General features: G+C 47.5%; 1 pseudogene; it reads left to right on the plus strand.

Annotated features, from left to right (window-relative positions):
• The first annotated feature begins 9,496 nt into the window (after window positions 1–9,496).
• LOC138301951 (gastricsin-like) lies at window positions 9,497–42,006 on the plus strand (annotated as a pseudogene).
• Window positions 42,007–72,089: the final 30,083 nt, after the last annotated feature.

Here is a 72,089-nt window from a genome sequence, read left to right on the forward strand (position 1 = left end):
CAAGACCAACCCCAACTAAGTTACCAAAAGTGAGCCCAGCTACTCCCTTGGATTGGCTATTAGTAGGTTTGCTCCCACCACCACTGCTATTAGTAGGGACACTAGGTGTAGCAGTAGGGGTTGTAGTGGTAGGAGGCTTGGTGCTTTTCTTTGGACAACTGGGATCTGTTGTCCAATGGCCTTTTATTTTAGCACCATGGTTTCTTTTCTTTGTTTTGATTAGAAGAGGATTTGGGCCCACCCCCCAACCAGAGTGTTTTTGTGGGCCTGATGAAGACTCATTTTTAGATTTGTCCCCACCCTTGTCAGAAGACTTACCATCCTTCTTCTTGTTGCCATCTTTGTCACCCCCTGTATGAACTTTTCTGTTCACCCTTGTTCTGACCCATTTGTCTGCCTTCTTTCCCAATTCTTGGGGAGAGGTCAGATCAGAGTCCACCAAGTACTGGTGCAACAAATCAGACACACAATTATTAAGAATATGCTCTCTCAGGATCACGTTATACAGGCTGTCATAATCAGTAACTTTACTGCCATGTAACCACCCCTCCAAGGCCTTCACTGAATGGTCAATTAAATCAACCCAGTCTTGTGAAGACTCCTTTTTGGTCTCTCCGAACTTTATCCTGTATTATTCAGTGGTTAAGCCATAACCATCCAGGAGTGCATTCTTAAGAACTTTGTAATCATTGGCTTCACTTTCTTTCACAGTAAGGAGCCTATCCCTACCTTTTCCACTAAATGATAGCCATAGGATAGCAGCCCACTGCCTTTGAGGGACATCCTGTACAGCATAGGCCCTCTCAAGTGCAGCAAACCACTTGTTAATGTCATCCCCCTCCTTATAAGGGGGAACTATCTTGTGCAGATTCCTGGAATCATGCTCTTTTGCAGGATGACTATGGGGAATACTGCTGCTGCCACCATGGGTTTCTAAACTCAGTTTCTGTCTCTCCTTCTCTATTTCTAAAGTCTGTCTATCCAAATCCAGCTGTTGCTTCTTGAGCTTCAGTCTGGTTTGTTCCACTCTCAATTTATTGAGCTCCCTTTCTAACAATCTGTCATCAGGGTGGGTGGGAGGGACATGTCTTGAAACAGAAGTATGATGAGAATGGACAGAAGGAGACCTGTCCCTTACAGAAGGCACCCTAACAGCTTGGTTAACAGAAACATCACTTCTACTGTGGTGAGAATGAATGCTCTTGCTATGATGTGAGACAACACTATCTGTATGGTGTGACTCTACATCAGTACCAACTATGCTAGACTGTCTAGTAATGGGCAGGCTCTGAAGTTTCTTTCCTGAATCTTTTCCTAGGGGGGTCCCTGGATCAGATTGGGAACCATTAGCTGCTTTTTCAACAGATGGGGCCCTTCTGGCCTTATCTTGTTCTCTAAGCATGTTAAGCAATAATTCCAAGGAAGGATTCTTCCCTACACTCAAACCTCTTTCTATACAGAGACTCCTTGCTCCTTTCCAGCTAAGGTGGTCATATGCAAGTTTGGACAGATCAACATTTTGGCCTGTGCCAGACATTTTAGAAAGAGTTTAAGTGACAGAAAAAGTGAGAAAAAGTTTTTAGAGCTTTTAAAAAGACAGAAAAAAAAAACTTTTTAAACTTTTAAGAACTTTTAGAAAGTTTAGAAGTACTTTTCAGCACTTTAGAAAAGAGTGAAAAGAGGAAATGCAAAACTTTTTGGTTATGTGTACATACACTGAACTTGTTTTGTATATTTTTCTCTTATGAAAAGTACAATGACAAGAGTGGTAAGTAGTCTCAAAGCACTTATCCCACCGCTGCACAACCAATGTAGGAGGCTGGACTGGCTTGTAGTGAGTACCAAGGGGTACTTACACCTTGCACCAGGCCCAGTTATCCCTTATTAGTGTATAGGGTGTCTAGCAGCATAGGCTGATAGATAATGGTAGCTTAGCAGAGCAGCTTAGGCTGAACTAGGAGACGAGTGAAGCTCCTACAGTACCACTAGTGTCATATGCACAATATCATAAGAAAACACAATACACAGATATACTAAAAATAAAGGTACTTTATTTTTATGACAATATGCCAAAAGTATCTCAGTGAGTACCCTCAGTATGAGGATAGCAAATATACACAAGATATATGTACACAATACCAAAATATGCAGTAATAGTATTAGAAAACAGTGCAAACAATGTATAGTTACAATAGGATTCAATGGAGACACATAGGGATAGGGGCAACACAAACCATATACTCCAAAAGTGGAATGCGAACCACGAATGGACCCCAAACCTATGTGACCTTGTAGAGGGTCGCTGGGACTAATAGAAAATAGTAAGGGTTAGAAAAATAGCCCACCCCAAGACCCTGAAAAGTGAGTGCAAAGTGCACTAAAGTTCCCCAAAGGACATAGAAGTCGTGATAGGGGAATTCTGCAGGAAAGACACAAACCAGCAATGCAACAACGATGGATTTCCAGTTGAGGGTACCTGTGGAACAAGGGGACCAAGTCCAAAAGTCACAAGCAAGTCGGAGATGGGCAGATGCCCAGGAAATGCCAGCTGTGGGTGCAAAGATGCTGCTACTGGACAATAGAAGCGTAGGTTTCTGCAAGAACGACAAGGGCTAGAGACTTCCCCTTTGGAGGACAGATCCCTCACGCCGTGGAGAGTCGTGCAGAAGTGTTTTACCGCCGAAAGACCGCCAACAAGCCTTGCTAGCTGCAAATCGTGCGGAAAGGGTTTTTGGATGCTGCTGTGGCCCAGGAGGGACCAGGATGTCGCCAATTGCGTCAGGGGACAGAGGGGGCATCGAGCAAGACAAGGAGCCCTCTAAGCAGCAGGCAGCACCCGCAGAAGTGCCAGAAACAGGCACTACGAGGATGCGTGAAACGGTGCTCACCCGAAGTCGCACAAAGGAGTCCCACGTCGCCGGAGAACAACTTAGGATGTCGTGCAATGCAGGTTAGAGTGCCATGGACCCAGGCTGGACTGTGCACAAAGGATTTCCGCCGGAAGTGCACGGAGGCCGGAGTAGCTGCAAAAGTTGCGGTTTCCAGCAATGCAGTCTGGTGTGGGGAGGCAAGGACTTACCTCCACCAAACTTGGACTGAAGAGTCACTGGACTGTGGGAGTCACTTGGACAGAGTTGCTGGATTCAAGGGACCTCGCTCGTCGTGCTGAGAGGAGACCCAAGGTACCGGTGATGCAGTTCTTTGGTGCCTGCGGTTGCAGGGGGACGATTCCGTCGACCCACAGGAGATTTCTTCGGAGCTTCTAGTGCAGAGAGGAGGCAGACTACCCCCACAGCATGCACCACCAGGAAAGCAGTCGAGAAGGCGGCTGGATCAGCGTTACAGAGTTGCAGTAGTCGTCTTTGCTACTATGTTGCAGTTTTGCAGGCTTCCAGCGCGGTCAGCAGTCGATTCCTTGGCAGAAGGTGAAGAGAGAGATGCAGAGGAACTCGGATGAGCTCTTGCATTCGTTATCTAAGGAATCCCAAGAGACAGAGACCCTAAATAGCCAGAAAAGAGGGTTTGGCTACCTAGGAGAGAGGATAGGCTAGCAACACCTGAAGGAGCCTATCAGAAGGAGTCTCTGACGTCACCTGATGGCACTGGCCACTCAGAGCAGTCCAGTGTGCCAGCAGCACCTCTGTTTCCAAGATGGCAGAGGTCTGGAGCACACTGGAGGAGCTCTGGACACCTCCCAGGGGAGGTACAGGTCAGGGGAGTGGTCACTCCCCTTTCCTTTGTCCAGTTTCGCGCCAGAGCAGGGCTAAGGGGTCCCTGAACCGGTGTAGACTGGCTTATGCAGAAATGGGCACCAAATGTGCCCATGAAAGCATTTCCAGAGGCTGGGGGAGGCTACTCCTCCCCTGCCTTCACACCATTTTCCAAAGGGAGAGGGTGTAACACCCTCTCTCAGAGGAAGTCCTCTGTTCTGCCATCCTGGGCCAGGCCTGGCTGGACCCCAGGAGGGCAGAAGCCTGTCTGAGGGGTTGGCAGCAGCAGCAGCTGCAGTGAAACCCCGGGAAAGGCAGTTTGGCAGTACCAGGTTCTGTGCTACAGACCACTGGGATCATGGGATTGTGCCAACTATGCCAGGATGGTATAGAGGGGGCAATTCCATGATCATAGACATGTTACATGGCCATATTCGGAGTTACCATTGTGAAGCTACATATAGGTAGTGACCTATATGTAGTGCACGTGTGTAATGGTGTCCCCGCACTCACAAAGTCCGGGGAATTGGCCCTGAACAATGTGGGGGCACCTTGGCTAGTGCCAGGGTGCCCTCACACTAAGTAACTTAGCACCCAACCTTTACCAGGTAAAGGTTAGACATATAGGTGACTTATAAGTTACTTAAGTGCAGTGTAAAATGGCTGTGAAATAACGTGGATGTTATTTCACTCAGGCTGCAGTGGCAGGCCTGTGTAAGAATTGTCAGAGCTCCCTATGGGTGGCAAAAGAAATGCTGCAGCCCATAGGGATCTCCTGGAACCCCAATACCCTGGGTACCTCAGTACCATATACTAGAGAATTATAAGGGTGTTCCAGTAAGCCAATGTAAATTGGTAAAATTGGTCACTAGCCTGTTAGTGACAATTTGAAAGAAATGAGAGAGCATAACCACTGAGGTTCTGATTAGCAGAGCCTCAGTGAGACAGTTAGTCATAACACAGGTAACACATTCAGGCACACTTATGAGCACTGGGGCCTTGGCTGGCAGGGTCCCAGTGACACATACAACTAAAACAACATATATACAGTGAAAAATGGGGGTAACATGCCAGGCAAGATGGTACTTTCCTACACCTTCCACACCCTCCCAGCACGTTCGCGGCTATCTGGGAGGCCGCAGTGTCAAGCGGTGCGCCCCGCTCTTGTGCCACGCCCTGCTGAGCAGCCAGAAGCTCCGTAGAGACACTGCATCAGCGTCCAGCTCGCCACCCACAGGTGATGCACCGTCAGTCGCTCCGGCTGCGGTGCACATTCCAGTCTTGCACCACTCCTAACAGCCTAACAATCATGGACATCACATCCCCCTGTGCCGGCCTGGCCGTACACGGTGGCTCATTCAGAGAACCCCGTGGGGAGCATGCCGGCTGCAGAGGACCCTCCTGCGTTGCTTGAGGTGAGAAGGCCGCCCTCCCCACACACAGATCACGAGGCACCTCTCCCTACACCATACAGGCGACCCAGGGTATCCCTTACCATGGCCAGCATCCCTGCCGTGGAGCCTTTCATCATCACAGGAGCCCCGCCACCCAATCCGCAAGATGGAAAGTGTGGGTGGAACGCCTCGAAACCTACTTCGAGGCTTTGGAAGTTAAAGATGAACACAAGAGATCTCTTCTCCTCCACCTGGGGGGTGGATATTCACAGTGTGTCTAAATCGGTGATAGAAGCAACACCTCACACGTACGACACACTGCAGGGAGCAATCACTGCGCACCTCGAACCATAAGCAAACCCGGACTATGAGCACTTCTTGCTGCGCCAGGCATGCCAAAAGTCAGACGAATCAGTGAACGTCTTTTACACGCGGCTGCGGGAGCTAGCCAGCACATGCACGCTGCCCGACGAGGAAGATGAAATCGGGGCGCAGTTTATCCAGGGGTGCTCCTCATCAAAACTCAGGGAGCGCATCCTGCAAGAACCAAACATGCAGATGAGGGACAGCCTCATCCTTAGACGATCCCAGGAGCTATAGAAGGTGCGAGCTATGAATATGGAACAAGCACCGACGGTCCAGGTTAAAACAGAGCCGGTCAATGCAGCAACTACAAGCGCACCGAGGGCGAAAGGGGAAGGCTGCAAAGGAAGGCAGAAGAACAGCCCCTGCAGATGGTGTGGAGGATCACTACCACATCCCGGGAGCTGCCCAGCTCAAGGGAAAACCTGCAGTGCGTGTTTGAAACTCACCACTTCGCGAAGGTCTGCCGGTCCTCATCAAAAGCAGCGGCACCCACACACAAGAAAACTGTCAGAGCAATAGATGCCGCCCCACCCCCATCCTCAGATAGTGACATGGACGATAACCACCAAGTGGTCCATGTCGTGCAAGCAATCGGCAGTCGGCGGCTACCCACGTGCCAGGTGATTCTGCAAGGCCTACCCATCTCCGCATTGATTGACACAGGGGCCTCAATAAATCTCATGGTCGTGGAAGGGTATCAGGGACTTCCAAAGCCACCGCAACTCAAACCCACCCGAGTGCAGGTCTATGCATTCGGGAGCACTCAACCACTAGAGATAGCCAGAGTCTTCACAGTGGAAGTCGCCCATGAGAGCACTAAAGTAGCAACCAAAATCTACGTGTCCAAGGAAGGCTCAGGGTTCCTGCTCGGCTTCCAGACCGCCCAAAATCTCAGCCTGGTGCACTTTGCGTTTAGCATCCACGCTAGCGGCCTGGAGGACCTCGTGAGAGAGTTCGGCTCACTCTTTAACGGCATTGGCTGCCTGAAGGGACCGCCCCTCAAACTCTACATTGACAACTCAGTAGCCCCCGTCGCCTTCAGGCACCGGCGGATGGCTTTCCACCTACGCCCAATGGTAGAGCGGGACTTACGGCTTCTGGAGCAAGCGGGTATCATCGAGAGGGTGTCGGGCCCTACCCCCTGGGTGTCCCCAATTGTTGTCCCGTGGAAGCCTGAGCAGCCGGAGGCCATCTGGATCTGTGTGGACATGCGCCTGCCCAATCAGGCTATCAAGAGGGAGAGGCACCTAACCCCGACCATAGATGACATCATACCATCCAGGTGGTTTTCCAAGATGGACATCAGGTCAGAGTACCATCAGATCATGTTACATCCAGCGTCCCGGCTGAAACCACCTTCTCTACACACACCGGCCTCTGGAGGTACACCCGGCTAAATTTCGGCATCTCCAGCGCTGCAGAAGTGTTCCAACACACCATCAAAGAGGTCCTTCAAGGACTCCCAGGGGTCCTCAACGTGATCGACGACCTCCTGGTGCACTCTCCCACCTTGGAAGACCGCATGGCAAAACTACGGGCAGTATTTGCGAGGTTGCAAGAGCATGGGCTGACGCTCCACAGGGAAAAGAGTGACTTCCTCAAGCGAGACATCTGCTTCTTTGGGTACTGGTTCTCGGAATATGGAATTGGGCCAGACCCAGACAAAGTAAATGACATCCAAAAGGCCCCAGCTCTGACTTCCGTCTCAGGGGTCAGGAGTTTCCTTGGCATGGTTACGTGTACTGTGTCAGATAGAATGGGAGGCCATCGCCATCCACTGGGGTGCCGACACTTCCACCTCTATCTTTACGGAAAGGCATTCACCGTGGTGACTGACCACAAACCACTGCTGCCCCTTTTCAAAGGATCCTCGTCCAAGCCGCCTCCGCGGATTGAGAAGTGGATGCTGCACTGCAGGAGTTCGACTTCACTGTAGAGTACTAACCGGGCATGCAGAATCCTGCAGACTTCTTGTCGCGACATGCCTGTCCGGCCACCCCCCAAGAGGCGGAAGAGGCTCTAGAGACCGAGGAATATGTGCGGCTGCTGGTCGACACGGCCAGACCTCTGCCCATACCACTTAACGAAGTGGTGGAAGCTACAAACCAAGATGAGTGTTTGCAGATTGCTGTAGCGGCCACCCAGTCGGTGACTGGCACCAGCTTCAATGTCCGGAGGCTTTTCGCATGACCGATGCCAAAGCTAGGCTTCAAGCCCTCTACAATGTCCGGCATGAGCTTTCAGTGAGTGATGAAGGGTGTCTGCTAAGGGGACTCCGTCTGGCAATGCCCTCCAGCCTGACTTCCAGAGCTGTATCCCTAGCCCATGGGGCTCACCATGGCATAGTGAAGTCCAAGAACCGCCTCCGAAAAAAAAGTCTGTTTTCTGGGGTTAGATCAGCTAGTGGAGGACACTGTGAAAGGATGCCTTGTCTGCCAAGCCAGCAGAGCTCCGGATCCCCCAGCACCGGTCATCACAGAAGACGGTCCCTCAGCTCCATGGCACAGGGTCGGTGCCAATTTCGGGAGCCTGCCTGACGGTTCCTACATGGTGGTGGTAGTGGATGATTATTCGCGATATCCGGAGGTGGAGCTGGTGCAATCCACGTGGGCGTCCACATTCATCCCAAAGAAGGAGAAACTTATGGCTACCCACGGCCTGTTCGGAGAGATCTGCACGGACAACGGACCCTCGTTCAACAGTTGTGAGTGGGCTGACTTCTTAAACTCCACAAACATGCAGCATCGCTGGATTACACCTTGGTGGCCACAGGCAAACGGAGAGGTAGAGCGTTTTGTCAAGACACTAAATAAGGTGATTTGCATTGCCACCGCGGAATCCCGAAACATTGAAAGTGCCATCTACGCCTTCCTCCGGGAGTACCGAGTCACGCCACACACCACCACTGGCGTGACCCCAAGCCACCTTTGCTTCGGAAGGATAGTAACCGACACCATCCCACATCACCCGTCATGGGCGATCCAGTCGCCGCCTCAGAGCCAATCTATGAGGCTGAGGTCTTACACCAACGCCTATGCATCCCGGAGGCAGAGAGCCCGAGTAATCCCCGTTCAGGTGGGGGACACCGTCCTGGTGAAGGACCGCCACCCTGGGGGTAAATTGTGTTTGCCTTTCAAAGCAAAACCATGGACAGTGACAGCGATGAAAGGCACAATGGTGACATTGAGCCAGGGCTCGAGGTAGTAACCCGGAAAGTCTCCCAGTTCGAGCGTCTTCCCCACGCCACACCCCTGGGATGTCCATGATGGCAACTCCAACACAATGGGGGCCCAGAGCGACCAAGAGGAGGTTCCAGCTATCCCCGGGGCCCGGATGGACAGGATAGCCCCACTGCCGGAGGAGCCGCAATGAATTGGCAAGGGCCGAGATCCCCCTCCCCACCGACGCTGACGGAGGGCACAGCCACGACAGCAGACACCCAGCATGATGCAGAACCAGCTGCCGACGTCTGGGAGGTCCGGGGGCGGGCGGTAGCACCTGCGGTACAACCCCAACCCCTCTCGGCGGTATGGTGACTTTGCACTTGACTGAAAGCAACATTTATATAACGCTTTGGATCTATCGCCATTTCTGACACCTGTTTGGTTATCACTGCGCATTCACATGACCTGTTGGGTTTTCTGTTTTGTTTCTCTTTTTGTTTTGTTTCCCAGTTGGGCAGGAATGTAGTGTTGGCTCAGGGGTGGATCACTCCACTCCTCTGTGTCACGCGGGGGATTACGGACGTTCCCCGTGGAATCCAAGCCCAGTGGGCGCGTCCCCCGTGACGTACTGAAACACTATAAATGTGGGGATCGGGGGGGGAAGTATTCCTGGTGAAGAACTAGTTAAGTTAATAAGAGAGCATCCGTAAAACGAGCGCGAGTCCGAGTGGTTACTGGAGTTCGCAACTCTAGAGTCACCAGCACTGCTGAACCGCTAAAACACAACTCTATAGCTCTACGTGTTCTCGATCTGAAAGTACATCTGGGGACACCGTTCCACTTTCACAAGTGTCTGAAGAGGATAGCGGGGAGTACAACCTTTGAAAAGCTGTCTGGAACGTTTCCACCTTTCTATTTGCTTTTTTTTTTTTTACCATTAGCAGGGTCCACTGAAGAGGTTTAAGTCCGTTCGGAAGGTGATGGCAGAGCATGGGCTAAAAGCTTCTTGGGTGGACCCAGGAACCAAGTTTGGCCTGAATAACTTTGCTGTTGCTTATGAACCTTTGGCTAACTACTACGACGTGAGTATCCGCTCCCACTCTTTCTCACTACAGCTTCCTTGATTCGCTCTCTCCTCCTCTCTTCACTGCACTCGGTTCAGAGGCCGAAGAGCTCTGGATTAGACAGACTGCAGCCCTCCATGGACATGTGCAAAACAACCACTCAATCGAGTTACCTGAGCAAAATAAGTTTTTTAACCGAAAAAGCCAACTGCCGATGCAAATATTGGTGTGACCTTGCATCAGAGTGATCTATTCACTCAGACATTTTGGAGAAAAAATTAAATCTCAGTTCTCAGGTCCTAGGGCACTGAACTACGCCTAAAGTTAAGAGAGTGAGCGACTGGCACATTGGGGCATGTCAGTGGCTGTGAGCCAGTAGAGCGGGGAAGGAGCCCCAGGACTGCCGCAGAAGAACCCAGAAAGAGTTTAGGCACTTATTTAACGTAAAACTTTTTGATTCTGTAGAAAGTGCCGCCAGTTAGTGTTACCTACGCCACAGCATAAAGAGGCCACAGCACCCTGCTAGCCATCGATTGAAGAAACCCTGGCACTTGAAGGCCTCGGGGTCATAGAAACAAACCTCTTTGCTCTACGGCGCACAGTTTATGGTGCACTTGCGGCACAAAAATGATGCGTAATTCTTCAATACAATACAATATACGTTGTGGGATTTGGATCTATTGTGTACAATACAATACAAAGTTTGAGCTTTGGGTCTGCCACTTGCCCATTATTGGATTGCCACCCTGTCTCTCTCCATTCTCTGTTACTTATTAGATGCTTTACCTTCCTATTCTTTTTGGCCCGTCCCTAGCATTTTTATATAATTTCTAAATGTATTAAGTTTATAATAATGTATAACAAAAAAACAATTCCATGATGGCCACCATATGTCTTGCAATATTTTTTTGTTATAATTTGACAAAAACTAAACAAAATTGCTGCCTGTATGTGCGCCTGGCCTGTTATCCATTTCAGTTATAATAGATCTGTCAGCAGCAAAAGGACTTGTACCGAAGACTGTTTAGACGGCGCCACTGGTTCTTAAAGTATCCCCTTGATACACCTTACCTCCCCTCTGTTCTGACATGCCCTGGATGGAGGTGGGTTATGAAATGAAGCAGACGGGTTCCTGCTGGATATCCACCTATGCACTCATTATCTCCTACACAGATGTCATACTATGGAGAGATCAGCATCGGCCCTCTGCCCCAAAACTTCCTGGTCCTCTTCGACACTGGATCGTCCAACCTGTGGGTGCCCTCCGCGTACTGCCGGAGCCAGGCCTGCAGTGAGTATTGCGACCCAAGGGAACATAGCTGCAGATTAACTGGGCACGTGTTGGAGGCATAACCAACTAATAAAGTTTTTTTTACATTTGTGATCAGAACATCATTATGGCCTCAGTGACTCCGGTCAAGTGCAGGATGTATGAGTTGTTGTGGGTGGTTGACGGGGCCGTTCCTGTAAAATACTCACAAGGCTCCAAAAAGTAGACCAATTGTTTTTGGAGAGATGGTGCTCTTAGCTGCCAACATTTATAGTGTATGTAGTGTATACATGACTACAGGAGTTGTGAAAGAAGCTCAAGAAACTTAATAAACAGACATATGAGGGACTGAAGGGGACATAAGACAAATACTACAGATGGTGAAGAAATAATTCAAGAAGTGATCAAGTGGTGACTTTTTGCAGTGAAAAATGCATTCAGAATTAAAGGTTGCATATGAAAGGGGAGTAGGTGTTGCCCATCGGTGAGAGGTCACAGACTGGGGGTGATAAATTGGGACAGTATAAAAGTATTTTTGTCTTAAACAGTGGGAAATCTACTGAGAGACGCCAACTAAAGTGTGGGTGAGTTTGAGTGGTTCGATGAAGTACTCGAAAAGGCCTGGAACACAGACAGCAAAGCAAAAGGACTGAAATATCCACAGTAAAGCTAAAGACGCAGTGTTTGTATGTAGAGACATGTGCTGTTAGTATGTACACTGCACGCAGGAAGTAGACGGGCTCAAATACCTTGTCTGCTCGCACGTTTTTGTGGGTACCAATCTATATTAGAGAATATTGCAAGTTTTACTTTATTTCTGGCTGTGGAAGCCCTAAGCATTTTAAACAGGTGCGTCAATAAGGCCAATGGCGAAACAATGCACACTTGTGGGCGTCCAAATCTCTTTTAAGATTGTAGATTTGTAGGTCTACAAGCAACATGTTCAAATGTCATGGGAGCCAAAGGATCAACACAAATACAAACCCACCCTTATAAGCCTTCTGGCTTTAATATAGGCTGTTCATAGGAAACAACTAACGCCTACTGTCTTTGTTGTAACTTTTCATCATAACCACTATGGATATATAATGCCTGAAATAACTTTTTTTCATGAACCAATGAAAGATGTTAGGCCGTAACAGAGGTCCTCGCAGTTCGCCCCCCCAGCTTACCCATACTGGAGGGTGCTCCCTCACCTTTTGTTACACCACTGGATGTTATAGACATGATTGGTTCCAGTGCTTAATTTGAGCCGGTGGGGGGGCCCTGGCACTTATTTTTGAGGGGCGTCACTTATTTTTTTGCATCAGGCACTTACTGCGAGCAAAAGACACTAATGGAAAAGACGGAGGAAGAGAAAAATGGAAAAGCATCACAAAGGTAAAAAGCAGAAAGCTGCAAGAGTGAACTGAAGGGGAAGAGAGTGGCTGTAAGTGAATTAAAGAGGCCCGAGATGGCTTTAGTGTTACGCTACCTCAGTATTCTGTTCTTGCACATTTATTTGCAGTAGCCGCATGTTTCAGAAGAGAGCTTGGGGCACCAGCACGTTTTTATTTACAAATTAACCACTGATTGGTTCATTACAGAAAGTTATTTCCAACAATACAAGGCACGCATTAGGCATACAGTCATAAAATTAAGTAGTCAATTAAGTTTAGTAAAAACCTCTACAACCCCATTCATCAAGACTTAACCAGAATCATTACAGTGAAAATCTTCTATCTCCCGGGCTTGTCAGAGGAGGTAACCAACACCAAAGCCCTTGTCTAAAATGGTAATGTGTGAGAAAATTCGAAGTAATGAAAAACTATATGCATCCTTTAACCCAGTGAGATAACAACTCCCTCTTAAAAAAGATGGGCTACATATGTATTACTCATAATAAATTCATCAGCCTTATTGCCTTTGTCATAACCTTTCTTAACAAACAATAGAGAACATGACATCTAACATACTTTTTCCTAGGAAACAAATAGGGCCAATATCCTTGTTCATTGGCTTGCCACTATAACTAGCTCAGGCCTATTATACTGAACATGAAATGTCCCACAAAGTAACAACCATCAGGCCTACCACCATAAAATTGCAAAAATGATGAAAATACATGTTCGCAAAACACTATACAACTCCTTTTCTGACGGGTTAACAAGGATCAGCACAGTGCAAGTTGGCTACCTCCAGGGTTTGTCAAAGAGGATAATCAACATCAATACCTTTGCATTCTACAGAAATCTGTCAGTGTACATGTAAATAAATATCTGTCCAAAGGTATTTTTACAATGTAATCATAATCCACCCTTAAAGGCCAATTGGATTTAACATGTGCTTTTCACAATAAGTAAGTCGGGCCTGCTACTTTTGTCATAAGGTTTCATAATAAAAAAGATCAGATCCACTGCATCTGACAAAACCTTTCTCAATGAACGAATAAGTCCTATCACTGTTTCTTGCATTTTAGGGGAGCAGATTTATAACAAGTATGTCTTAACTATGAACGTAAACTTAAATATTCTGTGTTAGAAATGGGGTCTCTAGTTGCCAGTGGTTTGCACCTTGCCCAAGTAGGGATCCTCACTCTAGTCAGGGTAAGAGAGTCACACACCTAAGACCACCCCTGCTCACCACCTTGGTAGGTTGGCATGAGCAGTCAGCCTTATCTCAGAGGCAATGTGTTAAGTATTTGTGTACTCAGACACACACACAGAAACACAGTGAAAACACCACAAAGGTATGTCACACAGGTTTAGAAAAATAGCCAACATTTATCTGAGTAAAGCAAGACCAGAACAACAAAAATCCCGCATACACAAGCAAATGTAAATTTTTTTAAAGAGTAAATCCCAATAAAGCCCTTAGGAAACACAATAGCTCCAACTGGGACTATCATAACATTGTTGACGGAGTTGTTCCCAACAGTATGACGCCACTCGCGAAGGAGTGCGGTGCCGGTCACGAAGTCGCATGGACCCCCAAGTACAGTACTTTTGAATATTATGAAACAAAGACGTTGCACAGAGGGAGGCGAGGAGTCACTTGAGCCGGTGCAGCGTCCGTTCCTCACTGCTACTAGGGAGGTGAGGCATCGGTTCCTTACTTCAAGGCAGAGTAGGTGAGGCGTCGGTTCCTTACGGTTGCAGGGGAGGTGATGTGGCATCAGTGGTGAGGTGTTGGTTCCTTACGATCCGGCAGGGTCGATGAAGCCGGCGGGTCACGACGCGATGGGACCACCTCTCGAGGTCGCAGGCACACCACAGGGCCATGGAGGCTGCAGCGGAGTGGGTGTCACGGACGTCAGTGACACAACACTCGAGCTCACAATGTTGCAGGACTTCAAAGGCGCTATATCCACTTCAGGCCAGCGACACCGGATCTGTGGCATCAGTCATGGTCGTTGCACTTCAGCGTGGACTAAGGCATCGGATGCAGGTAGTGGCACAGAGTCGAACAGAGGCGCCGGTTCTAGAGCCATACAAAGTCGATGTGCCTGGTTCTTGTTTTCACCAGAACTCACTTCCAAGGGCCCAGGAACTGGATTTGGCACCACTTGGCTAGTCAAGACTCTCATCAAGAAAGCCCAGGTGCTGGCAGATGAAGTCTTTGATGTCCATAAAACTTCAAGCCCTTGAGGCAAGCTCAGTTCAAGCCCTTGGAGAACCTTGGAAAGCAGGATGTAGAAATCAAAGTCCAGCCCTTTCACTCCCATGGCAGACGTAGCAGCAGCAGCCCAGCACAGCAAAGCAACAGGCAGAGAGGCAGGTCCTCCTCAAGCATCCAGCTCTTCCCCCTGGCAGAATGTCCTTAGTCCAAAAGTATTCTGAAGTTGTGGGGTCAGCAGTTCAATATACTCTCTTCTGCCTTTGAAGTAGGCAAACTTCAAAGGAAAGTCTTTGTAGTGCACAAGACCCTACCTCTACCTGTCCTGGCCTCAAACACACTCCAGGGGTTTGGAGACTGTATTGTGTAAGGGCAGGCACAGCCCTATTCAGGTGCAAGTGTCAGATCCTCCCTGCACTCTAGCCCAGGAAGACCCATCAGGATATGCAGGACACACCTCAGCTCCCTTTGTGTTACTGTCTAGAGTAAATTCACAAACAGCCCAACTGTCAGCCTGACTCAGATATGTATTCAGCAGCCATGCAGAGGCATAGAATGGTTAAGCAAGAAAATGCCCACTTTCTAAAAGTGCCATTTTCAAACGTACAATTTAAAAACTAACTTCACCAAAAGATGTATTTTTAAATTGTGAGTTCAGAGACCACAAACACCATATCTCTATCTGCTCCCGATGGGAAATTACACTTAAAGTATATTTTAAAGCAATCCCCATGTTATCCTATGGTAGAGACAGGCAGGCCTAGTGAAAACCGAATTTAGCAGTATTTCACTATTAGAACATGCAAAACACACTATTGCATATGCTACCTTTCAAGTACACAGCACCATGCCCATGGGGCTGCCTTGGGCCTACCTTAGGGGTGACTTACATGTAGTAAAAGGGAAGGTTTGGGCCTGGTAAGTGGGTGCACATGCCAGGTTGAACTGGCAGTTCAAAACTGCACACACAGACACAGCAGTGGCAGGTCTGAGACATGTTTACAGTGCTACTCATGTGGGTGGCACAATCAGTACTGCAGGCCCACTAGTAGCATTTGATTTACAGGCCCAGGGCACCTCTAATACACTTTACTAGGGACTTATTAGTAAATCGGATATGCCAAACATGGAGACAACCAATCACCAACTCAATTTAGACAGACAGCACTTGCACTTTAGCACTGGTCAGCAGTGGTAAAGTGCCAAGAGTCCTAAAGCCAGAGCTAAAATTAAGTTCAGCACAGGATCATAACAGGAGGTCAAAAGTCAAAAAGACAGGGGAAACCACGCCAAAAGCTGAGAGGTCTAACATTCTGTTATCAATACTTCAATAAAATCTAGACAGAGCCACCAACATAGTGGCATCTCCTGGAAAAGGCAATCCGTTGGCCTCACTATTACCACTATCACCTGATATGGCTTTGTGGGGAGTTGGAAACCAGTAGGCACAGTATTTAATGCTGACTTCCACCCTTTAGCCAAACTAGCTCTTGGGCAGTAGCTACCTTCACTATTCACCAGACTGGGGGAAACTGCAGCCCTGGAAACAAGCAGTGGGGTTCTGAAGTCTTGGTTCTCCTTAACCAGACTGTTCGGGAACATTATACCCTCCCCATGCTTGTCCCCAGGGCCAGCTTTACTACTGTTGGTCTCCAGTGCCATAATCTTTGTTAGTTCCTCCAAAGTGATCTCCACCCATTATCTCACTACCCATCCCACAAAAATGTCTCCATCTCTCCTTGACCCCTCTCACACATATATTTAATCTCTAGTATAGTGCTACTCATCCCAATTTAGGGTGTCAAAGTGCTTTATATCACAAACATGCACAGACATACAGAGACAATTAATCATACAAGGGTCTAAATAAATGTATAGGAAATGTTACATGAGACAATGAGGGCTACAAGGTATAGTAGTCACTTTTCATCCTTACTGGTAGGCATTATATGTGCTTGGTCTGGCGAAATGAAGGGGCAGATTTACTAACTCAGTAACCACAGAGCTGTGCTGCATTGCATCAAAGGGAGAGAACACAACAACACCGTATTTTCTAAGAGATGTCACTGTTGCTCTCTTTCCTTGCGCTGGGGCACTTTAGGCTTCCTTGTACCAACACACAGACCCTTGCACCATAGTTTGCTCGAAGGGTCCACTATGCTTTAACACTTCTCCAACTTTGTAGGTGTGCTGTGCAGCGCAGCAGAGCACACATGCAGAGTTGTAAAAGTATGGAGAAAATATAACTTTTCTCCATTGTTAAGCCTGATTCAAAGAGGTGTAATTTACACAAATTGTTTTCTACCAATGTTAGTAGATAGGGACTGGTGTCCAAATCCTTGAGTGATTGCATTGGAATGTCAGTGTACCACCGAAGGTATGCCCCCTTTTCGCAAAGTAGTGCAGAATGCTAGTTTATGCTACTTTAGAACTACTTTCTTAGGCAAATCAGGATTTTGCTGGAAGGTAAATACCAAAATATTTCTTTGCACCAGGTTTGATTCACTTTTATGATGCAAACCTTGGGCAAAGTGTTAGTAAATCCGACCTACAAATCCACGATTTAAAACACAGCACATTGTTTGGGGTTGTCTACACTAGCAAAAATGTATAATTATCCAAACAAAGCCTTTTTAACAACCTTAGAATAATAAAACATTTGTCTTTAAACTATGACTGGTAGTTTGCCTGAATCTCTTTGATGCTGGTCCATAGCTCTCTGTGCTATCTTAGAAAGGTTATATTTTTATAAAATACAAATCTGTGATCTGCATGTTACACATTGTGCCTTGCAACGGAAACATTTACCCCTCCTATGCTACGTTATGAGGAATTAAAACTATGAGTAGAAAAATCACAGATCTACCCATCACTTAACGTTAAGCACCAGAGTTATCTTGTCATTATTATCCCCCAGAAAAATGCTCTAGACATAGATCTCTTCAAGTTATCCCTTGACTCTTCCCCAGCACCTGGGTGGGCACTGCATCCCAACTGCATATTCTCTAATCTCTGCCACTTAAGAGACCGAGTACAGGGCACATGAACGAAAGTGAAACATTACTGCTAAGTGCTGCTCAAGCAAAACTAGAAGGGGCACAGGCTGACACAGTGGCACACCAGAGGCAGGTCAACAATAAAAAAATACTTTTATGCTGCGTCAATAGAACTTCAGCGACAACTATCTTGACAGGAACAAGTGCAGCACAGGCTGCAGGTGCTGCCCCGCAACTGCCACCAGTGATTTCAGGCACTAATGTTCAAGTGATTAACTCACTCATGTAGGAGCCAGTTTGCAGCGGTATTGAGTTGGAAGTGAACTAAATGAATGTATTTTTTTATCTTTTACAGCCAACTACCCACTCTTCAACCCCAGCAAGTCTTCCATCTACTCCAGTAACAACCAACAGTTCTCCCTGCAGTACGGAACCGGCAGCCTGACTGGAATCCTAGGATACGACACAGTGACGGTATATGTCCTAACTAGCTGCTTTTGAGAACGTTGCAATGACTGGGGCAGGAAGGCTTTAGTCTTTTCAACATATATCTTGCTCTGTGCTAGCAGTCTTCTTGTGAAAACCAAAAAGTACCTCTGGAGGTGCCATATTTAAGGGAACCTTAGTGCATTTTGGGTAGTATCAGATGACAAAAAATGCAAAGAGATCTAGCCCCTGTTTAGGCAGTAAAAGGAAATAATTGTTCAGGGTAGCCATTTTTAGGTCTCGGCTATACAGTGCATGCGCTGTCTCGAAGACGCATGTCGTTTTCAATCTGTGGGCTTCAGTCACCCATAGACTTAACATTTGCTCACTCCACTGTCGCTCTTGTATTCTTTGTGCCCATTTGTCCACGGATGCATGGTCATGCCTCTTCTTGTGTTTAGCACCTCCCCCTAGAGATTGCCCCAAGTACTTGTGTCTTTCCACACCTTTCATCTTAGGAGCTACTTTTTTCTTTGCCGTTGGGCACTCAACACGAGTGCTCCTGTTTTTACAAGAGCCTTCCCACCCACGCCAACCCTGTTGCTTCTTTTCCTTCACGGAACAGTTTTATTATTCACCTCCTCTTGCCATTTTTGTTCCGTTCTGAAACTTGATTATGGCGTTTCATTATTTAAAAAAGATAAAATAGATACCGACATTCCGCTTCACAAGCTTGATTTAGTTGCAGAGCTCTCTCCCTGCAGCTTCCAGTCTGCCTGTTGCGCCCTCCCTTCCTGTCCTCCCCCCTTCCCTTTTCCTCTCCCAGGAGCTTGTTACTTTATTCTATGATAGTGCCCCTGCCCCTCCATGACCCCTTCTGCTCCCAGTCTCTGGCAGTCCATCGCCTTGCTGCTGTTTTAGGTTTTAGGAGTATGGTCTGTGCCCTCAGCCCCCACAGGTACTACTGCAGACAGATTATTTTGTATCCCGACACGGTTGTAGTGCTTTACTTGAACACCAACTACATTACACAAGGTCATATTAATTTGAATTAAACAGTGAGCAGCACAGGGTCACAGAATGTTGAGCTGACCCTGACACTCAAACTGGTTCCCCAGTTCCAAAGTTGGTAGCTCGGGTCCTAACGCATTCCAACTCAAAAGCAATCTAAGGCCCGCAGGAGTCACTTGACAATGCAGCCAAATGATGTATACTGCGTCCCACACTCAGCTGGCCTTTGAACGCAATAAGCATTCAACTCTCCATAATTCAACACAATGCCACACATTAGAGTGCCACACAATTCCACAACACGCAAATCAACTACAATCAACACATTTCAACATCTCATAATTCCACACCACACATTTTAGCTCCACATCATTCCATTCCATGCCACATAATGACAATCCAACAAAGTCAGCTCCACAAATTTCCACTCCACTTCACAGAATACCACTCCATACAAAACCATTCCATTACACTCCAGGTAACACAATCCAACTCCAGATAATTCCATTACACATAATTCCACTCCAACCTTCGTAGTTACACTTCACGCCACATAATTACAATTCACATATATCCACTCAGCACCAAAACACATAATTACATAACAAAGTTGACCTCCACACGTGCCACGTTTACACTCCACATAATTCCACACCATGCCACAGAATTCCACACGCCACACCACACAATTCAATGCCACACAATTAAACATCACGCAAAATAAGTACACCAAACTCCATACCACATAATTACACTCCACATAAACCCACTCTACGCCAATTAGCAACACACCACATAAATACACTCTGCACCATGCCACATAATTTCACTCAATATAATTTCACTCTACACCCCAGAATTCCACGCAACAGAATTCAACTCCACATAATTCCATACCACGCCACATAATTCCACTCTAAAACCCATAACTGCACTACACACCACATGCATCCACACCACAGAATTCCACACCATGCGACATAATTCAACACCACGCCATGCCATGTAATTCCACTCAGAACACACCACTCCACGACATACAATACCACTACAAATAATTACACTACACTTAATACAACATAATTACTATCCACAAAATTCCACTGCACATTGGGCCACATAATTCCACTACACATAACTCCACTCAACGCCACACAATTCCACAACAAACAATTCCGCACCAAGCCACAGAATTTCACACCACATAATTGAAATCCTCACAATATAAATACATCATTCCACATAATTGACCTCCACTACATGCCACTCCACGCCAAACAGTGCCACTCTACGTAAATTCACACCTAGCAAAATAATTCCACTCTACATAATTCTACTCTGCACCATGCCACATCTTTACACTAGTCATATTTTCACTACACTCCAGTCCATAACACATGGCTAAAAGACATTGACAGTTACAATGCCAATAGCTCTCGGATTGCCGAGACCTCCTGGCTCTGCCAATGCTTGTTTTTAACAGAGCAGACCCAGGATCTGCTGCTCCTTATATGCCCTTTGTGGGGTAGAAACCTCCTGCAGGCCTCAGAGCTTCAGCAGAAGTGACAGGGGGTCTTTTACCCAATATGCCACGGGCACTACAATTAGAAGCCAATCAGTAGATCCTTAATGTCTGGCATGTGTTTCTTTTTTTTCAGAGTCTCTTACAGATGGGGAGATTTGTGCTAAAATGATTCCTTATTGGTAGAGTCGGACTAGGACACTAAAATAAAAGTAGTCCTCACTAGTGAATTAGAAAGCTAAAAAAGTGGCCCGTGTTTGCAAAGTGGGCAGGTTGCCCTTGTAAAGACATGCTGTGTAACTGTTTTGTAAAGTATGTGTAGTGTTGCGAAGGGATGGGAATATCCAAGGCACACTTTGCTGTAGAGCCGGGCGAGCCAACGAATTAACAGGGGGAACCAAGTTAATGCACGAGCTGTGCCCTAAAAATGTTTGCGATGTAGGTCATACAACATCAGAGCACTATGATAAAGTCTCTTCGAAGTTTAAGAAAGCGTATTTCCTTAACATGTAAAAGCTTTAACATGAATACGTCACATTATAATACTGCACTGAGAAGTACTTATTTAAGTGATGGTTTTTACATATGAACCAGTAGTGAACTAGGAGAGAACACAGTTGTCATTTAAACTCTGAACGTGGCCCAAACTATCAGAGAGCAACATTATAGTGTATTAAACACAATAGCAGCGGCATTCTGAACGCACGTTTGAAAGCGGTTTCATACGCGACAATGAAGGAATAAGAGTTTTGGTGGAATAAAATATTGGCCTAAAAAACAAAATTTATGCGTGAAGCTGCAATGCATCCACGTTTTCTGCTTACACTTTGTACCAAACAGCCAGACTCGAACCTCGCAACATACAGGCACAGGGAGGGAGGGAGGCACAAGGCACATAAAAGATCGGCTCCTCATGGGCTTGAGGTTCTAAGAGGACTTCGAGCTGAGCCCGAGCCAGGCTTCAGGCCCAAGCCTGGCTCGAGCTTTCAGTGGCTCACCCACCTGTGCCTCGCACAGAGGGAGGTTGGTCGCCTACCCATTGGACGTCTGAGCTATTGGCCCGCCGGACTTATTGTCGTAAGAGAATAAAGGTTATGACAGATACAGGACATTGTTCATTTGATAGCAGGCGACTGGTGTGTCCTGTGTCATTTGTGCGCACTAGACGTGCATGCGCGGCGCTACAGTATGGAAGACTGCCTGGATCTGAGCTTGCTGTTGGCAAGGTTTGTTTTAGAATCAGGGAAATCGCCATTAGAAACTCACCCTGCAGACGATACAACAGGCCCAGAAACAGCCGAAAAACGGCCCACACACGGGCTTGTCAGACCAGCCCGCCGAGCACTGTCTAATTCCACTATAGGCCACTCCGACCACGCTTGTTGGTTTCACTTATTCAAACCAAATAACGAGAAAGATAAACTACTAATTTCACGGATTGCATTCGCAGCTAGGAGTAACCCTGGGTCTCGACTTGCACCTGAATGACCTTTATTACATTTGTTGAATACCCTCTTCCAGATCCAAGGCATCTCCATCACTCAGTAGGAGCTTGGCCTGAGCGTAAATGAGCCCGGCTCCAACTTCGTCTACGCTCAGTTTGACGGTATTTTGGGCTTGGCGAACACCACCATCTCTGTGGAAGGGGCGACCACTGTACTGCCCGGCTTCATACAGGAGAACCTGCTCTCGCAGTCTGTCTTCGGCATCCACCTGAGTGGGTGAATACCAAACTCCAGACAGGCTCCCAGACATCTCTCCTGCATCCCTCTCATACTCATTTCCATCGGTGTTCTCCTTCAGTACAGGTACTGGGGGAGAGGCCTCAACTTTCACGTCTAACTTTCTTTTACGTCTTCTCGTCTGCTCCAATTATAAACGGGACACACAAACCAAATAGCAAGGCGTGAGCACCCCAACTGAAAAAGTTCTGACACATAACATTTTGATCTTTGGGGGAGTCCTTTTGTGCCACGCCCACTTCTCACATTTTCTCTTGGACCAGAAGGCCCTTGTCACAGGGGTTGCAGTTAACTGCTCACCCATCCCTCCTTGAAAGGAGATCTCTTATGTGGTGTAAGTGCAGCCATACCTCAGTTCACCAATCCGTACTTGTCCGTATGACTCAAATGATGCTCTATGCATTACAGAGGTCTGAAGTAAAGCAGTAATTTGCATCTAAACATGTTTGTGTATTCCACCAGCCAATCAAGTTCCCAGTACAGAGGCGAGGTCGTCTTTGGAGGAGTGGATTCCAACTGCTACACGGGACAGATCTCCTGAACGCCAGTCACACATCAAGTTTACTGGAAAATCGGCCTCGAGGGGTAGGAATCTACAAAATGAACACTCGAGCCATTTGTTTTTCTTCATCTCCCCCGTGTGCTGCCTCCTGGGGTCTGCTGCATCTGTAAGGGGCAGTGCCTCGTTTTGGGGAAAGACTGTCACGAGGAGAGAAGCCTCGAGTGGATCATGCTCCCCCTTTATTTCCTAGATCAATGGTTATAAATGTCACATGGCATCCGTGGGGCAGTAAACAGTGTGTTTTTCTAGTCGGTTCTGTCCGATGGCCATGATATAACGGTACATTTAAACCTTAAACAAGCATTGGCAAAGCCAATGGGTCAAGCCTATGCGAGAGCTATTGACTTTGGCAATGTGTTTTAGACATGTTGTACAGCAGTGTGGCTGCTGTTCAACCTGACTAAAAGTTAGTTGGGTGGGGTAGATTGGAGTTGGGTAGATTTTGGTAGAGTGGAAGGGGGAAAATTGAGGTAGAGTGGGGTAGATTGTCAAAGAGTGGAGTAGGGGTACCATTGGGCTGGATTGGGGTGGAGTGGGATAGATTGGAGATGGGGAGCTGGGCAGATCAGGATGGTAGATTGGACTGGGGTAGATTAGAGTCGAGCAGACTGGAGTGGAGGGGTTTGGGGTAGACTAGAGTGGGGCAGTGGGGTAGATTTAGTTGTGGTGGAGTGGACTGGAGTAGATTGGGGTGGAGTGGGCAGATTGGAGTAGAGTGAGATTTATTGGGGTAGACTGGAGTGGAATGGGTAGATTGAGGAAGAGTGGATTGAGGTAGATTGGATTGGAGTGGGGTAGACTGGAGTGGAGAGGAGTAGACTGGAGTGGAGTGGGGTTGATTAGGGTGGGGTGGAGTAGATTGGGTGGATTATGGTACTGTAGGTTGGAGTGAAGTGGGGTAGATTGGAGATAGAGAGAAGTGGGGTCGTTTGGATTGGGGGTAGATGGGAGTGGAGTAGGCTGCAGTGGTGTTGGATAAAGTGGCAGGGTAGACTGGAGTGAGACAGTCAGGAGTGGGGTAGTTAAGAGTGGGGTAGATTGTAGTGGAGTAGGTTGGAGTTGGACAGAGTGATGTGGGGTAGATTTGGATTGGGCAGAGTAGATTTGAGTGAGGTAGACAGTAGTTTGGGGTGGAGTGGGGTAGGGTAGATTGCAGTGGGGTGGGGTGGTGTGGATTGGGGTGAAGTGGGTTAGACTGAACTGGAGTGGGGTAAATTTGACTGGAATGTGATAGACTGGAGTGAAGAAGAGTGGGGTAGATTGAGTAGAGTGGAATGGAGTGTGGTAGATTGGGATATAGTGGAGTGGGGTAGGTTAGGTGGACTGGAGTGTGTAAATTGGAGTGGAGTAGATTGGAGTAGGGTGAAGTGGGGTAGATTAGAGTGGAGTAGGTAGAGTGGAATTGGATATATTGGAGTGAAGTAGAGATTGGAGAAGAGAGGAGTGGGGTGAATTGGAGTGGAGTGGGGTAGATTAGGGTGTAGTGGGATTTTTTGGTTGGATTAGAGTGGGGTAGAATAAATTAGAGTGGGGTAGACTGAAGTGGGGCAGATTGAAGAGGGATGGTTGGAGTGGGTGGAGTGAGGTGAAGTGGGTCGACTGGGTTAGGGCGAGATAGAATGGAATTGACTGGATTGGAGCTGACTGGAGTGAAGTAGAGTAGTTTTGAGTAGAGTAGATAGGGGGTAGTTTGAGGTGGGGTAGATTGGGGAGGGGTAGATTAGAGTAGGGTGAATTGAATTGGAGTGGGTTAGATTGGAGTGGAATGGGATAGACTGGAGTGGAATGGAATAGATTTGAGTGGAGCGGGATAGATTGGAGTGGGGCAGACTGGAATGAAGTGGAGTGGGGTAGATTTGGGTAGAGTGGAGTGAAGTGTGGCAGAGTGGAGCAGACTAGAGTGGAGTGAGATGGGGTAGATTGGATGCATTGGAGTGGGGGTAGAATGTGGTAGAGTGGGGTAGATTAGAGTGAGAAGAGTTGGATAGATTGGAGTGGAGTTTAGAGTGAAATAAAGTGGAGTGGAATAAACTGGATTGAGTAGATTAGAGTGAAGGTAGACTGGAGCAGACTCAGGTAGTTTGGAGTTGAGTGGGTTGAATCGGGGTACACTGGAGTGGGGTGGATTGAGGTAGATTGGAGTGAAGTGAGGTAGACTGGGATCGATTGGTGCAGAGTGGGGTAGATCTGAGTGGAACGCAGTAGATTGGGGTGGAGTGGAATGAGGTGGATTTTATGGGTTAGACTGAGTGGAGTGTGGTAGACTGAAGTGGAGTAGATTGGAGTGGAGTGGGGTAGTGTAGACTGGGGTAGAGTGGAGTGGATTGGGTAGATAGGAGCTGTGTACATTGGGTTACAGTGAGGTAGACTGAAGTGGAGTAAATTGGAGTGGTGTAGGGTAGATTGGGGTGAGGGTGAATGGGTACATTGGGGAGGGGTAGTTTGCAGTGTGGTAGACTGGAGTGGAGAAGATTGGGGTTCATTGGAGTAGGATAGATTGGAGTGGATTGGGGTAGATTGGAGTGGGGTAGAGTTGAGTGGGGTGAGTGGAGGGGCATAGATTGGAGTAGGGTGTTGTGTTGTGGAGTGAGTGGCATAGTTTGGAGTGGCGTGGAGTAGAGTGGTGTGGCGTGTCCCAGAGTCTCTTAGAGTGGAGGGGTGTAGATTGGAGTGGCATGTTGTGGAGGGGTATAGAATGGAGTGTCGTGACACAGAGTGAAAGGTCATAGAGAGTAATGGAGTGGCATAGTGTAGAGTATGCATGGTGTTGTAGCGCACTGCCTTTACAGACAACACTTGTTCAATTGAAATGACCATTACCTTTGCACCAAAATGTGGTTTTACTACACACAAACGATAATGTGTGCAAATGTCATCACCTAGTATATTGATGTGTTTTGATTATATTCAAATATATGTTTCCACCACACTTCAGAATTACAAAAAATGTGCTTCATCAGCACAGTTCATTTTTATGTTGAGCATAAGTGTACAACCTCTTGTATACTTTTAAGTATACTTCTTCTGTGGACTTCAGTTATTTTATTTGTTAGTTTCAGTGTCATTTAAAACGACTTGCTTGCTAATGGTCAGTCATGCTTCTTCTGTGTGGGAGCAGGGACCAACTACTGTATAGTTATGCTTTGTCCTGTTGATCTGGTCTGTAGGGGAGGTTTTTTTTTCTTTGTTTCCTGCTCCTGTCCAGGGAAGCTTCCCTTTTCATTTGCAGAGCATTCTTCAGCTGAGCTTAGCTATAAACAAGGCTGTTATCTTGGTTCCATTTGGTCTTTGTGGGCTCTCTACACCCTCTCTCAGACTCTTCCATGGCTTGGATTTTCTCTACCAAGTGTTCCTGCCGGAGTGCTGAGAGCAAGGGCGGAGGATCACTTGTAATTCCTTATAGCAGTGGTTCTCAACCTGTGGTCCGGGGACCCTTGGGGTCCATGAAGCCTCCTCAGGGGGTCCATGACTGCTTAGAAAATTTAATAATTTTAACAGATTAGGTCCCCATCTTTAAGTAATGACTCAGTGGGGGGGTCCCCTCATTCCAATAATGATTCAGTGGGGGTCTCCGGTTTGCAATATTGATAAAGTGGGGGTCCACAGAAGTCAAAAGGTTGGGAACCACTGGTTTATAGCCTAGGCACCCAGCTCCACCAGGGCTCTGCAATCCTTAGAGACAGTGCTCACTTCTGCTCCATACTGGGACTCCACTCGCAGCTCCATCAGTGCACCTCAGTTCACACACTCCAAGCCATCAGATGGGATGGGAGCTGGGACACAGCTCTGTCTATCCCCAAATCCCAATCTGAATCGCCCCAATAATGCTGTATAGGGGTTCACATACAACTCTGCTAATGCACCTCTTGCTGTTCTGCAGTGCCCCCTGCAGTTCCACACTCTGATTTCTGTTTGAGGACGTGGCAGAGCCAATTAAATCTATCCTTAGCTTCCATCTTTATTTGGGAGGTCTGTTTCACCTATTTCTCTCTGTTCTTTTTCTTTTCTAAATGTTTTCTTTCTCACCCACTTTTCTCTTTCTAGCTCTTAAAATCTACAGATTAACAGTTTCGCTTTCTTTCAACTGTTTATTTCTACTCCTCTTGCTTTTTTTATTTCCCTCTTTCTTTTGCTATCTCCTCTTTCAAACTCACAAAAACTTGATTATTTCTTTCACTGTTTCATTCCTCTCTTTTATCTTCAACAGGCATTCATTCTTTCACTATTTTTTCCCTTCATTCATTCTTTCTTTTTTTCTTTTTTTCTTTCCTTTTTCCTTTGACTCTGTTTGCAGCCTTTCACTTTTTTAAAGATCTTTCTTCCTTCCTTTCTCTGGTGTTTTTCTTATCATTATCTGTCAATTCACTTTTTACTATAAATCTGTCTTTTTCCCGTCTGTATGTGGAAGCCACAAGTTACTTGTCGGGACCCGACTTGTCAAAGTGGTTTTCCCATTCTTTGTCTGTGGGAAATATGTCAGTACATACATGCCTGGTTCTTTCGCTGCTTGTTTCTGATGGATACAACTACCTGTGGATTCCTCACCTAATGGATTCCTCACCTAATGAATACTCCCATGGCGCCAGCATTCGACGGAAATCTTCTTCCTAGTCTCTGCACGTCGACGAGGACGTCACTCTAGCCCACGCGACGCCGTCTGACGTCATACAGGCAATAAGAGGTCCTCGACGACATGCCGACGTCAGTTCCCTTTTTTCCGTGCATTCGAAACGGTTATCTTCGAGGGAGCAACTGTTACTTTCGTGGTTACAGTGTATTTTTTGCTGCGTAGTCCTTCGCTGCAGTAATAATGTCGCAGAGAAAGTCGGGTTTTAAGCCTTGTCGTGAGTGTGGGGGCAAGATGTCAGTTACGGATCCTCACTCCGACTGCCTTTGGTGTTTGAGCTCCGACCACGACGTCTCGACTTGTGATTCATGCCAGCACATGAATCCAAAGGCCCTCAAGGAACGTGAGGCGAAGTTGTTTACGGCGAAGTCGAAGAAAGAAAAACATCATAAGAAGTCTTCTTCGCCAAGGCATCGGCGTCATCGAGACTCCCGGCGCCGTAGAGAATCACGGCGCCATTCAAGCAAGGAGACTCGTTCCAGGTCTTCGGATCGGTGCCGGAGGACTTGGGAGGTCAGTCCCACGGTCACGCCGCATCCATCGACGCCGTTGCCCTCTCCGGCGTCACCGACTTCACCTGGACAGGCGTCAGTGATTGAAGTGGTGCAGCCTCTGGTGTTGTCTCTGGCGTCGCAGACGTCGAGGCCGGCGTCGGGGTCGCCTTCGATACAGGCACCCCAGTATCTGGCTTTTCCCACCCCTGGAGCCGATAGTACCGCATTCCTAAATGCGATGTATACCATCTTCCAACAGATGGCTCCAGGGGGTGCTCCGGCTGGCCCTTTGGCCTTTTCATTGGGTGATCCTGCGCCTCTACGGCCGGCACCCTTTATGCCCTTTCTCCCTTTTGGGAACGTGGGCTCGGTGCCGGTGTCGGCGCCGGTGGCCACTCCGGTGGCTTCGGAGGGATTGGTCCCGGAGATTTCCATTCCGTCGTCGGGATTTCGTCCTGTGACTCCGGTGGGTCCATCCGCTCCGAGTGCTCTTTCATCGGCGCCGAAGTTACCCGTGGCGCCAGACGTGGCGTCGGTGGCTTCTGAAGATCGGCGCCAATCTTCGGCTTCGGCGGAGGCATTGTCGACTCCGCGTATCGAGCAGAGGCTTCATTCGAGGAGACGTGCTCTCCGTTTATTAGAGGAGCAGGAGTACCAACGAGTCCTGGAAGAAGGAGAACTAGAGGACTCGGGTGATGGACTGCATGGTCTAGATACAGCCAGTGGGCTGGACACTTCCCCTGAGTGGGATCTTTCGTCTCCAGGGGAATACACGGAGGAGGCTGCTTCCTTTCACGCAGTGGTATGGAAGGCAGCTAGTTTTCTAGACCTGCCTTTGCCGGTGGCAGAGACAAAACAGAACCTTCTGACAGAGGTGCTACATCCGGCCTCAGCTGCGGCAGAGCCTCTATTGCCGTTTAATGACGCTTTGCTGGATCCGGTGCTAGAGGTGTGGAAGAGACCAGTATCTTCCCCAGCGGTTCATAGAGCCGTAGCCAGGAGGTATCGAGCTGCACCAACTGACCCTGGCTTTCTTTCTAGGCACCCTACACCGGAGAGCTTGGTGGTGCAGGCCTCCTGTTCATCCAAATCAGCGCCTGGTTCTTTCCCGACGGTGCCTGGGGACAGGGACTCGAAGAAACTGGATGCGCAGTCCAAGAAATGTTTTTCGTCCTGCAGTCTGGCATTGAAGGCCACCAGCGCAACTTGTATCCTGGGGAGATATATTCATGCTCTTATGGAATACATTTCCTCATCATTTACGATGCTTCCCCAGGGTCTTTTGGATGTTGTTTCAGATGCCCAGGCTGCCGCGACCCAGATTATTCAGTCTGGGCTGGACACGACCGACTCGGTGGCCAGAGCAATGGGCACGACTGTGGTGGCAAGGAGACAGGCCTGGCTCCGTAATTCGGGGTTTTCTGCGGATGTGCAGTCAACCCTATTGGATCTCCCTTTTGATGGGGACAAGCTGTTTGGCGCCAAGGCAGATTCGGCCTTGGAACGTTTTAAGGAGAGCAGGGCCACAGCCAAATCGTTAGGACTCCAAGCTCCTTCTTCCTCTGCCTCTTCCAGGATTTTCAGGAGGTTTCGGGGATTTGGGCGTGGCTCTTACTCCTCTTCCTTTCGGGGGAGATTCCAGCAACCTGCCTCTTCCCATCCCTATAGATCTTTTAGAGGGAGAGGGAGGGCCCGCACCAGAGGAGCCTCTCAGCAGCACTCTGCCTCTTCCTCGTCCTCTGGAGGGGTGCAGCAGGGAAAGCAGCCTTAGGCTTCCACCATTTCCCACTCACTCCTCTCCTGTAGGGGGAAGATTACAGCATTTTCTCCGCAAGTGGAAGACTATTACAATGGACACTTGGGTTCTCAGTATTGTGGGAAAAGGCTACACCCTTCCCTTTCGGGAGTTCCCGCCCCTCATCCCGCCCCGCCCATCTTATTGTTCAGAAGAACACCTCCTGTTGCTAGAACAGGAGGTACAAGTCCTCCTTTCAAAGGGCGGCGGTAGAGTTGGTCCCAGAGCAGGAAAGGGGTCGAGGTTGTTACTCAAGGTATTTCCTGATTCCCAAGAAGGATGGTCGATTGAGACCAATCCTGGACCTGAGGATCTTGAATTGGTTCCTCAAACAGGAAAAGTTCAAGATGCTGACCCTAGCTCAGGTGATTTTGGCGTTGAACAAGGAAGATTGGATGGTGTCTGTCGACTTGCAGGATGCTTACTTTCATATCCCGATACTCAAGTCACACAGGAAGTATCTCCGGTTTATGGTGGGATCGCAGCACTATCAGTTTGCGGTCCTTCCGTTTGGTCTTACTTCAGCACCTCGAGTCTTCACGAAGGTGATGTCGGTGGTTGCGGCAGAGCTCAGAAGGAAGGGGATACCAGTATTCCCTTACTTGGACGACTGGTTGATCAAAGCCAAGTCTCCGGAGCTTGTGTCGCATCATCTGCAGTCAACGACTCAGTTGTTATTCGACCTGGGTTTTTCGGTGAACGAGCCCAAATCTCACCTGGAGCCCTCTCAGCGCCTCCTGTTCATAGGGGCAGTACTGGATACAACATTGGGTCGAGCCTTTCCTCCGCCTCAGCGGATTCAAGATATTCAGGAATTGGTTCCGATGTTTCGAAATGGAGCGGTAGTTCCAGTCCTCAAGGTCCTTCGTCTGCTCGGTCTGTTTGCCTCCTGCATTCTGTTGGTCACGCATGCTCGCTGGCACATGAGGGCTCTTCAGTGGTGCCTCCGAAGGCAGTGGTCTCAACACAAAGGGGATCTAGAAGGTGCTGTCAAGATCTCCAGAGATGCTGCGGTGGACTTGAAGTGGTGGATTGCGAGCAACAATCTTTCACAAGGAAAGCCGTTCGAACAGTCACCACCAGTGGCCACGGTCATAACGGATGCTTCCACTCTAGGGTGGGGAGCCCATCTGGGGGATCTGGAGATCAAAGGCCTTTGGTCTCCAGAGGAACAGATGTTTCATATCAATCTGTTGGAGTTACGGGCTGTACGTCTGGCTCTCAAGGCCTTCCTCCCTTCCCTTCGTGGTCAGTCGGTACAGGTCCTAACGGACAATACTACCACGATGTGGTACATAAACAAACAGGGAGGAGTAGGGTCGTACCTTCTCTGCAAAGAAGCTCTTCGACTATGGTCCTGGGCAAAGGACCATCAGATTTGCTTGGTAGCAAATCATCTGGCCGGGGTCTTGAATGTACGTGCGGACAGTCTCAGTCGCCAATTCTCTGCAGACCACGAGTGGCGTCTCCATCTAGATCAAGTCCGTTTAATCTTCCAAAGGTGGGGGTTTCCTCGGGTAGATCTGTTTGCCACTCTGGAGAACACGCATTGTCCGTTATTCTGCAGCCTCCAGTATCCGATGCAGGGAGCGTTAGGGGACGCGTTTCAAATAACCTGGTGCGGCCAGTTGCTTTACGCGTTTCCTCCCATACCCTTGATTCCTCGAGTATTGAGGAAGATTCGCCAAGACCGGGCTCTAGTAATCTTAATAGCTCCGGATTGGCCAAGGAGGGTGTGGTACTCCGACCTTCTCCAACTCTCAATGTGCCCTCCGCTCCGTCTCCCTATCAGGGCAGACCTCCTCTCGCAGTCGCAGGGGCAGGTTTTACACCCCAACCTCCAGAGTCTGCACCTACATGCCTGGAGATTGAACGGGGCAACCTGAGTTCCTTCTCTCTCCCGCCTGATGTAGTGGATGTTATATTAGCGGCCAGGCGACACTCCACTAAATCTATTTACGCTAATAGGTGGTCTAAATTTGTGGCGTGGTGTGGAGAGAGGCAGATTAATCCCTTACAAGCTCATCTATCGGATGTTTTGTCTTTTGCTCTGTATCTAGCGCAGAAAGGCTGTGCAGTGGCTACCATTAAGGGTTATTTATCGGCCTTGTCAGCCTTCATATGTCTTCCAGACCAACCATCGTTATTTAAGTCCCCTATTGTTGTCAGATTCTTGAAAGGTCTTCTAAATAAATATCCTCCAAAACCATTTGTTATGCCGCAATGGGATTTGTCCTTGGTGTTGACTTTCCTTATGGGGTCCCCTTTTGAACCTATGCATTCTTGCCCCTTAAGGTATTTGGTTATAAAAACAGTCTTCCTGGGTTCTATAACATCTGCAAGGAGAGTGAGTGAGTTGCTGGCCTTATCGGTAAAGCCCCCTTATACAACTTTTTATGGGGATAAGGTGGTGTTGAGGACCAAGGCTGCTTTCCTCCCGAAGGTTGTTTCACCTTTCCATTTGGCACAGACAATTACTTTGTCCACGTTCTATCCTCCGTCTCATCCTTCTAAAGAGGAAGAAAGACTGCACCGGCTGGACCCAAAGAGAGCGTTAAGCTTCTTTATTGATAGAACGAAGGATTTCAGGCTGGAGGATCAGCTGTTCATTGGATACGTGGGCAAGAGGAGAGGAAAGGCAGTCCACAAGAGAACACTATCCAGGTGGGTTGTTCTTTGCATTAACATCTGTTACTCTTTGGCAAAGAAGGATCCTCCTGAGGGCATTAGAGCTCATTCCACCAGAGCTAAGTCGGCCACTTCGGCCTTGGCCAGAGGTGTTCCTGCGGTCGACATCTGCAAGGCCGCAACTTGGTCGTCCCTTCACACTTTTGCGAAACATTACTGTTTGGATTCTGAGGTTAGAAGGGACGGCCATTTTGCACGGTCAGTGCTGCAGGATTTCTTGGTTTGACCATTTAGGCACCCGCCACCGGGCGTGGTACTGCTTTGGGACTCTATTCATTAGGTGAGGAATCCACAGGTAGTTGTATCCGTCAGAAGAACGAGTTACTTACCTTCGGTAACGACTTTTCTGGTGGATACATAAGCTACCTGTGGATTTCTCACGGTCCCACCCGCCTCCCCGTTGCCTTTCTGGTCTTACCAAGTAATCCTTGAGTGCGCTCCTCTTGGTCTTCAAGGTTGCAGTAGATGTTGTATATATGGATATTTGTGTATATTTATCTGTATATATATATATATATATATATATATATATATATATATATATATATGTATATATCTTTGTGTATATACATGATTTGCATATATTTGTTGTTTAAAAAAAAGAGAGTTATATTAAATTTACAGCTATTCATTGCAATGTTGTGTATTTTACAATGTTATGGTATTTTACCTTGCTCTTTCATTGCATTGGGTTGTTGTTCTCATGCACGTAAAAAATTTGTTGGTACTGACGTCGGCACGTCGTCGAGGACCTCTTATTGCCTGTATGACGTCAGACGGCGTCGCGTGGGCTAGAGTGACGTCCTCGTCGACGTGCAGAGACTAGGAAGAAGATTTCCGTCGAATGCTGGCGCCATGGGAGTATTCATTAGGTGAGGAATCCATTAGGTGAGGAATCCACAGGTAGCTTATGTATCCACCAGAAAAGTTGTTACCGAAGGTAAGTAACTCGTTCTTCTCTCACCTTCACTCTTTTTTCTCTAATGTTAATGTTTCTCTTTCTTGTCACACTTCTTTCATGATTTTTTCCTCTTTATCTTTTGTTCACTACCTTCTTTCCCTTTTTTCTTTCGTCTCATTTGCTCTATTTCCTCTCTTAATTGTTTTCATTTTTTCCCCTTCTTTCTTTTATTTCTTTGCGACCTGTTCTCTTTCTTCCTTTTGTCTGTTGTATTCCTTTCGCTTCTCTTTTTCTGCCCCATCCACTTTCTCTCCTGAGGCCTAGTTATCAATGGAGCAACAGGTGCAGTGACACTGAGGCCCAAAGACCTATGGACCTCACTCAACTCTAATTACTCCTCTATTTTCCTACCGAAATTGTAGTCAATCATGTTCCTTTCTTACTCCGGAACCCATGACACAGTAACTACGCCACTTGTCCTCTTCATCTTTACTCCCGACTCTGTCTTTCCTTTCACCCTCCAATCCATCACAAGTTATATTTTTGTTATGGTGTTTTGAGCATTACACTCTAATGCCAAAGGTTTATGTCTGATAAAGGTTTATATGATAATTGTATATTTTTTTAAGATAGAGGAAGAAGGTAAATGGAAGTGCTTTAGTTAAATGGTAGGCCACTGGAATCATATGGCGGGAAAAGATGAAATTAGGAGGCAGGGTTGAACAATTTATGTGGCAAGAAAAGTCCAGTTATGAATTTACAATGCCAATAGCTCTAACTCAAGAAAATGTGAGGGTCCTCAGCAGGATTGCCACATAAATTATCTCACTTTGAAGTCAGAGAAACAAAAATAAACAGCAAGCTCCCTAGTAGAGAGAACTTGACATTTGACCTCTGTCTTTGAATGCAGAAGATAAGAGCAAGATTTAACTGCCTGTTTACAGAAAGCAAGTTTATGGAAGAATACACTAAACAAGGTTTGGGCAATGGGTGGAACAAACTCAAGCTGGCTGGACAGCCTAAAGTAAATAAAACCAGCAAATAGAAAGCAGTAAATTGTGAGTTACAAACCACAAAGCCAATGGTAAGCAAGAGGTGGAATGCATTAATAGGCCAGCTTTCTGAATATATGTGTTATCTGGTAGGCTTTGATCTAAAAAGAGGAAGTGCATGCAAAGCGCAATTAAGTATGCGAGCAGCCTGCAAGCACTTTGCACCTGCAGAGCCCTAATAAAGAGTTAATAACTAAATAAAAATAAATAGACAAAAAGATAAATACATTTATTATGAGGAGTGGGATTTAGATTGGGGGTGGGGGTGAGAGCAAAGGGGTATAGACAATAAGCCTAGCATTATCATAAGCGGCTGATCCCTTCGGATAGATTACAGAATTGATGGTAGGTAAGTTCAAAGGTTACAACGTCTTCTAGTACATACTCAATGTCGTAGCCAAGGGAGACACCCACTGAGAGTTCAGATCCCCTGTCAGTTTTCCTCCATATGCTTCCTGAACGTAGATGATAACTAGAACTGATTTACAATTATGGCTTCACCTTCTGGCATTGTTAAATCCTCTGTCGTGGTGATTAAGACTTCCATTGTAAATCTTCCTACATCCAGTAACAACCAAAGTTAACCCTTCATTAAAGACATGTTTTTGTTATTGAAATAGTGTACAGCCCAGTGTCATGAGATGGAACAACCACAAGTTTATGTCCCCATCTCTCCAGATTCTCCATCAATGGACAGACCATGGGCTGGTGCAGCCAAGGGTGCCAGGCTATCGTGGACACCGGAACCTCCTTGCTCTCCGCCCCTCAGCAGGCCTTCTCTACCCTCACGCAGTACCTTGGAGCCCAACAGGATCAAAATGGGCAGGTAAGTCGGAAATGCTGGACCGCACCCTTGCCACCTGTCACGCTGTATATGAATAACATGTATTTCATCACACACATCGGGTGGGGGGGGTGGGGGGGGCAGGAGTCACAAAACAAACAGTTATGAGGGTCCATGTAATGCGGAGCAATGGCAATGATAAGCTAGTCTGTTGTCTGATGGTACACATTGATTTTTTAAATCAAATTCTGTCATAAAGAGATGAGCAAAGAACATTGGATTATGTAGTCATTATGGTTTAAATTAGGCCTGGGCATTAGTCATGGAGTTTGACTTTGTGGAATTCTGCTAAGTTTAAAAAATCTCAGCGAGATTCCATGGAATTCTGAGAACGGGTGGAAATAGGCAAGTCGCGCTGCTCGTGCTGTGATTTTAGCACCGGTTGCTCATTCCACCCTGAAAATTAGAGCAAATGGCACCACGGGGTGCGCCAAAGGGCGCGGTTTCTTGAGTTGATTTTACTGCTGAATGAGTGGATTTCCTACTCGAGTGGCAGTTTTCTGACTACAAACGGTCGCGACCACCCATGTTGGAGAAATCTCACCCAGTGCCCTCCTAGTGACCAAAAATTGCGCTAGGAGTGGCAAAATTTTGCTCTCACTCGTTAACGTACAGTATGTGCGATAAAAAGACTCCACCACACATCATCTGGCGGAATCTGCCCAGAACTTCGAGTTACAAGCATAATGCAGAGTGGCCAAAACTCTGAAAACTCCACCAGCGGAGCAGAATATATTGTCCTCCCCTAGTTTACACCCAAAACAGCAAGGCACTACACAACACCAGCCCCACCTAACTGAACAGTCATATTTTCTTCCACAAACCCTCCAGATACCTCAGCTCATCTGGACACCTACTCGCACAAACCGCATGGACACATGCAAACACAGAAACGGATCTGGAGCCCGGGCCTTCTCATACATTGCTCCTAAAGCATAGAACAACCTCTCACTACACATCAGAATCTCCTTCTCTAGTCTTGAGTTCCCCAAGAAGCCGAAGACCTGACTTTTCTAATAGTCCAACCTGCTCTTAGCAGGCTAGTCTCTCATCTGCTAATCTCCAGGATACTCTCCCAAGTGATAGTGCTGTCTACAAGGCCATATTTTTTTCCAAGTAACTCTTTATTGGTTTTGCAATATATAATAAAGTACTTTTGCGTTCCAGTTCTTTCACAGAACAGTATAGTATAATGTATTGTTCATTTGCACATCTCATTTTCTTGTGTACCATTTACACATTACCTTGCCTATACATTGTGAATGAGACCGGCATATACCATAGAAAAAATACAACAGCAAAAACAAAGAAACGTCCAGGAGACACCTTAACAATATAACTCTAGGAATATGGTTCAGTACAGCAACCACTCATTGAGATGCTGCACACTTTTTTATCGCACCTCACTAATACAGTGACAATATCAAAGGTTATGCTCTACAAATCCACATAATATAACAGGGGTATTAAGTCACTTGATGTAAACATCTATGTGTATCCAACCAGTCTACTAGTACAATAGCGGAGAAATCATTTGATTAATGCACTTATAGCAGAGATCTGTATTTAAGTTTTGATCACATGTATGAGTAACCACAAAACAGATTGAACGGTTAATGTGTCTGCCTGACAACATTTAATGTAACATGCCAGTCACAAATATGTATTGTAGCAAAGCAGTTCAGAGGGTCAGCCATTAAGACATAACCTTGCACAATACCCACACACCACTAATATTCAAAACAGTAAGGTATGAAGGATTAGTCCATCTCCTAAGTAGAGGCTTCAGTGGCGCTCTTTTGGTTTTCTCCACATTCCAGTCCTGTAAGGTTCCCAGCCACACTTTTCATCATATGGACAAGTAGTCCTCAGACTCACCAGTGTTGGAAAACATATGTTCAAATCACACAACACAGAATTGCCTCATATTATCTATCAGAGGCATAAATGTTATTTAGTACTGATTGTGTGGCAAGGTACTTCACCACCAATTGTGGTTAATACGTGGTACTTACAAAGTCCAAAAGACATACTTCTTAGTGTATTGCACTATGCGCTGTTGGTTTATTTCCAATTTGGGGATCACTGGGGTGAGTGATTTCCCACCCAGCTAATTGTACTTATTAGGTGCATATTAAAAGCAATCGGGAACATGAGTGCTGCACTACATCTCTTGCCATCCCTCTACTTTTGTTTTACATATATAACCTGCTGGTCACAAGTTCCTGACCTGGTCATTTTTTTAATTGTTCTATAGCACAAACCTGACTCTAACCTTACAAATGTGTTTTTCTTTTTAGGCAGAGGGAGATGAAGTGATTTGCTCAGAATCTCGGGATGTTGAGATAATGCTGGGATCTGAACCTGGTTGTCCTTGTTCCAAATTCGGCTCCCCTAGCAACTATCCTACATCTCCTCCTCCCTCCTATTCCTAGTCATAGAGATCACGTCATACTGTGGCCTCTGAAACCGCCTGCACAAGTCACCCAAGGCATAAGTATGAGTCCTCGCACGGTTTGAGTTAGTCTTTCAAAGGTTTACAAACTTAGTTTGATTGACTTTAGTAGTAAGTGACATATTTTACAAGACACTACTGGTAACTCGGTAATTAAGTTTATAATGTGTACATATAATTGATTATTTGATAGTTACACACAGACCATATACGCCTCGCCTACACACTTAGCATGATGCAATAAAACCCTTTTATATCTCGGCTGATCACTTGACAAACTTGCAAAGTGACTCGTCTGCAGTTTGCAGATTTACGTGGCAGAGCACACATTGAGTGTGTGCGGCCCCAGTGCAAGTTCATCTGCCTGGGTGCGCTACACTCGGACACAGTCAAGGCACTTTATTAGTGCCAGCCATGAAGCCAGAGCCCGCTTACCTCATACACATCACGAGTTACCAGATCATCCTTTCCTGGATTCAAACATGCAATTTAATGACGTGTAAATATAATTGTAATTGTATCGCACTTCAGTCCCTCACGAGGTTGTTGGTGCACATTAAGGGAAAGGTGCAGCCCCCGCGGTGCGCGGGGTGGGGCGAGCTCCAGGCCCTGCAGGTACTTTGAAGGGGCCCCGCTTAGTTGGTGCCAGAACCAGTGCTTTAAATGGGCCGGTACTGTCCGGTACTGAGTACCGGCACTTTTTTATTTTGAGAGAGAGAGTACCGGCACATCTCAAGAAAAACGTAATAAATTGAATTGGAGAGTACCGGCACTTCTCAGAAACAAGCAGGTACTCTGGCACAGAGTACCTGCACTTTATTTTTTCCATTTCAAGCACTGGCCAGAACCATGTCTCAGATTCCGCACAGGATGCTGAGTCCATTCCTTCCGTCTCCCCCTGCAGGTCCGTTCACCCCCTGTAGTTGCTTCAAGGTCTGAGAAGGGGACCCAGGTGTAACGTGCAAAAGGGAGGGGGGAGGGGGAAATAGACAGGCGCCTGCAGGACGGGTGATGGAAAACCAGGCCTGGCAGGTTCTGAAGCAGCCTCGGATACCCCAATGCAAGAGGTCGGGCAACCTCGGCCTCGGGAGGAAAAGCACAATTACTGAAGCGAAACACACCGAGGGATATAAATACAGGTATGATAGGAAGACGGTCTGGATTTACCGGGTACCGAGTGCACGCAGGTTGTAGCTAGCCCCAAGAGACGAAGTTTGAGGGACTGACCCTGCCGCACAAGGAAGGGACCTGGCAGCTCAACACATCACAGCAATCATAAGACGTGGGGAACTTTTAAGGCAAGAAAGATAAGGGGACGAGTACATAGAGTGAACTGAATCGTAAGCGTAGAAGTCGTAACTGCTGTTGGCAGAACAAAATAAATACATAATAAAACTGCTGTTGGCCGCCCGCTGCTCTGCGCAGGGAAGGCCCTTGTACCATGCGTGATGAGTGCCGCTGCTCACCGGGAGGTGCTGGTGCTAACATGAACGGGGCAGGTCAGCAGACATGCCTGCCTCTGGAAGTGTTTGCCCTTACTGTGCGTGTTTTTATTTTCCACTGGCCTCTTTTCACCTTCTCCAACTGTGAAGTTGTCAAGGTCTTTCTAAGACCTTGTCTGGTGACCTGGCTGATAGCATGCCACAGCAAGGACCTTATGCATTTGCCAATCCAATGCATGATTTGGAGATTTTCTGTTTAACCAAAGGACCAATTTGTTCTGTGCTTGAATATCAGTACATGGGTCTAAATTTTTCTTAGACGGTATCCAGCAGGACTGGCAAATGTGTGGGTGGTTGGATACCAAGGCTGCGTAGTTTTCATATGATCCCCCCTCTCGCGCGTTTTTTCTACCTCTCTGAACTTCTTGTCTCTTCATCTTGCAGCCTTTCAACTCTGGTTTCTTTAGTTGCTGTTTGTTCCTATGTTTTTCTTCCTCCTAAATACTTTCTCACCTTTTTGATTCTCTCAGTTGCTCTGGGTCAAAGTCTGATGATGAAAAATACGTTTTCTGTTCCCCAAAAATATGTGCTGTTGCCCACCGCCTACACACTTTAAGCACTAAAAGTACTGTATACAAGGCGGATGAATGATAAACTCACTTGTTGCTAAATGCACTTAAGTTCTTCAGTGTAGTGGCACAAACCTGCCTCTCTTATATGTACAGGTAGAGCTACTATGTTAATTTTGCATTGCATATGTTCTTTTTCTTGTGCTCTCCTCTGTAGTACACAGTAAGCTGTGGTAATATTCAGAACATGCCAACCCTCGGCTTCACCATTAGTGGCGTCTCCTTCCCTCTGCAAGCATCTTCTTACGTCCTCCAGGTAAGGATGTTGAAGACAACAAGGAAACATGACATGTTGTAGCTGATTTGGCCTGATTGATGTGTGTGCATGCGTTTGACTCCTTATACCTGCAATATAGTATTTATAGTGCCTACCTCCTAGTTGCGTTCCGTACACAGTACAGAAGCATCCCTTTAAGATGAGGTTCCTAGGACTGGACCCATTACTGTAGGCGCTGTCCCCACATACCGCTGCTTGGCCCTCTTCTTCTACCTGTTTCTGTTGGATCAGCATTCTCCTGACTTATTATGATGCTTGATGATTATGAGACTCTGCATTATGGTCACTTACACCCCTTATATCACAGCTGCTGTTTGCACTTCCCTTTCCCTCACGTTTGGCGGGGGTGGGGAGTGATGTTTCCAAATGGCGTGACTTTGCGGCAAGGACCAGCAGCACAGGCCAGGAGATAATGGGGAGGAGGGACGAACATATCACAGAATATCAGTCCGCTGATTGTGTCCTGTACAGATCCAACATGCTCTCTTGTTTAGCGCTAACACAAAGTGTGTCATGCACTGTCTTCTAGAGTTCTCAGTGTAGCCCTTCTTGATGTACTGGGCAGCATGTTACAGTCTCAGGGTATGTTGTCAGTTCGTTATTGCTGCCTATTGTCTTTTTGCGATCTCTCTTGTATAAGCTGACGCCTCTCAAAATGCTGTCAGATTCTAAATCACTTATAGTGATCTTTATTGGAACTGCAGTCTGTTGGAGAGCTCTTGCATAGTCCTCATGTCTTACAAAACTCTCCCCTAGCCCTAATGTAGATGTGTAGGCCTAGAGTATCATATAGCTCTTGCGTGATCCAACCATCTTACTGAGCTCACTCGTATAGCACAATTGTCCTCTAACATTTTTCTACAACACTAATGCCCTGTAGAGGTTACCTGTATAGTCCAGGTGTCCTACAAAGTCCACGTATTAACCATTTTGTAGACCTTACACTCACAGTCCTAGTGTCTTCAGGAGCTCACATATAAACCTAGACCCAGATTCACTAATACTTTGCACCAGGCTTGTGTCACAACCCGGCACAAAGTGCTGGGGTGGGATTTATTATCCAACTCAAACCTTGTGTTGGGAAGTTCCCAAAGTAAAGTTGTGCATTGCGCTTCTTTGCATTAAGGGGGTGTTCCAGAGGTGGGACATGAGCATTTCCATGTAAGTAGGCCTGGGGATTTGGTGCAAATCTCTATCTACTACCATTCGTTGACAGGGATTTGCACTAGAACGTTACTCCTCCTTAAAGCAGGGGGTAAGAAAGAGAATTGTTTTCATATCTCATTTTTCTAACATTGCATGTACGTTGCGCTGTACAGCACACATACAAAGTGGCAAATTCTTAAAGAATAGTTCTTGTACAAGAAGGGTCCTCTTCCAGTACAAAACCTATGCTTTACAGATCACACACACACTCTTACACTATGGCACAAGGGTGTGTGTTGGCATATGGCAGTCAAACGTGCACCAGCGTAAGGGGAGAGAAAAAAATGCACCCTATCTTGTAGCTATTGTGCATGTTCTCGCTCTCCATTTGAAGCAAGGCGGAGCAGCGACTTTGGTTGCTGTGCTGCACTGCGTCAAATATTAACAAATCTGGGTCCTAGCATATAGTAGAGCTGACTCGATTACCCTTGCAGAAATTTGTAGTTAGTTGTACTGACTTGTAGTTTTCTCCTCTACCTGAAGTACGTTCTTCATACAATAGCTTAGCAGGGTCATTAGATCTGGATGCAAACGTGCATAGAAATATTTCAAATTTTAACTAGAGCGCCTTCTTTATTTCAACAGAACAACGGTTACTTGACAGTGGGCATCATGCCGACCTACCTGCCCTCCCAGATGGGGCAGCCCCTCTGGATACTGGGTGATGTCTTCCTCCATGCATGCTACTCAGTCTACAATTTTGGCAACAACCAAGTGGGCTTTGCCACCGCGGCCTAGAATGACTGTGGCATCATCTCCAGCTTTAGATGTCAGTCGCTTAAATCTGCTATTACACCCCTTAGTCAGTGTCTGCAGCAGCTGTAGTGTTGTGTCATGTTATGTCCATTTCTGTGCCCAAGTAAAGTCAATAAAAACGTGTATTAAACACCATGCTACTTTATTATTGAATTACCCAGTCAAACGTTTTGTGATAAATTTCGCAGAGTTGGAGGTGGGGTAAACACACATTCTGCTCTCAAAAAGTCTTGGTTTGAACAGTAAATTGAAGTCACCCCCATTCACTTACCCAGCTACTTCATTTTTAGGTTTCACCTGCACGCACACTTGCTTGTGAAATCTTATGTTAGTGAATTTTTTTTAAAGGGGCTTGGAACCAGCCCTTACTTACCTAAACTTACCATTGGCTTACTCCAACGTCGCTCTGATTTACCTGCTTCGGATTGGCCAGCACGTCGTCTTTAAGTCACTCCCTGTCATCATCTTTGTCTTCTTTGCCGATATTGCCGTCGAGTTGCCTCTGGACCTAGTACTCCTTCCAGTCACTTACTATTCAACACTGGCCAGTGTCCATCCCGCTGGCTGCGAGGCAGAAGATATTTCTTTTTTTATTCTTGCATGCCGTCTTCCTTCTTCTCTGACATCTTTTTTCTTCGCTGACGTCTTCTCTGTCTTCTTTTTTCATTGCTGTCTTCTTTTTTCTTCCAACATGCTGTCTTCTTACTTCGCAGACATCTTCTTTCTTCTTGGTCTTCTTTCTTTGTTGTCGTTCTTTTTTCTTTCTGCATACCTTCTTCTGACTTCGCTGTCTTCTTTACCACATTCTGTCTTCTGACGTCTGCACTCTTCTGACGTCTTTTGTCGTCTCACGCCTGCTGTCTTCTGAAGCAACATGAAGTACAAGCTGTAGCAGGGCCAAACTGTAAAGAGTAACAGTCTGTGCCAGAGAACACTCACTAGTACGAGTTCTGATAAGTAACAACGTTTAAAAAAAGTTAATAATTTGGGTGGGCTGTCACCCACCTCAAAGAATAATAACACTAACTTGTCAGAAAACCCGAAAAACACTAGATCACCCTGAACTCAACCTGCACATAGCTATAGCACAGTGCAAACAGCCTTAACGTAGGTCAATGTGTAATGCATGTGTGCAGTAACTAAAGTCAAAACTTTAAATCATAAAAATCCCATTCTAATTTAGAAAAAAAGAGTAAAATTCAGTAAACAAAATGACACTGAAACAACAAAATCCAATAAGGTGGACCAACTATAGGAGTTTTTAAAGCTTTAAGTGAAAATAGCACCAAAAAGCAATGAGCATCAATGATAGTCGATGGTTGCACCAGACCGGAACCTAGGTGCACTTTGAGACCAACTTCAAGAGATCCCAAGGTCGGATACATCAAGCGAGACGGCTCAGTCAAGATTTTTACCTTGGTACTTAGTCTGCAAAATGGAGGGGAAAGATCTTCCAAGGACAAAAGGCAGCAGGCTTTTTCTGGCAAAATGGATGCATAGTTGGATATCTGTTAACGTGGTCCCGTTAAAGCCATTGGTTTAGGTGTGAAAAACCATGCAGTCCAACCGCCACCTGGATTATTTTCGTGCCTTTGGTCTGTCAAGATTTTCTCATTGGGACTTAGGGCCTCATTACGACTTTGGCAGTCAGAAGACCACCATATTGGGGGTGGCGGTCAGACTATCAACAGGCTGGCAGAGAGGACTGCCAAATTATGACTTTGGCGGTGATGCATAAAGAATCCCGCCACAGCAGTGACGGCACTGCCGTTGCAGTCAGACAGCTGCGGACGATTGAAGGCACCAGCAGGCAGGCGGAGACCAAGCATCCGTCGGACCTATTACGAGGTTGCACACCGCCAGCATTTCCGCTGTAGTCGGATCACCACAGAAACCCAGGCGGATATGAACTGTATAAAGGGAGACACTCACCTCCAGGAAGCCATACTCATCTGGAGCCACCATGGAACCACAACTAGACGTCATCCCGCTGCTCCTGCTCGAGGGAAGACAACAGAATCTTCGCCACAACACAACCGTAAGTACACACACTCACCTGTTACAGTTGTATATTGTGACATTTTGTACACTTACATAGCATACCATAGGGAGGGGGCTGCAGAGGCAACACACACACGTACCAGTACACTGATATGCACATTCACATACAACAACAAAGACACCCACACATACACAGATTTGGCTTAGGGGGGATGTTTTGGCTTAGGCTTGTGGGAGAGGTGAGTCTTCTTGGGAGGGGTTGACTTCTTGGCGGGGGGAGGTGCATGGGTACTGGCACGGGGGTAGGGGAGGCCTCGGAGGTAGAAGGTATGGCCTTGGGGAGGGGAACGGATCGTCTAGGGGTGTCACGGGGGGAGGAGTAAGGGAAAGGTCAAACTCCAAGAGGAAAGCTTTCTTAGACACACAGGGACGGTCATAACAAAAGGGTTTGGGTGTGGAGGGAGAGGGAGTGGTTGTATGAGGTGTTGCTGTGGATGTCTTCGGTGCAAGTTTGGTGGAGGTATGCTTGTGGGTGGTGGGTGTCTGTTGGGTGGGTGAGTGAGGGGGTGTATGTGTTTTGGGCTGAGGTGGGGTGGAGGTGCTGGGGGACGGTGTGGGGGGTGAGTGGCTGTCTGTTGGGGTGGTGACTGCAGGTATGGTTAATGTGCTGCATGTAGGCGTGCCAGTGGTTGTGGTGTCTGCGGGTGTAGTGACTAGGGTGGATGTCTGAGGGTCTGCTGGGGTGATGTCTGCAGGTAGGATAGATGTGGTGGCTGGATCAATGAATGTTGGTGTGGTGTCTACAGGTGTGTCAGGTGTTGTGTAAGTGGTGCTGGCAGTGGTGGGGGTGTCAGGCAGGTTGTGACTGTTGCTGTGTGTGCAGGTGTATGTTGCTTGTGTGCATGCCGGTGGTGTGTCTTGTGGTGCTTATGTTTGTCTGTGCTACCCTTGGATGTTGAGGTGGATGCATGCCTGTTTATTTGTGTGTTTGGCTGTGTGTTTTGGCTGGGTTGGGGAAGGGAGGATTGGGAAGAGGAAGGTCGAGGGGGGATGGTAGACAAAGCATGACTGGTTGCCATCAGTGTGGAGGCCAGTGCCTGAAATGATCTCTGTCGACCAGCCAGGGCACTGTGAATGCCGTCCAGGAATGTATTACTCTATTGTATCTGAGTTGCCAGTCCCTGGATGGCATTCAAGATGGTCGACTGACCCACAGACATTGACCTCAAGAGGTCAATATCCTCCTCACTGAAGGCAGTAGGGCTAACAGGGACTGGGGCAGCAAAAGGAACACCAACCCTCTTGGGTGAGCGGGCACAGCAAACTGGATAAGGAGCTACAGGGAGGGCAGTGATAGAAAGGGGGGTGGCTTCCTATATTGGAATTGGGGTGGTCCCAGATGGGTCCACCACCATTAGGGAGTGTCCACTGGAGGAGGATTCCGAAGATGATGAACTGGATCCAGTCTCCCCTGTGGCACTCCCCTCGCCCTCCAGGCCACTGGGTCCCTGGGTGTCGGTGTTCTTGTGACTGGAGGTCCAGTGGCCAGAAGCTTCCCCACTCGGCTGTGCCCGTCTCCTTTGCCTGCCGATGCTGATGCTGAGAAACAGAAAGTGAGGTAGGGTCATCACATTCTTAACATACAACTTACATCACATTGTCAACATTAGTAACATCACATCTAGTTGTACAACACCGCCAGGCATTACCAGGTTAGTGCCAACATCATGTCACAACAAGATACAATGTACATCCCTCAAACATAACATAGTAACACACCAACTAAGCTGCCTATCTCACAACTACAATACCATGATATCACTACAGCCATCGCACTTACCATTCCATGACAAGGTGACTTGGCCACATGATACTGGGTCCCTATCCATAGCAACATAGTCAACCAGCAACCAATCTATGGAAAATAGAAGTAACATAGAATTCCACATATCACACACACAAACTAAACACATACTGACTAATTGGCCTGATGTCATGTAAAAGGTTAGGAAACATATGGCATAGTAAACACAAGACAGCACGTTGCACACAAGCCATGCCCACTTCATGTCACTGAGTTCACAACCTTCACAAATGGAAATGTGCAAACATGCAAGAACTTTAATTGGCATGACCAAACGTTAGAAGAAGAAAAGTCAGAACACATAGTGATGTAGGAAAGGATTATATATGCTTTGTGGATCAAGTTATCTAAGTCCTTGTCCTCCTGAAAACAAAGTATAGCACTCATATAAGGGTCTAATAAGCTCAGAGCATTTACTCACACATGGAGTAGTGTGCAGCTTTTCTGATCACCATAGTCTGATTTTCTCACAATGCACAGTCTGAGTTACCATTGTATATATGAATTGGCTGTATAATGTAATTGTTTCAATGCGGCCAATACCTTATGTTTGGCATTTAAGATTTGCAGATTACTTCACAAGGTCATCCTTATTTGGTAATATCAGCCAGTGTCACAGGGAGGTGGGATTTGCAGACTGACAAGTGAAGTGGACATGGATTGAACCAGGTACTGTCAGGCATGAGAATTGTGGTGGATGAATTCTATGCCCGGACTGTCAGAACAATGGGATGGTAGTGTCTTATTCCACTCAATAGATTGGCATTTGAGGTTTGTTCAATGGTGCCATGTGTATGTACATTTGTCTCCCACACATGTTATCCTGTGCTATCCATAACCTCACGCATCAGAATGGTTTGTTTTGGTAACTGTGCATGAGTATCAAGACTGACATCGGTGAGTGGCATGTCTACTGATACCTGACCAAGTGGAAGGCTCCGTGACTGGGGGCATTTGTACTAACCTCTGTATCTTGGGGTATGGTCATTTGGGAGCTATGGTATGGGTATGTGATAAGGATTTAGCTGATGATACATTGAAACAATATGTTTGCCTATGGGGATAGTGAAAGACTGACATGTCTGTAACTTCAGTAGTCTGTGGGTTGGTAATGATTGACACCTGTGCTGAAACTCTGAAGTGAGCTGCAGAACTTCACTGTGTGATCATTGGCATTCTCCCAACCTCTATGTGGGAAAGTTCAATGAAAGTGATTTGAGTTACGTCTAACTTGATTATTCAATGCAAATTTTACCCTGATTAAACAGTTCATGTGAGATGGAACATTACAAATCTATTTTTTTGTGTGCATGTGGTGTTATAGATGGCACTTTAACATGGTTGATACATGACTCACACACATGATCTGTGGTTAAGTGATATTTATTGAGAAGTGCACAGCAAAAAAAGTGAATTGGATCAATTATGATGCAAAGGAAACAGTGAAGGGTTCTGTCATGGTGGATGAAATCATCAGGGTAGCTGCTACAACATTTGGAGACACAAGCCCAGTCTCCTTGCACCATAGGAAAATGGAGATAGGTTTCAGAAAAGTCAACAGGGTGTATCTGTGCCACACAAGTGGAACCAGTCAGTAGAGGTTGACTTCCTGGCAGCGGTTTTGGTCTTGGCATCTGCTCATCCTGGATGTTTTGGGGGAAGTCCACGTTTGCAAGTGGTTCTTCTGCTTCAGAGGCAGGGGTGTTTGAAGCATGTCCTTCTCCTGGCAGGGCCTCCATTACACTAGCAGCCACAGATGTAGAAGGGGCTGGTGTCTCATTGCTAGTGGAAGGGGCCAGATGATGTGTACAAAACCTATTCAGTGTGGTATATTCATGCCTCTCAGCACCCCTGCAATGGAAGCCAAGTGGGCATTTTGGGCCTGCCACAGCTGCATGACTTCTTGATGGTTGTCCCTCTACAACTGCTCGATCTCCCCCATCATGGTAAGTACCTGGCCCATCACGCCTTGGGATTGTTGGTAAACTCCCCAGACTTGGGAGATGGTGTCCTGGTCTGTTGTATCCCTAGGGGCCTCCATTCTCTTGGCCACGCCATCCCTCCCACGCATCCTCCCCCTACATACCTGTGTCCCTGGAAAAGTTTGGCCACTCTCACTGGTGCCTGGATTATTTTTGTTTGGGTTTTCGACAGGAGACTCAGGTACGTGTACTGGGGGCACAAGATGGTGGACACTTTTCTTGGAACACAGGTTTGGAGGCAAATGGTTGTCTGTGATGTTGAAGCAACAGGGCTGGGAGGAGTCGATGTGGGCAAGGTGAGGCTCACAGTTGTTGACTGACTATGTGTCCCCGATGGGCCAGCTTTGTTCTCCATGTCCACATATCCAGGGGTGTAGCCCTCACTGAGGGCTTCATCCACAGGGGTAGTGGGAGTCTCTGGTATCCTTTCCATGGTAACATTGGCTAGGTTACCTGTAGGAGAAGTGGAACACAAAGTTGCTGAAAGTAATGCAACAAGTGATATCAAAGTTTGAGCACAACATGCTATGTGACATGCATACAAAGCCTTTACTTAATCCCCTGATATGACAATGACACCTGCTTCCAAATTTGGGTTAGGGCTATACGGGACACAGAGATTTCCAATTGCATACACCTTGCTAGAAGATGTTGGAGTATCTTGGTGGTTAGATGACTGTTCATTGACTCATATCTTGTCTGATTGATGACTTGACATTTTAAAGTGATCTCCAAGTTAGGTGTATAGCATCATTGAGTCCCATGAAAGCTGCACAAAGTACTATGGTAACAGTGCTGGCCAACCCTATAGGTGTAACCATGATACCTGGTCCTCTGTACGGATGTATTCCAAGTACATCCAGCTTCCTATATTGGTGCCTCCCCCTCCCCCCAGGTGAGTACATTACATTGTTTGGATGGTGATTTAAAGGCCAGTTTAGTAGGGAACACAGCTGTAGCTGTGTGTTCCTTGTAATAGTACTGGCAGATGGGCCTAGCATAGATGTCATTCCTATGGACTGTACAATAGTGGAGAGTTTAGGTGGGTCGAATTGATTGTTAGTTTCACATGCAAGGCTATTTAACTTGAAGTACAATATTCTGGTTTCCTTAAAGGTAGAACAGTGCTTGCTGGGAGTTGTAGTGCTGTCAGTCCCTGTACTACCCATGCCATACACAGACAGTGTGCCCCCCAGGTAACTTTAGGTGACCTGTGGTGTGCTAGAGAGGGGTATGTGGACACAGGGGTGGTGAGTGGGTTAGCTGTTAAGGTGGCCAAAGGTGATCAGTAAGCATGGTGGACATAGCGGTTTGGTGACAGCTGTTGTATTGTGACATACCCGACTCCACTCTCCCAGGTATTCCTGTCAAGCCCTGAGGATGCAGGATGTCCAAGACCTTCTCCTCTAATGATGTGAAGATTGGGGGAGGAGGTGGGGGCCCACAGCCAGTCTTGAGGACCATCAGCTGGTGCCTCGCGGCCATGGAACTTACCTTGCACCTAGGGGTTGTTCCACATCTTCCTGATTTCCTCCCTTGTGTGTGAATAGCTGCCTACAGAATTGGCCCTGTCAACTATTCTTTGCCACAGCTCCATTTTCCTGGTGATAGATGTTTGCTCGACTTGCGCTCCAAATAGGTGTGGTTCTATTTTGTTGATTTCGTCCACCATGACCCTCAGTTCATCATCTGTGAAATGGGGATGTTTTTGAGGGGACATGATAGTGGTGGACAAGATGGTGAGGAAGAATAAAATAACTTTTTTTTAAATGATGATAAGGTGTGGATGCTGTGATGTGAGTTGTTGACCGGTGCTGTGAAAAGTTTGGGGTACTAATGTATGTGTTGGGTGTGTTGTGCAGGTGTGGGATGAGTGCTATGTGAAGTGTGTAGGGGTGCCTATTTTATGGTTGTTATTTTTTGTGTGCGGCCTCTATCTAGCAGTGTAAGGCGTTCTGGTTGCAAAGGATTGTGGGATATGAAGGGATGTATTTTATAGTGCAGTGTGTAGGTGTGGCGGGTGTGTGGCTGTGTGTCAGGTGTGGGGTTTTCAAACTATCCAATGTGGTGTGGGGTTTTACTGATGTGACCACCGACCGCCACAGTTCGCACTGCCATTGGTCTTCCGCCATGGAAGAACTGCTATCATGATTTGTGGGTCGTAATTAGATCTGACGTTTTGTGGCTGGCTGGTGGGGGGACCGCCTCTTTTCCACCCTCCATCGTCCTGGCAGAATCAGAGTTTTGGCTGGATTTTGGCAGACTTTGCTGTGTGATACATAAGACGGCAGTTGGATTACCACCAACATGGCGGTCTTTTGACGGCCGCCACTGCGGCAGTCTTACTGTCAGACCGCCAAACTCGTAATGAGGCCCTTCGTCTCTGAAATGGAGGTCCTTTTCTTCCAGAGGGGTGAGACAGAAGGCTGTGTCCGACAAGGTCTCAGCGAGTTTGGGTACCTTCTTGCCGAGTGCCCGCCGAAACACGCCTGCTGCTGCGGAGACGCTCCAAGCAATTATCTAAGCTCCAGGCACTTCTTCAGCCCAGCAAAGTCTCACCTTCTATGGATTGCCTTTGGTGCTGGCTGGAAGACAGAATTTTTCCAAGTCCCAAAACTTGCAGTGGTAAGTCCTTTTACCTCTGCTCTTCACCTTATACTTCCAGACTTCAGGAGGGGGCTTGATTTAGGAAAGGCCTAGAGCAGGGTCCAATGCACATTCACTTGTGACTCTGCAAGTGGGAATCAAAGAAAGGTGTTTTTTTAGCCTCTGTGTCCACGTTGCCAGACACAAGGTCAGGCCCATGAACCTTTGAAACACATATTTGTCCTGGGTACAAGCAGGTGCAGATCCGGTCCTTCAGGGCTCTTCCACAAGTTCAGAAAGTGTTCTGAGGATTGTTCCTTCAGGAGCCACATTTATGAGTTTTACAGGTAAATGGGTGGGGGTGCCCTGCCTTGTGCCCACTCCAAACTGGTGTTGGGGCAGCTTCCCTCTCATTGGATGTCAAGTAACCCTGGCTAGTGTGGGCCTAGAGGACAAAGGATTGCTTTCCTCCAGGTCTCCCCTTACAGCTCTCTGTGAAAGGGCAGGCCTTGTATTTGTCATTTTCAAGGTAATGATGTTCCTGGACCTACCCCAACTGTCCTTCCTGCAAGGGGAGACAAACACCACCCCACATCCAACCTACTGTCTGGGCTGCAAGAGGTTTTCACACTTCATGCTCAGGGAGGTACTGGCAGGCCAGCTGTCCCAGGCTAATCCTGTTTAGCTTTACTGGGGTTCAGGCAGAAAAAGCACAACTTTCTAAAATTTATTTTTCCCACATATTTAATATAAATTTGACTTCACTAAGGAATTGGATGTTTAGCAAATATGAAAAATAGGCTTTGAATGACTATTCTAGCTGTGTCCTGTCAAACGTTAGATATGGAAATTTATATTCCATACTTTAACATTCTGCGTGATCCAGATACAACCCTGCCCATGTAAATAGCTCCTGGGGGGCTCATCACTGAAGGAACTTGTCAGCTTTAATTTCACACAGTCTAGTATTAAATATTTGGTACCCTACCTTGTGGCAACAAGGTGTAGTTAGGGGTTAGATCAATATTTACAAGCAGTTTTTCCGGTCTGTCAGAAAGGGTTATTTTGACAGGTTTATTAGCAGGTTTTAGGCTATTGCAGTCAGGCTGCACATGGTAAGCCTGAAAACATGTTTTAGTGGCTCAATCTGTGGATTGTACAATAAGTGCTACAGTTCAAAGATGGCATTTAACTTTCAGTCAGAGGGAGCATTTTCTATACCATATACTAGAAACTTGTAGGCAAGTTGAATATGTCAATCTGGGGTAAGAGGTAAGCTAATTTAACCGTGTTTAAAGGGCAAGCACAGGTGCTTTACTGTTGATTAGCAGGGGTAAAGTGCATATAGTTCAAAGTCCTGCAAAACATATAGGGCACAAATTGTGAAGAAATTACACCAAACATGGTAATCTCCTACACACAGAGTGACAGAGTGACTGAAGACATTGAAAGAAGAATAGACTTTCGCCACTTGCTGAAATGTGATACTGCTATCTGTCTCAGTGATCACCATGCTTATGTATCATTCTACCATGCATGGCCACTGTGCTATCAGCCTCCTATCAATGGACATAAGCAGCTCCCCTTGTGAACAGAACAGGCACCTCCTTGGACTCAGCAGTGCAAGCTTCCCACACTCACACAGCAAGTACAACTTGGCCATCACTAGTGCAAGCTGAAAATTAACCAGTAGGGAATTTCTGGTCTGGGAAACATCACAGGCTCACATCTCAGTGTCTATCAGTTGTGGATCCCTTGACTATCCTTGAACTGGTAAGGGACATGCAGGCCACAGGGAACTTTAAGTCTTCATTTTCGGTGGGGGGAAATCAGTATTCACTATGAATAGCACCTATGCAGAGGCTAATACTTACTGTACCTCAATATCATAACAGAAGTCAAGGGGAGACAATCAATATCAACAGACATTCTCACAGTACACAGGTGGAGATGGCGAGATTACAGCCACAGCTCTACACCATGCAAAGAGAAGAAAGTGTGTTGTGGTATAATGAATGGATCGGTTGATTCAGATTAATTCCAGGCTACTCACATACATTTGACATTTGGTTCTGGTTATCAGCCTATTCAGTCTCCAATGTGGAACGTTCTTGGACCAATACAGTTTTCTCAGGAGGCTTCAAATATGGTTCTGGTTAAAGCTGAAACATGCTGCAGTGTACTTCAAGTCCACAGGCACTTAAAAGTCAGGGACCATGCAAAACTGCCTTGCTTGGTCCACTGTAAGAAAGTATTGCACAGCACACAGCTCTAAAATCCAGGACGCACTCTGCTGGTTGAAGTACATCTTCTGGGTGTATTTCAACAAAGTACTGAATACAGAAGGCAAGTTCTTGGTTACTCCAGGAGAGGTGGACAGGAGCCATATTTCCAATTAGCATAGCACTGTAGTTGGTATTGAAAGGCACCCAGAATCTCGAAGAAGGGGATTTTTTGTGAGATCGTTTTGGTATACTGTCCTTTACAGCCCCAATCCAGAAGTCACATGGGATCAGACAGGCTGTTGGTAATGGCTCAGAGGTTTCTTCTACAGTGCTAATCCACTAGTGAGAGTCACACTGCAAGTATGCATTTGTTATGCGGTTATCACAAGGTTAGTAGGATTGTGCATATGACAAACATGAACTTCAAAATATAGAGACTTAAACTGACCAGGGTAAATAGATGTTATGGGTAAGCTCGAACACGGCACTGATTCCCAAGGAATCCGTAGAAGCAGATCTAACCCTTTTGTTTGCTTACTCCTGCATGCCCAATGTAAGCACAAGAAAGATACAAAAATGCATTTTCAAAACATTTTATTGAAATTATTGTATTCTCACATAAAAAGCATGAGCTGCTATTTTTAGAAAGATGAGGCATGTTACTGTAATCAGCATTGTTAGAACGGTAAACAATATAAACAATTTGACCTTGGCAATTGTTAGTAATGTTGCCTAACTCCTATCTTTATCTAATACTATACTAAAGTGATTGTTACTAATGTTGCCTAACTCCTATCTGTATCTAATACTATACTAAAGAGAGCATAGCAGGAGTACCCTTCTGACAGATCAGTTGGGATAGTCTAACCCCCATTCCTTGGTCTCAGATGCCAGGAAGAAAGTCTCAGTGTACATGATATCCCTTGCAGGATAGAGGATGGAGTAGGCAAGGCTGCATCTCAGTCACCGATCACAACAGTTCCATGATCAGCTGGTGTGAAGTGCTCCTTTCAAAGAGTATAGCATGGAAATTGTTTATTTAGTGAAATACTCTTCTTATCACACTGTGACAGAGGTGCACAACTGGTACTGTGGTTCACCTAGTACAAACAGGATGTCTCCTAACGGGCACAGAAAAAGAAAACAAGGCATCGCGCTCTGAATGTATGTCCCTAGGCTGAATGTACAGAGTACAGGGCGACAAGCCTTCAAAGAACAAATTTGTAAACAGCACATTCTCATGTTAGTGGAAAAATATGTAAAAGTCATCATTTAGAAAAATGTCAAGCTAAAGCTGAAACCTAAAATGGAAACCAAACATGGGCCATGTAACACCCACCCCTTGGTCGGAAGGAGACTATGCTAAAACAGTATAATAGCACTAAAAAGAATATATAAAAACTAAAATACATAGTACAAATCTTCCATAATCCAAGCGGATACCAAAAGCCAGTTTAAAATGGCAATTACAATCCATGCAAACTGATAAAACAAACTGTAAAACAAAAAGCCAGTGTATAAGAGGCACAGGAAGTGGAGGGCAGTATCCCTGAACGTGTTTTGTATCCCTACAGTCATTTGGGTCCAGAAAGGAACCCGCATCTGCAGACAACAGATCCACAGAGACCTGAAGAACAAGTTCCAAGGAACCAACATGGTCAGCACCAATCCAATCAGAAGACATCATTGTTGGGAGTGTAGTCTCAGACGAGGAGCCAGATGCCATGCAGCCTAGAGCGGAATCACCAATCCAAGTGACACAGGCAACTCGTTGAAAGCTTCTTGCAGCAATGTTAGTAACATAAGACAGCACCCTCAATGGATACACTAACAGATTCATGTCCATAGTCAGTGCCAATTGCGTAACAAGGCATAACTATAGTGCACACTTGAAAGAGCACCACAGACAGTAGTACACAGGCTGTACACCCCAGAACCACGCAGGTCGGAAAGATAAAGATCAATTCTTTTTCAGTTCCTGTAATAAGAACACTCCAAAGTACTGGACCATGCATTCATGACACAGATGGATGTGTGACAGTTCCATCACCATTTGGCCTTGTTGTGAAACAACCATTGCGGAGTAGCAAAAATAAAAACCAAAATAGCGATCACCAGGAACAACACAAGTGCAATGCCTCCAAAAACAATTAAAAATAGCAAATGTACTAAAAATTGAATCACTCCAAGTACAGTCCGAAATTCAGAAACAAATCTAGACCCAATTGTTATAAAAAATTTATCACTCCAGTGGTATTTGAAGCATTGAAAATGGGGTGAACAAGTTCAATGAAATGCAGCAGGAAGTTAGTGCACAGGAGTGGTTGCACTCTTAACGAAGAGCAAGCAACTTGGAGAGCAAAAGTTTCTCTGGCAGATGTTAGTGCCACGTCTTTGTGAAACAATAAAGGTCTCAATCTGCTTAACTTATCAAAATTAATTTCAGAAATAGAGACTTAATTACCATATGGTAATTTCCTCGGCCATATGTGTGGGAGGATATAAGATACTCAGACAGCTAGTCACGATCTTGGAAACAGTTACAATATAAGTGACACCTGGCTTTATTCCACAGCAACCTTGGTCGTTCAGGATCAAGTAACTGGTTTAAACAAGGATACGGGAACCCCCTTCAAATAATATGCTGAATTAGCCATGGACACATTGCATGCTCCATGCAGTGTTATCTCTTTACAAAGAAGTGGACGAGTAAAGGAAATTCCACAATTGTTTCCCCTGAGAAAGACCCCTCTGTCACTACTCAGTCATTTGTAATCAAAGGGGAGACACCAGGTCTCATGTAAGAATTTTCCACCCACCTTTTCATATCTAACTACTTGAAAATATGCCAGACATGATGTCAAATGAAACGTAGAAATTGGTAAAGACATGAACCCACAAATTAACTGCATATCTGAAGGGGCTTCAGCCAATGTGAGGGGCAGTTTCTCTAAATACTCTATATTAATGCTTTTTTCTTTCCCATGACCTGTTGGATGTGTGACAAGTTCTAAGCCATAAACAATTCTGTTGCATTGAACTATTTCCATGCCACTTTGATTTTAAAAACTGCAGTGTCCTGCTCAATTGCAAGATCGATCTTAATAGACTTTGACCATGTAACAATGCAGACAGGTAATTTAGTATAATATCGAATGCAGATGACACAACATTACTCAATGAATACATACAAAGTAAACAAAGTGGTCATGTCATTATCAACAACAGCCAATGCTTTTTCTAAATTCTCATTATCAATTTGACATAACCTTTCAGGCGCTTTCTGTTGTGAAACTTTCCAATTTCACTGTAAACAGCATACCAGAAACATGCTGCACCACTTCATTGAGCTGGACTTCTGTGACATTAATGTACTGTTGCCAATTATCAAACTGCACAGCAGAAGGAATGCTTGGGGGTACTTAAACGTTTACTACTAGCTAACCCAAGACGCTTAGGGGCACATTTAGCAAAACCTAATGCAACGATGTGCAGCAGGTCATCTTAGTGCACTGCGTGACAGAAAAAGGGCAGGAGTACACAGTATTTAACATTATACAACAGATTCCTGTTGTTTCCTAGTGGTGGCGCACAATGTGCCGTCTTGGGCCAACACAAGTACCCTTGCACCTTGGTGCAAGGGTGCCTGTCTTGTAAACAGGATTGTTTTTGTGCAGTAAGGGGCACCTTCCTACATAAAAAAACAATCACCTGAAGCATTTTCCTTTTTGCAGCTCACATGGGAATGAATATTTCTCCTTGTTCCACCTCACCTGGAGAGGTGTAGCAGTTTTGACCATTCCGAGGTCTACCGCTTAGAGTAAATCTGGGATTGCACCCAAATCCATGGGTTCTGCGTGGGAACACACAGACACCACCAATGGAACACCTCCCTGTGGGAGAGTAATGCAACACAGCGATGTGCGCTGTGTTGCATTACTCTGGATTTATCAAACCACTAAGGGCCACGTAAGGTGGCTTTGCGTGGCTTTGCGTGGCTTGATAAATCACATTTTAAGAGTTATGTCGCTTTTTCACCCCATTGCATGGTGCAAAAGAAACGCAGTCCCTTGATAAATCTGCCCCTTAGTCTGTTGAACTGTTTTGTTCAAAAATATAATTTGTCAAGATATTAGACAACCCATGAATAAAGCATTAAATGCCCTGGACCTGCCAGTGTTGTGTACCCCATATTGATTTCAAATCAACATTTTCCAATATTCATAACTTTTCAGTGTTGATTGGGAAATAAAAGAATCAGAATAAATTAATGTATCTTGTGTTAGCATATTTTTCTTTGCTGGAGAATGTGTATGCCTATAATATAAGGAACCCAGATCTGTGTGGACATGACCAGAAAAATAAGGAAACCTTTTTAAGTATTGCAGTGGACTCCCTGCAGGTGTTGGTAAGGAAGTGTTCCCCCTCTGTCTAATTAAAAAACAGCACATGGAGTACTGCCTCTGTGTAAGTAATGGTATGCATAATGATGATAACAAACCATTTCTCCATAATTTTCAGAATTCAAGTACAAATCCTCATTTTTGTATATTGTATAGTATTCTAGTAGTTCAGATAATGTTTGAAACAGTTGCAATGTCCCATTTATCTGAGAAAGAACCCGGGGTGATGAAATCATCCATTGCAATCTTAAAAACAGAATTTGCAAAGTTTCTGTGGGACCAAAAATATCATAGGCACCTTATCCCAAACAATACCATCAAAGACAGGAAACACAGTAATGTTCACAAGAGACAAGTCTCTTCGGACCTTATGTGAAGAAGGACTTGTTAAGTGCTTCAGGTGTTAGGCGCCATGTTATACAGTTTGTACAAGGTTAGTAGGATTGTGTATATGACAACAAGAACTTCAAAAGATAGAGACTTAGTTTACCTGCATAATCAGTAATTGCTTGTTTCTTTTGGCCAGCTCACAGTACCCCATCCAAACACCTAAACTGACCAGGGTAAATAGATGTTATGGGTAACGAGCTGTTCCAAAACTGATGCATCTGAGGAATCATCCGTGTTACACAGTTCATAGAAGAATATAAAGCCTCCTAAATAAAAACTTAACATAAAATGTGTATACAGCAGAGGAAGCCTTGATGCAGGTAAGAACGAAGGACATGCCCTTCACCTATATATTGCTGAGCATGGCTATACAGTGCACAGCGAGCTTACTGGTCATGACCTGCACCCAGAGCTTTCTACACATGGCTGAAAGTCATGCACGGAGAGATGCTGTTCGAAGTGCTTTCCTGCTATGGCCAATGTATATTATTTGAAAAAAACGTAACAATTCACCTAAAAAGTTTGCGAAACAGAAGTTATGGTTCTTTATTCATAGGAAAAATATAGGTGGTCATTCCAACCTCGGCAGTAAAAGGCGCTTACCACCGTGCAGAAGACCGCCATAACACCGCCGCGGCAAACCGCCACGGTCATTCTGACCCACAACAGGCAAACCGCCAAAATACAGACATCCACAAAAGTCCGCCACAACAAAGGGCAGCGAGAAACTGGCGATGACCAAACCTCCACTGTCACGCCAACAGAAATACGCCCACACTATCACGACACACGAATCCACGCGGCGGTCTTTCAACCGCGGTGTTCCATTGGCGGTACACACCGCCGCGCTCAAAATACACACACATATACAAAACATAGCTACATTGGACAATTCGAAATACACACACCTGATACACATACACACACCACTCCCACACACCCAACACAATATAAAACACACACCCACATCACCCACAAACCCCTACTCCTAGAGATTTGTGAACACGCACAGATAAGAGACCCGAGCACACAGACGCGCAATTCACTGTCACCCAGCATATCTACCACGCACGTCAAAATACACACCAATACACATCACCACACTTAGCACCACACAATCCACCCCACACATCACCCAAACCACCCCATGGCACCGCAAAGACACCCCAGGTTTTCTGACGCTGAACTCAGGGTCATGGTGGAGGAAATTGTACGGGTAGAGCCACAGCTCTTCGGGACACAGGTGCAGCACACCAGCATTGCCAGGAAGATGGAGCTATGGAGCAGAATGGTGGACAGGGTCAACGCTGTGGGACAGCACCCAAGAAATCGGGACGACATCAGGAAGCGGTGGAACGACCTACGGGGGAAGGTGCGTTCCATGGTATCCAGGCACAACATCGCGGTGCAGCGGACTGGCGGCGGACCCCCACCTCCTCCCCCAGAATTTACAACATGGGAGGAGCAGGTCTTGGCGATCCTGCATGCTGAGGGCCTCGCAGGAGTAGGCGGAGGAATGGACTCTGGTAAGTCATATCTTAATTACTACATCCCCCCAACCCCACCAGCATGCCAACTCATACCCCCACCCTCACCCCCACCCCCATCACACCTACTCCTTGCAAATGTCTCACCCTCACAACCCACCCATCCCAACACCAAGCCCTGCATGCGACCACTAAGCATGGACACCCATCACCTAAGCCTGCCCACTGCACATGCCCATCCCCCCCCCAAACCACACTCACAAAAGCCCCCACACAGGAATGAAAGCACAGGGGTACACGGGCACCCACCCATTGCACGCTATGGCACACACAGAAGCAATAATCATACTATTATACCCCTGTAGGACCCGAACGCCACGTCACCACGCAGGAGGGTCCACAAATGTCCACTCCACCCCAAGAAGAGGCCCACAGTGATGACAGCACCTCTGTCTCCCTGGATCTAGATGACCAGCCCGGCCCATCGGGGACCTCTGGACAGTCGGTTCCCCTCAGACAGCCACAGGCCACAGCAGACCTTCCCCCCTCTGGGAACACCAGCACAGCACCCACCCAGCGGGCCCATATCTCTGTCCCCAGGACACGTCAATCAGCGGTGTGTCCACCACTACAGGGCACCCAGGTTAACCCACCACCCCAACAACAACAGGGACCTGGGGGCAGTGGTAGTGGGGACACGGTCCAGGGGACAGAGGCACAGGGAAACAGGGGAACTGGGAGGGCTGCTGTGTGACAGTGGGGGGACAGGCCCAGGGAACCCACCCTCCACGAGGCCCTCTCCTCCATCATGGGAGCATACCACCACTCCCAGGAGACGATGGCGACGGTCCTGGCCAGGTTTCAGGAGATCCAGCTTCTGCAGGAGCAACAGTATATGGGGTTCAGGGAAGAACTAAGAAACATCAGTACCGCCATGGGCACCATCGTAGTGGCTCTGAATGAGGTAGTCACCACATTTCGGGACACTGTTGCACCACAAAGGGCCCCTGACACTAGCATTGACCAAGAACTGCCTACCACCTCCGCCGGCGCTAGTGGACAGGAGGCCCCGACACAAGACCAACAGGCCACCAGAACCCCACCCCCTGCAGAAGGTGAACCACCCCGCAAGCGGGCCCTGAGATCCAGGAAGAACACAGAGTAAGATGCCAAGACCCCCGCCAGCAAAGGATACCTCCCTGATTGTCATCCAACTGTCCCACATTGACACCCTGTCCATTCTTACACTGCCCCTGCTCCACTTTCCACAGGCATCTGGACAATGCACCTGTGATACTGATAGTCTGGACTCTGCCATGGACAATCCTCCACCATCACACCTCAACGATTTGCAACCACCCACCAATTTAGAGCACTGTAATAAACACACTTATTGCATAAAAGAATCTGGAGTCTGGCTGTGATTATGTACAAATGTATTAGACATTACCGTGCCAAATGGCATATTCACATTGTGATGCCAACATACCAATGTCACACAGCTGTAGTCCATGGGGAAATAAAGCAGATGTCACGCAGTGGGGCCCTCATCTCTGAAATTGGAAGGGAAAGTCACAACTCAGTTACCATGCACTGGGGGAAAAGGACAGACAGTAGAGAGGTAGTAGGGGTTAAGTATATGTAATATGCCGGTGTGGATTCTTACCTGTGTGTCATTGAAAATACTGCTGTATTACTGTGTTCCTGTTCTCTATGTCGTCCTCTTCGCCTTCCTCCTCTTCACTCTCCACAGGCTCCACAGCTGCTACAACACCATCATCTGGACCATCCTACTGCAGAAAAGGCACCTGGTGTCGCAAAGCCAGGCTGTGAAGCATACAGCAGGCCACGATGATCTGGCACACCTTCTTTGGTGAGTACATTAGGGATCCACCAGTCATATGGAGGCACCTAAACCTGGCCTTCAGGAGGCCGAAGGTCCGCTCAATCACCCTCCTAGTTCTCCCATGGGCCTCATTGTACCGTTCCTCTGCCCTTGTCCTGGGATTCCTCACTGGGGTCAGTAGCCATGACAGGTTGGGGTAACCAGAGTCTCCTAATAGCCACACACGGTGCCTCTGGAGTAGACCCATCACGTAAGGGATGCTGCTATTCCGCATGATGTACGCGTCATGCACTGACCCAGGGAACTTGGCATTAACATGGGAGATGTACTGGTCAGCCAAACACACCATCTGTACATTCATGGAATGATAACTCTTCCTGTTCCTGTACACCTGTTCACTCCTGCTGGGGGGGACCAAAGCAACATGTGTCCCATCAATGGCACCAATGATGTTGGGGATATGTCCAAGGGCATAGAAATCAGCCTTCACTGTAGGCAAATCCCCCACCTCAGGGAAGACGATGTAGCTCCGCCTGTGTTTCAGCAGGGCAGACAACACTCTGGACAACACCTTGGAAAACATGGGCTGGGACATCCCTGATGATATGGCCACTGTTGTTTGAAATGACCCACTTGCAAGGAAATGGAGTACTGACAGCACCTGCACTAGAGGGGGGATCCCTGTGGGTTGGCGGATTGGTGACATCAGGTCTGGCTCCAACTGGGTACACAGTTCCTGTATAGTGGCTCGGTCAAGCCTGTATGTCAGTATGACTTGTCTTTCCTGCATTGTCGACAGGTCCACCAGCGGTGTACACGGGAAGATTTCTCCATCTCCTCGCATGTCCCAGTGGACGGTGCCTATGAAGGACAACAGCGAACATAGAGTCAATCAACCCACAGGTACGTAACCACAGCTTGCACATAACACGATTCCCAATGCATTGAATGGCTTGTATGAGTGTCGATGCAAGGCCTAGGTATGTGTGACGCAGTAGAAAATAAGGGATGTGGGCCCTTGAAATGGCGGCTGCCTGACCTGTGAAGTGCGACAATGGGATGTAAGGTCAATGCGCTGGCGTGGGACACCGTGGCGGTAGGCGGTCGAAGATCGCGGCGCAAAGCTGCATTGGTTAACATTGAACCCTATGGGTCTCAAGAGCCAATGATGATGTGCGCCGGCGGTCGCGGTACGCACCGCCGCGGGCGTGACCGCCATTTTCTATCAGCTTAATCACTCGATACCTGATCTTCCACAGGAGAGGACCTACACTGCAAGTGCTGCTGTGACCACGGTCTGGAAGAGACAATGGCTCATGCGACTGGGGAAAGGGCCCCTGCCTTCACTGCTCAGGAGTTGGAGAAACTCGTGGATGGGGTCCTCCCCCAGTATGCGCTACTCTACGGTCCTCCAGACCAACAGGTAAGTACGCTGGGACCATGCTTTGTGGGCAATGCCTGTGTTGAGTCGGGTGGATGAAAGATGGTTGGGAGAGGAGCGATTGAGGCATGCATCAAACGACAGATGAGAGCATGTGCCACATGGCAAGGGTGGGGATGGGGGGACCACTCACATCGAGCATGCAGAAGTTGATGATTATTCTTCTCTCCCTGTACATGTCACATAGGTCAGCGCCCACCAGAAAATCGGTATTTGGCGTGCCATCGCCAGGACGTCCGGACCCTGGGGGTCCACCAGAGACGGGGCACCCACTGCAGGAAGAGATGGGAGGACATTCGACGCTGGAGCAGGAAGACGGCGGAGGCTCAGCTGGGGATGGCCTCCCAACGTGGGAGGGGTGCACGTCGTACTTTGACCCCCCTGATGTCCCGGATCCTGGCGGTGGCCTACCCCGAGTTGGATGGGCGCATGAGGATATCACAGCAGACACAAGGGGGTGAGTACACTCAAATCCTGGTTACTTTGCCCGCAGTGGAGGTGTCTGGGTGGGGGAGGAGGGCTGTGGGTATCCCTAGGCCAGTGCGATATCTGTAGGCTAGGCCCCTCCGTAAGGCATGGCCCTGTGCCCCCGCCCCCCACCTCTGTAGGGTGCCAAGTACAGCTATGCATTGCCCTGTGTCATGTATGTGAGCAGAGGTGGCCCATAGGCTTGTAGGCCATGTCCCACGGATTGCGTAGTCGACCCCAAGTGCGCGGCGTAGTGCAGGAGGCTTCTGTGTCTGTCCTGTCCGCCAACGGTGTCGCCAATGCATGCACTCAACATTTCTTTTTTTTTCCCCACCCCCCTTTTTTGTTGTCTTCCTGTTCATTTGTGCATTGGCATCATCAGGCGGAGGAGAAGTGGCATCCGAGCACGAGGGAGCTGCATTTCACATGGCCATGGCGGGCCATGCAACTGACTCGGATTTCACCAGTGAGACAGAGGGCGAGGGAAGCTCCACAGCGGGGACTCGTGCGGATGTCAGTGACAGCGACTCGTCCTCTGAAGGGAGTTCCCTTGTGGTGGCGGCAACATCCGTGCCCCCCGCTACAACAGGTACAGCCGCCACCCAGCGCACCAGCACCGCCCTCCCAGCAGCCCCTCAGTGTTTGCCCCGTGCCCGCTCACCCAGGAAGGTGGGTATCTCCTTCGCCCCAGGCACCTCAGGCCCTGCCCCAGTCACCCCTGCTGCCCTCAGTGAGGAGGTCATTGACCTCCTGCGGACGCTCATTGTTGGGCAGTCTACCCTTTTGAATGCCATCCAGGGTGTAGAAAGGGAGGTGCACCAGGGTAATGCATACCTGGAGGGCATTCATTCGGGTCAGGCTGCCCATCAGCGATCGTTCAACACTCTGGCCTCAGCACTGATGGCAGCAATTGTCCCTGTCTCTAGCCTCCCCCCTCCAACTTCCTCCACCCAGACCCAATCCCCTGTACCTCTGCCTATCCCAGACACACCATCAGACCAGCCTGCACACACCTCAACACCCAAGGGAAGCTCATCCAGACATAAGCACCACACATCACACAAGCATTCACACAAGCAACATCCACATGCAGACATACCAACACCCACTGCCTCCACTGTGTCCCCCTCCTCCTCGTCTCCGTCCTCCCTCCCTGTCATGTCTCCACTCACACCTGCATGCACAACATCTTCAGCCACTACGTCCATCACCAGCACACCCACCAGAACCCCCTGCACACGTGCAGTCACCACCCCCACTACCATTCACACGTCCCCTGTGTCCTCTCCCAGTGAGTCTGTCACCCCCTCTTCCAAGCTACACAAACGCAGGCAGCCACCCACCCAACAGCCATCCACCTCACGACAGCCTCCAGCCCAAGCACCTGTACCCAAAGACACCAGACTTCAAACTCCTACAACCACAACCTCCTCCTCCACTCCCATACCTACTACACCTACCCGTCCCTCTCTTCCTAAACTTATTTTCCTTTCCAAACTTGACCTCTTCCCAACAACTCCCCCACCCCGTCCATCTAAAAAGACTCCAGTCAGCACCTCAGCCACCACAACAGCGGGCCCTCTGAAGACAGTCTGCCATGGACTGTGGAGTCCCCCACCCTCAAGGGCAGGCAGCTCAGTAGGGAGCCAAGGCACGGGTAGCCCACCGCCGCAAAAACATGCCAAAATTGTCAGTGCCCGGCACGAGAAGCCTAAAACACCTGGAACAAAAATCCCTACCATGGCTCCGGCAGGGAGTGTGGTGCCACCTGGCACACCGCCAAAGGTGGGGAAGGGCCACAGGTGACCAGGGAAGGCTGGGAAGGGCAGCACGCCCGACAAGACCGCCAGCAGCCCAGCTGAGCAGGAGGGCCCCGCATGCCCCATCCGAGGTGGGCAGGAGAACAGCAACAGGCCCGGGACTGCAGCCCAGGAGGGCCCCACCAGGCCGATCCCAGGCAGGAAGGGGCAGCCAGCCACAGGTCAGGTGGCGAATGACCTCCACGCCATGGGCTGATCCGCTGAACTGGGCACTCATACGAAGCACCGCTGCGCTGGGCACCGCCGTCTCAAGCACCGCTCCGCTGGGCACCGCCGTCTCAAGCACCGCTCCGCTGGGCCCTTCATCTCAAGCACCGCTGAACTGGGCCCTTCATCTCAAGCACCGCTCCGCTGGGCACCGCCGTCTCAAGCTCCGCTGAACTGGGTCCTTGATCTCAATCACCGCTCCGCTGGGCCCTTCATCTCAAGCACCGCTGAACTGGGCCCTTCATCTCAAGCACCGCTCCGCTGGGCACCGCCGTCTCAAGAACCGCTCCGCTGGGCACCGCAGTCTCAAGCACCGCTGAACTGGGCCCTTGATCTCAAGAACCGCTCCGCTGGGCACCGCCGTCTCAAGCACCGCTGAACTGGGCCCTTGATCTCAAGCACCGCTTCGCTGGGCACCGCTGTCTCAAGCACCGCTGAACTGGGCCCTTGTTCTCAAGCACCGCTCCGCTGGGCACCGCCGTCTAAAGCACCGCTGAACTGGGCCCTTGATCTCAACCACCACTCCGCTGGGCCCTTCATCTCAAGCACCGCTGAACTGGGCCCTTCATCTCAAGCACCGCTGAACTGGGCCCTTCATCTCAAGCACCGCTCCGCTGGGCACCGCCGTCTCAAGAACCGCTCCGCTGGGCACCGCAGTCTCAAGCACCGCTGAACTGGGCCCTTGATCTCAAGCACTGCTCCACTGGGCACCGCCGTCTCAAGAACCGCTGAACTGGGCCCTTGATCTCAAGCACCGCTCCGCTGGGCCCTTCATCTCAAGCACCGCTGAACTGGGCCCTTCATCTCAAGCACCGCTCCGCTGGGCACCACCGTCTCAAGCACCGCTCCGCTGGGCCCTTCATCTCAAGCACCGCTGAACTGGGCCCTTCATCTCAAGCACCGCTCCGCTGGGCACCGCCGTCTCAAGAACCGCTCCGCTGGGCACCGCCGTCTCAAGCACCGCTGAACTGGGCCCTTCATCTCAAGCACCGCTGAACTGGGCCCTTCATCTCAAGCACCGCTGGCCCATTGGCGGAAGGGGCAGGCACCCATCTGTGTCGGGCAGGGTTGCACGAAGCACTCTGGGCACTAGTCCCCCTCCAGTACCAGTGGAGACTGATATTGACTTGAGAGACTGTGGCTTTGCACTCCCCAGGATGGCACAGTGGGAAAGCCACCCACTTGTGAGACTTGAGAGACTGTGGCTTTGCACTCCCTAGGATGGCACAGTTGGCAAGCCACCCACTGTAGAGACTTGAGAGACTGTGGCTTTGCACTCCCCAGGATGGCACAGTGGGCAAGCCACCCACTGTAGAGACTTGAGAGACTGTGGCTTTGCACTCCCCAGGATGGCACAGTGGGCAAGCCACCCACTTGTGAGACTTGAGAGACTGTGGCTTTGCACTCCCCAGGATGGCACAGTGGGCAAGCCACCCACTTGTGAGACTTGAGAGACTGTGGCTTTGCACTCCCCAGGATGGCACAGTGGGCAAGCCACCCACTTGTGAGACTTGAGAGACTGTGGCTTTGCACTCCCCAGGATGGCACAGTGGGCAAGCCACCCACTATAGAGACTTGAGAGACTGTGGCTTTGCACTCCCCAGGATGGCACAGTGGGCAAGCCACCCACTTGTGAGACTTGAGAGACTGTGGCTTTGAACTCCCCAGGATGGCACAGTGGGCAAGCCACCCACTTGTGAGACTTGAGAGACTGTGGCTTTGCACTCCCCAGGATGGCACAGTGGGCAAGCCACCCACTGTAGAGACTTGAGAGACTGTGGCTTTGCACTCCCCAGGATGGCACAGTGGCCATGGAGGCCCCTCGTGGATCTGGCGTCGTGGACTCATCTGGCTGAGGTGCCCCCCCTTCCCTTCCCCCTGAGGTGCCTGTAGTTTTCGTATCTGATGCCCCTGCAGTGTTCTCTCCGTTGGAGTCAGGTATCCTGTGTGGGCTTTGCCCATGTGTTTTGGCCGAGTGGCCCACGAACAATGGCTGATACACATATCGGACTGGACAATTTATGTATATAAAGTTATAGATGTGTGATATATTTTATACTCAGTCTTACAATATAATTCTAAATTTATAATCATTTCCTTTTGTCTTTGCATTCTTCCAGGGGGTTTGGGGGGGTAACTGTGATGTGTTGCTATGCATTGATGTGTGTGTTGTAGTGGGTGAGGGTGAGGGTGGGTGTGTCGCATGTGTGTGTCCCCGTAATTTTTTTCCTCCCCCCACCCCTGTGTCGTAGGTGCAGTACTCACTGTTGTCTTCTGCGTCGGCGTTCGTGCTCCTGGTAGAGGAGCAGGAAGACAATAGCTGGGAGGATGTGGAGTTCGGGTTCCATGCTGTCCAGATTCCTCGTGGGGTGTATGGAGGTGAGCGTTTTCCGTTTGAAATGTCTGTTTCCGCCGTGTTTTTATCGGCGGGGCTACCGCCCCGGAAAAGGTGGCGGATTGGTGGGTTGTGATAGGGTGGGCGGAACGTTGTCTCCCACCTGTCTGTTGGCGGTGACCGCCGCACTGTTTGTTTGTCCCGCCGTGGCGGGCGGTGTGTTAAAGTGGCGGTCTCTGTTGGCGGTTTCCGCCAGGGTCGGAATTGCATTTTTTTTTACCGCCAGCCTGTTGGCTGTTTTGCCGCCACTTTAACACCGACCGCCAGGGTTGGAATGACCCCCATAGTTCGTTATAGGAAAGTAACTATATCCTTCAAGAAAAACTACTGAAATGGTGTTTTGTCGATAATGTAAAACTTTAAAACTGAAAGAAATTAACATTCATTCAGTCTTATGGTCACGCGAAAATGCACAGCCCGTCTAATGTCCTTTTATTCAGAATCTCTACTGCCTGGGGCTGCCTCTGAAAGCATGGCGGGCCCAGCCAGAAATATTTTAAATGTTTCCCACGCACATAGAAATAACTCCGAGCATGCTGTTATGTAGGTCCACGAAATCGACCTCCACTTTGGGTCTATTTTCAGTATTTACACAAGTAATGGTGGGCAAAGTTTTTATTTTTCATTCTGTGAATTGAACATGAAATCCAGCACATAATATGCCTTTTTCGCAGGTTTCCACATTTACCTACCATGACTGGAAAAAGTGTGAACTACAGGGGAAATTACTGAACCTCCCGCAGCTCTCTTCTGCTGATACATGCCTTCACCTTTACGTCCCTCGTCCTCATCCCAGTCATTACTAAAATTGTGAATCTGCCCTTTATCACCCCCTTAGGTGGGAACCATAAATAGGTTAGCATAACCCAGCACTTCCTGTTAGGTTTCCAGTTGGAACAAGGACATAGAGGTGTAGCTGGGCTACTGTCTCCACCGTTGGATTGTATTAAGTTTATCTCCGTGCAGAGTTTTGAGAGCTTCTAGTACCTACGGTGAAGTAGAGGACACAGGAAGTGTGGGAACGGATCCCCGGATTCTTGTTATAGTAAAAGAAACTGCAGCTTTTGACGTACATGTATTAAACAGGGAGTAAATGTTGTTATAGTTTACATTTTGCCATTTTTTCTGGAGTTATTTTCAGCCAGTTTTTGCAACCCGGTGTAATGGAGAGTCAGTTGTGGCTAGTGGTTGGTATCATACACTCTCACCCTGAAGATTAAATATTCAAGACTTTCAAAAGACGAGGTGGAAGGAGCACATGCACGTGGGAAAGCAGTCTGTATGACTGGTTAGCTCCACGCATGCACATACTTTCAGTTTTAATGCCGAAGGAGACAAGTGACCTCGATGTTGGCTTGAGTCTTCTTTTACTTATGCCGTAAGAACAACAAGTGGTTTTGGTGTGGTGTGGTGTGCCGCATGTATTTTGATTTAGGAGCATTTTCTACCCCGGAGTGAAAGTGTCATGGACATTTTGGATTATTTAGGGACCCACAATTGGGAAGCATTCATAGAAGAGGCGTTGTTTTCCCTCACCCTCTTCGTCAAAAGCTTATGTACCTTCATGACCTCTAGCCAAAATAAGCAGATGACCAGGCAAATAGAATTTAAGATTTATGTTCATTTTAGATACTTTGTCCCCTTTGAGGAAGAAAAGGGCTGGCAGCACAGGCACTTTGGAGCAGGAGTCTTTGTACTCTGTCCTTTCTGGTTCAGAATTGTCAGATGGGACATTTACTTCTTCCCTGGAGCAAAAGGGGAACTACAGTTGAAAGAAGTTACTACCTGATTTTTTAAACCACATGAGGGTTAACATGAGCTTTACAGTGGAAGAAGCAGGATCTTCCAAGCATAATGTCTTGAGCCAGTTTAAGAAATCCCACAGAGGGGAGCTTTCAATTCACAAATATGTTATGGATGTTGTCCTGAACAAATGGAAGGATGTAGATTGAATTACTTTCCCTAGATTCATGGCCAGATTTATAGGAGGGTACCTAACGCTATCCATATGGACTCAGCATGGCGAGTTTGATCGGTAGGTCTTCAATGGCTGAAGAAAACTTCCTCAGCGATCCATGGATAAGAAGGTGGATTATACCCTCAAAAAGACGAATTCTGATTCCCCTTTAGCTCTAAAGATTTGGGGCTATGGTGGCTATAGCTCACAGTCCCCACTATTGAATTTTAAAGAACTCCTTAAAGCTGTTGAAAAAGGTCAGGAGTGTGGTACCTTGCTGGAAAATATGGTAAAATAAGTTTAGTTACTCTCAGATATGTCTATTGATTCTGTGAGCATGTCAGCATAGTCTGGGGAACTTCAATAGTAGATAGGAGAATTGATTCCTTAAGGACTGAAATACTGAGTCTGTTCAGAAATCAGAAGCGTTAAGAATCCCAACAGGGAAACTGGGGGCCATATTTATGGCCTATTTGCGCCGCTCTTGCACCACGCAACGGAGTGCAAGAACGCTGCAAACCTTAAGTGAGATTTATGAAGCCACGCAAGACCACCTTGTGTGGGACTGCATGGTTTTATAAATCTTGAGTAATGTAACTCAGCACAAAACACTGCGTTACATTACTTTGCACCAGGGAGGTGTTACCATGGATGTTGCGTGGGTGTTCCCACACAACATCCATGGTTTTTGCCGTATTCACAAATGTACAGTGTTTGACCTAACAGCTTTGGGTGGTCATCCGCCAACATTTTGCCTGCCTGCCTCCCTCCACTTTTCTGACACTGTTTTGCTGGTTTTAGGACTCTGCGCACTTTACCACTGCTAACCAATGCTAACGTGCATATGCTATCTCCCTTAAACATGGTAACATTGGTTCATCCCCAATTGGCATAATTGATTTACTTATAAGTCCCTAGTAAAGTGCACTACATGTGCCCAGAGCCTGTAAATTGAGTGCTACTAGTGGGCTTGCAGCACTGATTGTGCCACCCACATAAGTAGCCCCTTAACCATGTCTAAGGCCTACCATTGCAAGGCCTGTGTGTGCAGTTTCACTGCCACTTCGACTTTTAAAAATACTCTCCACGCCTTAAACTCCCCTTTTTCTACACATAAGTCACCCTAAGGTATGCCGTAGGTAACCCACAGGGCAGGGTGCTGTGTAGGTAAAAGGCGGGACATGTACATGTGTGTTCTATGTGTCCTGGTAGTGGAAAACTCCTAAATTTGTTTTCCACTACTGTGAGGCCTGCTCCTTTTTAGAGACTAGCATTAGGGCTGCCTTCATATACTTTTGGGTGCTAGATTATGATCTGAAAGGGGTAACCAGGTCATATTTAGTATGGTACGAATGGTAATCCTGCTTATTGGTGAGGTTGGATTTTATATTACTATTCTAGAAATGCCACATTTAGAATATGATTATTTCTCTGCACTTAAAACCACTGTGCCTTACTGCCTGTCTCCAATCAATGTATGGTCTGGGCTGGTTGACAGCTCTCTTGTGCATTTCACCCAGACAACCACAAACACAGGACAATCAGCCACACCTGCAGTCATCTGCATATTGAATGGGTCTTCCAGGACTTGAAGGGTGGAGAGCCTGACACTTACATTTCAAAAGCCACACTGGACTGCCCAACCCCTTTCTGGGACCCTGGCAGATAGGACTGCACTGAAAGGGGAACTTGTGCACTTCAAAACTACTCTTTGAAGTCTCCCCCACTTCAAAGGCATTTTGGCTATATAAGCTAGATCTCTGACCTCACCAAATCAGACACTTCTGGACCAACACATACACCCTGTTAGAGGAGCTGCCTGACTGCCCAAAGGACTCATCTGGACTGCTTTGCTGAGAAGGACTGCTACCCTGCTGTTGCCCTGCTGGCCTCTACCTTCCCCAAACGTACTCTCCAAGGGCTTGGATTGAACTTGCCTCCTGTTTTCTGAAGTCTTAGGCCAAAAAAGACTTCATCCCTTCAGGAAACTCCACATGCGTTGAAAATCGACGCACCGCCTGCCGAAATCGACGCAAAGCCTGCATTGCGACCGAGAAATCGCTGCAGAGCTGACCGAAATGACGCAGCGCCCGTGCCTTCTTCCAGCATGTAAAGGATTTTCCCCTCATCATCCCGGGGCGTCAAAATATCCCCGCATTGCAGTAAGGAACCAAGACCGCGCGCCGAAAAACGACTCAAACTCCTTGCAGCGTGGAAAGAAACAACGCATCATCTGTGCCATGCCGGAAAATCAGACGCACACCTTATTTTTCCACGCATCTCCTCCTCTGCAGTCTCCGTGCGCCGTTATTTTTTACGCACACCAGGTATTGTGTGTAACAGAGACATCTGTTTATTTCCAAGGATTAAGACTCTTTTAAACCTTTTAAAAGCGATATTTCAACTTATACATATTGGATCTCTGCAATTTTTACCTTATTATTTTCAGATCAATATTATCTATTTTTCTAAACCTGTGTGGTGTGCTTTTGTGGTGTTTTCACTGTGTTACAGTATGATTTATTGCACAAATACTTTACATATTGCACTCTAAGTTAGGCCTGACTGCTAAGTGCCAAGCTACCAGAGAGTGGGCACAGGATAATTTGGATTGTGTTGTGACTTACCCTGACTAGGACTGTGGTCCCTATTTGGACAAGGGTGTATACCTCTGTCAACTAGAGACCCCACTTATAACATAGAAGAACTTGTAAACCTCGGATGTGCCAAAATAATATGCCTCCCCAGGAGAGGCCTAACGAGGAGAAATATGTTCTGCAGCACACACAGAAAGCCTCTCAGGATTATTTTTATGCAGGAAGGTGTGTCTTCCTGCACGAAAACAATACTGCATGCAATGCAGGCACCCTTGTACCATGGTCCAAAGGTGGCTGCCTTTGTGCTAGGCTGCCAAAAGGATGCGGGCATAGGGGAAAAGGGAAGGAGTGTGCCATATTTCATAGATATAGTGCATTCCTGCCCTTTCCCTGTGACACAGGGCAGTGTAGCAATGTGACTTCCAGCCCTGCC

This window comes from Pleurodeles waltl, chromosome 6 (assembly GCF_031143425.1).
Source record: "Pleurodeles waltl isolate 20211129_DDA chromosome 6, aPleWal1.hap1.20221129, whole genome shotgun sequence".
In the NCBI taxonomy this organism is placed as follows: Eukaryota; Metazoa; Chordata; class Amphibia; order Caudata; family Salamandridae; genus Pleurodeles; species Pleurodeles waltl.